Genomic DNA, 72089 nt, shown 5'->3' with positions numbered 1-72089 from the left:
AAGCAGATATTTCACTTGGTTTTGTCATATCAAAAAGGGAGAGATTGTTGGCCTTGAATTGATTAAAAGTTTTGATTTGACAAAACAAAAATTTACCTAACTTGAATCAATCTTTTTTAAGCTTAAACTGAACATTTTTCCACCCTTTTATCTTGCCAAAATTCATTTGAGAACCAAAACAAGTCAAATTCTCAGAACAAAACTTGATTAGTGTAAGTTTTGATAGAAGGGATCGATCCCCTAAAGGAAGGGATCAATCCCCTTATTACCAGATCAATCCCCTAGCAAAAGGGATCGATCCTGTTTTCTTTAAGAACTGAAATTCTTCAAGTTTTGGCAAAAACCAATCATCCCCTCCCTATAGGGATCGATTGGTTGGGGTTTTAAGCTGACTAGATCGATCTTCTCATTCAAAGGATCGATCACTTTTTCATACAGAAAGTTTTCATCGTGCAATTTTCCAAAAAAGGGATCAATCCCCCCACATAGGGGATCGATCACCTAAGGCAAGGGATAGATCCCCTCTTAAAGGGATCGATCGATTGCTCAAATAGAATGCTCCCCAAGTCTGAAAATCCAGAAAAGGGATCGATCCCCCCACATAGGGGATCGATCACCTAAAGACCGGATCGATCAGGTAGATTACCTGATCGATCGGGTAAGGTAATTTAGGCACAAAATCGTGCATTCTCCAACATAAGCCAATTAATCCCTTAAAGGAGGGGATCGATCCCCTGAAGGCCAAAAACTCCCAACAACTATTTTTGTTTGAAATTTTTGCAAGTTTGAAGCATTAAATGCAATCCAATGGCTCTCAATTTCTTCTTACCTATAAATAAAGCATTCAACTACAGATCAAGTGTAATAAGAGCCAAGAAAACTTATTGCTATTCACCTACCAATCTGCTTAAGCATTCAAAGCTGTTCCAAGTCAGAAAAGTGCAAAATTCATATAAGTTTTTCTCTATTTTCTTGTCTAAACTATTGTGTACTTCAAATTAGTAAAACCCAACCTTTGAGAGGTTCTTAGAGTTTGCAAAACACTTTAAAAATTCTGTATTATGAGTTTGTAAGCTTAAGGGGGAGGATAACCCTTAATAGTATATGGTGTTGAGTTTGTAAAGCTTTGAGAAGCTTGGTTGTAATCGTCAAATCATAGTGGATTGAACTCCTTGGCAAGAAAGGCTAAAGGAGAGGATGTAGGTGCCTAAGGAAGGACCAAACCTCTATAAATCTTAGTGTCAAATTTTTTAACCCTATCTCTTGTTTACTTTCAATTATTATGCTTATTTGCTTAGATAATTTGTTTGGCTAAATTTGTGCTTATTGAATATTATTTTTGAAAATTCTATTAAATCCAATTCACCCCCCTCTTGGTTTATTCCAAATCTTTAAGTTAACATAATATTTAAAAAAATAAAATAAAATGTGTGCATCAACATATTGTCATTCACATCGCATGCATATTTTTTATGAAAAATAAATTCGAGCCTCCGATGATGAAAATTTAAGGTATTATGAGAAACAATGCTTAAGAAATTTCTAAATGGGAAAAAATTCATTTAATGTTACCAACGTACAAGACCATTTAAAGAATTATCTCAATAAAAAGGTTCCATTTTATATTTCTCAAATAAAGTGGAATAATACAAAAATAGATAATAAAAAGTAATAGAAAATAATTTAAAAAACTAAAACTTTGATAAATAAGGAAAATCAAGGAAATTATTTTTAAACACCGAAACTAATATTGTTTTTGTCAGAATTAAAGGATAATAACATGTAATTTATTAGTATCATTTTAAATGGGCATTGTGGGGTCGCTAATCCTTCCTCACGCATAATCAATTCCTAAACCCAAATTATTTCGCAGACCTTGAAATTATCTTTTTAATAAATTTTAATTAATTTTCATATTTTTTGAAAGGATATGTTTTAATAAGTGGTCAATCGTACTTAGTAAAAAAATATTGGTGGCGACTCTATTTTTTACTTTTTTCTTTTCATTTTCAAATTCGTCGAACGGTTCCAAAATTGTTATGATAGTTTGGTGACTCTATTGGGGACACCATTTTTTCGAGAGTCAAGCCAAAATTAACTATGCGTTATCCTCAATTTTGTTTTAAACAGTCTTAATCAATATTTAATTTTGATTTCCTAGATTTTTATTTTATTTCCAACAAAAAAATAAAAAAATAAAAAAACAAACCAAAAACTAAAAAGAAAAAAGGGAAATTTTCACTTGCATTTTTTTACTATGCTTTTTTTTTTTCATTTCTTGTTTTATTTTTCTATAAATTAGGAGATATTTGAACCATTTTCTGAAAGACAGCATGTCTTTGAAATATATGGTACAATGATTGATGAAAATAGGATATTTGGGTTTTGACATTGAACTAAAGCTAGTTGTTTACAAGAACCTTTCATTAATCCATGTCGAGATAGTAGACAGTGCTATAGGCAATAATGAGGTTAGTCAGGATGATGAATAAAAAGTAGAAGCTTTAAAATAAAGGGTTGCCCTCACCAGCAATCATAGTCAACACTTTTCAATATTTTAGGCGAGGCAAAAAGGAGTAAGAGCGGGTCTAACACTTATTGGCCCTAGTCCTAGGATAGTTCATGATGTGTAAACTTGAAACTTTTAGGGATGAATGAAAACATTTGAATTTTTTATAAATGGACTTATTTGTTTATGTTTCATTTTAATGGTACACTTAAAAGAGCTTGTGAAAAAGAAAAATAGTTGTAAATATGCTTTCACCGAACTGTTGAGGTGAAAAGAATGTTTTTAGATAACCTAGCCTGAATATAGGATGGAACTCAAGTTTCTCCTCAACAATAATAATAAAATTTGAATTCGTTGTTTTCATGCCAGCTAAAGACAATGAATGGTGATTGTGAATATACTTTAATCAAACCTTTGAAGCAAAAAGATATTTTTAAAAGTTTTAATAATAAAATTCATGTCATGGATTTTTTATTTCTGGTAAATAATAAAAGGTTTAGAGATAGTGTATCCTAAGAAAGAAGATCAGTTAAGTTTGCACACATATAACACTCAAGCTTATACCAGAATCATGAAAAATGAAGATGCAAGTTAGATGGATGAAATGAAAAAAGCCCAAGGAGATAACAGGGAAATAGTTACGAGAATGCAACAGAATAAGGATAGACAATTGACAGAATTAAAATAAATGTTAGCAGGGTTGACAAAAGGAAAAAAAATTATTAAAACACATAAAGTAATGAAAGAAACAACTGTTGAAGCACCATAGTGCCCATTTGGGTTCACATATGTTCAAAACCCCTATATGCCATAAGCACCTCCAGCAACTCATTAACCTTATATTGGCACTTCTACCAAGTTACCCTCAATTCATGTAAATGCCTATCCTGGGCCTACTATTTACAACTCTACTGTTGGTCCTAATGTGGATGATCCTAAAGAATTGAAGAAATTGAAATGGTGCCAGATCCATTAGGAAATATAATGATGAAGGATGAGTATGACCAGTTGGAAAAGATATTGAAAGCAATTGAAGGCTGGGATGTATACGAGAGTATTGATGCTAGCAAACTTAGTCTAGTGCCTAATCTTGTCATTCTATCAAAATTTAAAGCCCCAGACATCGAGAAGTATGATAGAATGAAATGCCCCTTAACACATATTATCATGCACTGCTGAAAGATGACAATCCATACCTATAGTGATAAATTGTTAATCCATTACTTTTAGGTAGCCTTATCAGATCTGTAGCAATATGGTGTGCTCAGTTAAACCAAAATAAAATTTCTTCCTAAAATAATTCAGCTAGGGCCTTCACATCACAATACAAGCATGTTAAAGATATTGGCCAGATAGGTTGTCTTTACAGAATATAAAAAAAAGGTCAATTGAAACTTTCAAAGAAAATGCACATTGATTAAGAGACATGGCAGCCCAATTACAACAATTATTGTTAGAGAAAAAATAGTTGTTCTATTTGTCAATTCCTTGAACACTCCTTATTACAAAAGAATGATCAGGAATGTTTCTAAAAACTTTACTAAAATGGTGATTTTTGATGAAATTATAAAAAAATGCATTAAAAAATGGCAGGATTAAGATGAAAAATATAATAGATGTTGAAGAGGGAAGTACATAAAAAAAATGAAAAAGGGGTACAAACAATCACGCTAGAGGGGCATTTACTTAAAAATTTCATCCTGTATAATATTTATCCTTTTTATCAATAGAAAATAAAAAAATAAAAAAAATGTTCAGAAGGTTGAACAATAGATCTAAGGGATTTGGGATCTTTTCTGATGAAAAAGGGGCTTGGATCTAGGAATAGGGGGCTTGGAGGATCGTTTTGATATTTTTTAGTTTTTCTGGTAATCGACGCTGGCGACTAGCAACCACCGACGGCTAATTTGGTGGCACGGTACTAGATTCCAGCTGCAGCAGAGGACTTTAAGAGTTTTGGTTTTTTTTTTTGGCAAAAGAAAGAAAATACGGTAAAAAAAGCTGGTTTTATAATAAATAGAATAGCCAAAACGACACTGTTTGGAGAAGGCCTAAAATGACATCATATTGACCTTTAAAGATTCACGCGTTGACCCAAGCGACCCGACTAGTGATCTGTGTAATGACCTGTTGAACCGTTTCCCCTTTGATCGTTGACTAGTCCAGTAAAACTGACCCAAATCGATGTTGATTGAACCGTTGATCGATCCAATTCAGATAAAATTTTTAAATTTTTTTTTTATTTTTATATTATTTTTGTTAGTTTGAATTTTATCATTAATATTTATGCTTGTTAAAATGTTTTAATTTTGTTAGAATACAATTTTGTTGTCTTTGTAATAATAATTAGCAAAAATGAAAGCAAAAAAATAGATAAATAAAACTAAATAATGGAAAATATAGTTAAAATTTTTTATAATATAATTAAAACTTAGGATAAATCTTATAAATAATAATAATAATAATAATAATAATAATAATAATTATTATTATTATTATTACTGATTATAATGCTAATAATGATAAAAAAAAATGGTTTCTAACCTTTGGTAAATTCTTTTAAAATTGGAAAAATAACTAAAAAGATAACCAAGAAAATAATTGAAATATAATAAAAAATTGTATGAAAGGAAAATTTTCTCCGAAGACAGATTCTAAGGTATTATGAGTAATGATGTCTACAAAATCTGTAGGCAAAAAAAATCTTTTTTAAAAACTACCTACGCATTGGAGTATTTATAAAAGAGGTTTCGATATAATAAAAAATTTTCTTTTTTGCTATAATAAAATAAAAATTAATGAAAATTACTAATAAGACTAATAAAAATGAAGAGAAAGAAAATTTTGACTGATAATTGGATTCTAAAAATATTTCAAACAGTATTGCTTTACAAAATCTCTAACTGAGAAGATTTTTTTTTTATATTACCAGTATATTGGAGTATTAATAGAAAATCTTCAATATGATAAAAATTTTTCTTTTCTTCAAAACAATAATAATAAAAATAAAAATAACTAATAGTTTTTTAAAAAATAAAATAAAATGTGTGCATCAATATATTGTTATTCACATCGCATGCATATTTTTGTGAAAAATAAATATGAGCTTCCGAAAATGGAATTGTAAGGTATTTTAAGAAGCGATGCTTAAGAAATCTCTAGGTGAAGAAAAATTCTTTTAATGTTACCAACAAACTAGAACATTTTAAGAATTATTTCAATAAAAGAGTTTTAATTTATTTTTCTCAAATAAAATGGAATAACACAAAAAAAAAACTAAAAAAAAAAAAACTAAAACTTCAATAAATAAGGAAAATCAAAAGAAATTATTTTGGAACATCAAAACTAAGACCATTTTTGTTGGAATTAAAGGATAATATATAATTAATTAGTATCATTTTAAACGAGTGCTGTTGGGGTACTAATCATTTCGCACACGTAATCGACTTCTGAACCTAAATTATTTCGCAAACCCTAAAATTATTTTTTTAATAAATTTTAATTAATTTTAAAATTTTATTAAAATGATATGTTTTAATCGGTGACCTATCGCACATAATTAAAAAAGATTGGTGACGACTCCATTTTTTATTTTTTTTTTTTATTTTCACATTTGTCGATAGCTTCAAAATCATTTACAATAGTGTTTTGAAGCTTCTATTGAATTTGAACCTATAGATAGAGGGAAAAAAAAACTTTATGTACTTCTCTAAAACAAAAAGGAATAATTTTCCATGCAAGAAACCGGTTATATTTACTTGAAGATAGCTATAAAATCTATGGAATATAAAATGTAGCGGCCAAAAAAAGATTTGTTTGGTTGGACATAGCCAATTTATTACATTTATTTTTCTTGTTTGGTTAATGCAGGTTCAAGAACGATTTGAACATTTAAAAAAATGAAAAGCACCTGTAAGCTTCTCTGCGCAAGGTAGTCTTTTGTTTAAAAGCCTTGAACATCTTTTTAAATACAAATGTTGATCGCTTTTCAAGTAGGCTAAGGTTGATTTTCAATGAGAGGTTTCATGGAACTGTGCTACTTGTAAGAGCAAGGCTTCTTGAAAAACTGAGAAGCATGTCTATTTTTACTAACAGGTTTGTGTTTATAGTTGTTTGTAAATTTGAAACTTATAGCTGGTGTATTGGTTTGTTATGGGTAAGTTTACTTATAGATTAATTCTATTTTAGTTAATATTTCTATTACAATAAGAAGCATCATCATTCAGTCATGGTGGTTCCTTGCTTTTTGCCTTCTGACAAATATCATTGTCACAGCAATGTTTCTCTTTGGTGGTTCTGGTATAGTGAATGCACTTACAGAGGTGAACATATATGTTACCAGCTTCTTAATACCACTTAGGGTAATTGTCTATACATTAGCAGGAGGACTTAAAGCGACCTTCTTGGCGAGCTATATACAGTTTGTCATTGGTATGCTCTCATTCATTTCGTTAAACATTCTTTTATGCATATATTGTCTTAAGTTTGACCTTTATTTTTGTTATTGGGCTCCACAAAGATGCATAGCTTCAAAAATCAGGCAAATTCTCAAAACAGTCATTGAGGATAAATACAGGAAAAAGATTGTTAATCTACCATAGGATAAATACAACTATTTCTCTGTTACAATTCTCATCTTCAATTGGAAGAGTGGAAAAATTGGCATTTAGTAGTAACCATCTAATTACAAAGTGTTCTGTTAACAAAAAAAAAAAAAAAAAGAAAAGAAAGAAAATTGAACTCTAATCCAAAATTAATTAATAAACAAATTAAAACTACTACCATAGAGTGGGAAGGGGAAGTGAAAGAAAAAAGTCTAAATCATCTAAGAAAAAGAAAGGAATCCTAAATTTAAGATCAGATAAAAGAGCTTGCATTAAGATAATAATGAAAATGCTCTTAAATGTCCCCTAAAATGCCATTTTGGATTGCACTAAGAAACCATAAAATAGAGGGAAAAGATCACAAATTTTAAAAACAAAAAGAAAATGCCACTATGTCTGTCTTACAATGAACAGAGGCAAACCCAATTTCATTAGCTATATCATTTACGGTAGACATTGAAAATAATCATAAAAATCAATAATAAGAAGCATCATCCCCATTGCAGATTGACACAGAGTTTGTGGAAATACTAGCATTCAGGTATTACATTACTACTGAATTTGTGGATGTCACCACTTCAGTCAAAAGATTTTTGTATTGTAACTCAAAATCCATGTAATAAATTTGTGTTATCCGATTACTGATATTTGCCTGTAACTCCATTCAGGCATGAACACGATGTGGCCTTTGAAAAGTCGAATTGTTTTTCATCTGCATGCTGAAACTTCTATCAACTCAGCTTATGGTTGATGATCATGAAATTCAAGCAGCCAAAGTTACATGGCCAGACGCATGTTTATTAGATTGCAATATTTATGTATTACTATTAAGTTTGGCTGCTTTTTAGAAAATCAATTTCCTTATAATTGCTATTACATTTAGAAAAAAAAGTCAAATGTTTCATGATTATCAACCATTCCAAATGCGAATGTTTGCAATATTTGGCTGCTTTTTAGCTAAATCAAGTTACGACTTGAATCAATTACAGCAGGCATTGAAAATAATCATAAAAATCAATAATAAGAAGCATCATCCCTATTGCAGATTGACACTGAGTTTGTGGAAGTAGTAGCATTCAGGTATTACATTACTACTGAGTTTATGGATGTCACCACTTCAATCAAAAAATTTTTGCATTGTAACTCAAAATACATGTAATAAATTTGTGTTATCTGATTATTAATATTTGTCAATAACTCTCTCCAGGCACGTGCACAATGTGGCCTTTGAACTGTTTTTCATCTGCATGCTGAAACATCTATCAACTCAGCTTATGATCGATGATCATAAAATTCAAGCAGCCAAAGTAAGTACCTGGCCTTTGAAAAGTCAGATTTGCTATTATTAGGGTAATCTACTATTCCAAATGCGATTTTCTTCTCTTTTTGAGCAACTAAAATTCAGACTTTCCTTGATCTGGGAAAGAGTTAAAAAAGCAGTGAGATTGATCACAACTTACCGCAATGAAACAGATTGGTTTCTGTTTAATCCTCCTCTTATAAAATTAGTATCAAGATTAGTTGTTGGCTTATTGAACATTAATTTTTGAATTGGCTATCATGCAGTGGATGCCTTTAATTGAATTTGTGAACCAACCACTGATTCAAGAAGATTATATGTTCAATAAAGTCATTGATGTCTGCATCGCCCGTCTGGGAAGCGTTATTGTGGATTATCTGTACATCAATTAGCTTATAGGTTTGATGGCAAAACATCTTCTCTATACTATAAAGTTGTTGACTCACAAAATATCAACTGTATAGGCTACTGAAACAATTCAAGGCATTTTTGGTTATAGAATGAACAGGCCAGTTCTAGTTTGCAAGCTGGTGCTAAGAGGCATACAAGGTTTTTGGTGGGATAAATAGAGCAGGTCAAGGAACGAGTAAGGTTAGGTTTCTTTCATAGTGATACCTATGCTTTCTATTAGCTTTTGAACTTTATGTTTAATAAATACATGTATCCATTTATTCAAAGAATCAGTCTGATCATTCGATGATTGGATTTTTTTTTTTTTTTTTAAATCGACCAAAACTCCAATTAATAATTGAAAACTTCAAATTTGACGTGCCCTTTTTATGTTCGTTTATCATTTTTATTGTGATTAAAAAACCTCAATTAAATACGATTAAAAATTTAAGTGATTAATATTATTGTAAAAAATACTATTAAATATTTAAAATATCTAAAAATATACGTATAAAATAATAAAATATTATATAAATAGAATAAGACAGTAATTTTTTAATTCTAAACAAACTTTTTCATCGCCAAAACACTTCCTTAAATTCTTTTTTTATTTGAATTTGGGATACTTTATATCACTTGAGTTTGCAAATCAGATTTTTAAACCGAAGATTCATATATTTCTTTTTATTGTTTAACATTAAGATTGAGTCAAAAGCAGATTTTGAATACTTTTTAAAGCAATGTTAAATTAAACCTTAATATTGGAATCGAGAGTTAATAATAAATTTATTTCAGAATAGATTGACCAACAAATAAAAAGCAGATCAAATTATGTTGGAAAAGATTTTGATTGTAAAATTTAGATTCGACCCTTACAATCAGCAATCCGTTCAAGCAATCCCTTTGATGGACGATTATGAAAGTCCCTGCCAACACATGCAACATGCCCAGGTCCAGAAATGGGTTGCTTCTCCCTACCTAAGCTTTATATATATACATACATATATATATATATATACATACATATATATATATATATATATAAAGCACTCCATCAAACACTCGATCAAAATAAAAGTGAAGTGAGTAAAATTCTATAAGCAATAGTTCAAGAAGCCGATATTTAGAATGAGATCACATGGTGATAGTTCAGAACACTTGCCTACTCAAGCATCAACAAACTTTGAGAACTATAACAATAAAGAGTACGTTTGAATTGCCAATAACTAGATGAACATGGTGACTTTCGATCTTGAGTCACCAAATCTATTGATGTAAAGATTTTACTAATCAAAAGAATTCATTTCCTTGTTTACAAGGACAATCTGGCTCAGTACAATTCATGGTCGACATATTCTAGAAGATAAAACAGCAAAATTGAGAATCAATAAATAGCAATTCTACAATAAAAAGGGAAAAAAGAAAACCTATGATAAAATCATCAAGCTTTGATCTGGCAATTAATCTAATGAATAATGTAATCCAAAACATTGGTGGATTATTGCAAACCACCATGAACAATCAGTAGAACTTGTATTCTTGTTACTTGATTGCTAAAGAGAAGCACCAGCACTTACTTACCTACACTCCAAAATTGCACATCTGCACGAACTCCATTTCATTATCCACATATTTAGTCCAAAGATTCTTGTATTGGTTCATAGCAATGTCTAACCAAGGTTTCATGTTTCCATTATAATGAATGACTGCAGCATTATTGATCTCATCCATGCTAATGCTTGGATTGTATCCAAGCCCAAGCACATGCCAGGATTTGTCCAGTGATTTTGTCAATGAGTAGAAGGTAATCAGGCCAGGCGGAAGAGTATCCAATTTCCACAGAGTCTGATCCACATTCTGATTAAAAGATCAATTGAAAGTTAATTACACATCCATTTTAAAACTTCAACCCACACCATTAGTATAACTGAGGTGTAATTCGGAATTTGAAGTTGGTAATTGTTTTTACTCCTAAAGTTGCATTATTTTTTATCATCATTTCTATCATTTCCAATTTTCAATCCAAAAACCACCCTAATACTACTAGGACTAAGCACTCATTTGATTTCCAGCTTCTTGTTAAAATTTGCAGGTAAAAACATTGTCGTTTTCTCCATCAAGATCAAGAAATGATCTCTAGGAAATCAAGAATCATGCTAAGTTGGTAGCAAATTATTAACCCTATTAGTACCAAACATCACTAAGATAACTTTAAAAGCAAATAATACACTTACCAAGTTCTGCCAGTTGTGATATGTTTCTGTGCATTTCTCACGCCTCCAAGCATCAAGATCAAAAATATTCATCCCATAAGCCCAAGCACAAGCCTTAGGATTAAACCTCTCCTTGATGAGAGGATGTGAAAAATTCAAATACTGAGACAAACGGTGAAATGACCCAAAGCAGGTCTCAATGGCCCCATTCACCTTTCCAGCCAAATCTATCTTCCACAACCCTGTCAAGTCCTTCTGAACCACAACATCATCATCCAAAAACAAAATCTTATGCAATTTTGGGTACATTTCAGGCAAATAAAACCTAAGGTGATTCAACATTGACATAGATTCAGGGTTCGTAAACTTCATGTTACTCCCATCTTTGGTTGCATTCTCCATCTTATTCATAAAGTAAAACCTCTGCATCTTAGCAGATTCAATCTGCCTCAATACTGGCGCATAGGAGGAATTCAAGATATTATAATCTTCCACTGCCTTCACCTCCACATGAGCGCCACCTTCCACGGGTCTCATTCTGAACCAAACTTTCATTGCAGCCACATTCATTCTATCAGTCACCACATGGAACACATGTTTCCAAGGCTCCTCCGCATTCTTCACCACAGACCTCACCACCACAGAAACCGCAATCATATTATCTGAAAATATAGCATAATGATACAAACTAGGATCCTCAAACTCGGCCTTAGGCAACTCTTCCTTGTACTTTTCGGGATGTGAAATTCTCTCCTCCACAAGCCTCATTGCCAAGCAATGCAAACTCTTAGGAATAGATTTGGCAGCAATCGAGCTTGCAAAAGCTCCATTCTTTTTTGCCTTACCTAACAATTCACTAACTGCGAAAATAGTATCTTTCAACTTCTGGATTTTCAACTGATTATCATAATTCTCTTTAGATTCAGCTATCAACAACCTAGCTAATTTCACTCTATCTTTCACTTCTTTCTCAAACTGCCTTAAAACATCCTCATCTAAATTCCCATCAGTTTCAAACAAAGAGGACTTATAACTCGGTTTCGAAGTAAGATCTGAGAAATTCTTAGCCAAATCATCAAACATTTTCAATTGCCTTGAAATTTCAAGCTTTAGTTTCCTTGCATAAGCTGCATATGCTTTCACTAATGTGATGTGATCATTGGCTTGCTTGTATATCAAATCTAACCTTGTTTTGAGCGGGTCTGAGTTCAATGCCAGAAATGTTCTATGCATGTAAGCATTTCCGCCACTTGGAAGCCTCTGCTCAAAAACCCAAAAATAAAAACAGTTAGAATATCTAAAAAGGCATTTGGAAACCCAAAAAGATTGAATGTTGAAGTATTAAAAGCTCTGCTCCAAAGACTGTCAGAAAAAACCATAAAAGATTAGATTTTGAAGTATTAAAAGCTCAGCTCAGAAAAGACAAGACCCATTTGAAAAACGCCAAAGGGTATCTAAAAAGCCAGAAAGATTTGGATTTCGATGCATTGAAAGTGAAGAATTGAATAAGAGAAATAAAGGGTATTTTACTGAGTCCAAAAAAAGGAAAGGAAAAAACGAACCCCAAGTTAGAAAATTGAAAAGGGTATCTGAAAAGGCCAAAAAGATATAGGATTTTGAGGAAATGAAAGGTGAAGAAATTGAATTAAGAGAAAATGAAGAACGCAAAATTACAGAGTGGTGATGTGTTGTAGAAGGATGAGTAGTTAGGAGAACGGTGACAGTGGCAATGAAGAGAAGCGAAAACATGGCGGAGACAAAGATCCTGTAAGAAAACAAGCTACGGAAACCAGCTCCAACACCGCCAGATCCGCCACCTCGAGTTCCCCTGACAGCCACAGCCATTGAATTCAGCTATCTAGACCGCTCTGTTTCTTCTGTCTGTCCCTTGAACTGATTAGTGAAACTGAAATGTGTTGAAATTGGAAGTTAAAAACAAAGCTAATGAGATCTGAGATTTGACGATGAAAGGGTTTGATTTGAAGATCTGATTTCCGCGTCGGTAGTGAGTTATTTATTGTATTTATTGACAAAGCGAAGTGAAGAATGGAATAAAGAATTTGAGGAAAAATAAGAGTGGTTTGATCTTTGGTACGGGAATGGCTTGTTGAGCTGGTTAGATATTGTCGGGCTGACTGACAGTGAAGGCGGAAAAAGCCATGGGCCATAGTTTCTACCATACCTGTTTAAAAGGCACGGCTATTCGCCCAAGTCTAGATTTGGGGTTAAAACATAAAGCCCAAACATTGAGTTTCACCAAAAAAATAATGTCTAAACATATCGGGCTTCGGATATATTTTTCTATATTTTGCATTTATATCATATAAATAAGGGTAAATTATGTATATATAACATGTAGTTAAATGTGATTTGAATTTATTCTTTGAGATTTAAAATATAATACTTAATTATCTTATGACTTGTTTTATTGTATTTTTTACTCAAAATTGTTACTTTTTCTCTTTTTTTTTTTATTTTTTTTCATATTCTTCATCTTCAATTTATTTTCTTACTCTAAAATCATATTCTCTTTTTATAAAAGTCATTTCCAATAAATTTTATTTCCTCCAATTCTCTCTCTAATGCTTCAAATTTTTTTTTGCAACAATTATTTTTTCCTAACTTAGGTTTTTTGCTTTTTTTTTTTAGAATTGAAGAAAACAAAATCCTAGATTCTATAAACTTGCCATCATTGTCCATTGTATTACTACTGTCAACTATTGCTATTGTTTTTCGTCACTAGTGACCACCACTGTAAACTAGAAAAGGAAACCTCAGCGTTAAAGTCAGAGAACCCACAGTGCTACTACACCTTCTTCTGCCAGTAATGTCTCATTTTCTTTAGTTTGAAAAGAAACCCTCGAAAACAACCAAATCCAAAATCACCGAAAAACTATTCTTCACAAACTTAGAAAAGCAATATCAAATCAAGATGCAAATTTTTTATTTTACTCTTGGATATTCCTATTAATGGCGTTTTTTAGCTGTGATGATTGTTCTTACTCGAGATTTTTAATTTTTTTGCTTATCTATTTGTATAATAATTCTAAGTTTTATGTTTTTTTAGGAAAGAAATTTTTGCTGTTAGGAATTGTATCAAGCATTAAACAAATAACCAATTTTCATTCAATAGCCACACCAATTTTTAAAAACAACTATCAACAGAGTAAACAGCTTAGAAAAAACCCAAAAACAAATCCAGCAGTCACCAAAATTACTTACAGAATACAATCCACCCTGAATTACTCATACCTAGTAAACCCACAAAGCAACTACAAATCCACATAACAGACACAACAACTTATTAGCAAGGGTTTTTTTTTTTATGGGTTTCGATTTGAATTTTTTAGGAATATTTGGGTATTTAAAACAGATACGGAAAGAGAAAAAGAGAGAAGATCAATTGGTAGCACACACCACAATAGCATACTTTTTCAACATTTGATCCTCCACTTACTAAAGATTATGAAAAATACATACTTTCAGCCTAATTTTTCTTTGAAAAGTTTAAATCTGAGAAATAACAAACAAAAAAATTTTTGGGGAAAGAGCTAGGGTTTATTGATTAGCCATTAATGGTGTTAATGAAAATTAACGGAATGTCATGGATACACAGCTTAGGGTGATTAAGTGTTATTTTTTAAACCTTAGGGGGCAAACTTAAATCATGTTAAACCTCAGGGTATATTTATGTAATTTGCACTATAAATGATAAATATCTATTATAATAATACATTGTAAATATTATAAATGATTAATGTTAAGAATGATCCTCGAACTATAGTGAAATATTCAATGTAGTATTTGAACTTTAAAAATTTCTAATATACTATTTGAATTATGAATTTGTTAACTAATGTGATATTTAATCATAACTTAATTAGCTTCAAATGATGATATGTGGTAGATAAACAAATTTTCAAGTACTATATTAATTAAAACAAATTCGTAATCCAAATACTACAACGAATTTTAAAGTTCAATATCGCATAAATATCTCACTATAGTTTGGAGTTATTTGTAACATTATCCTTATTAGAAACTATGCTAAGTTATTTTTGCTTTAGAACTTAATAAAAAAAAGATAAAATTACTAAAGATTAAATAAAATTGATATATTTTTTAAAAAAAATTTTTTTAGGAAAAAGGTAATCAAAGTAGGCTTCAACTATACCATTTATAAATCTAGATTGAATTGAACAAAATTTGAGGCCTAAATTGTCAAACCAAATTGGGTGTCATCATTTTAGGGATGAGTTATGAAGTTTACATCGATTGTGTATTGGGGTTTAAGTTATAAGCATTTATACCATCTTAACTTGTAAGGTATTTTTTATAAGATAAAATCATGACTCTCAATGAGCAAAAGAGAACAATCCCATGTAACTCGGTATTGATCATGATATTTGATATCATAACTGGCTTTGGAGGTGTCATAATGTATAGATCCATAAGCCTGATGCTAAACATAGATTAAAAAAGTCTCCACCAATATTTTTTATTTAAGTACGATTGACCACCTAACTGAATCTGTTTCATTTTAAAAAGAAGTCCTTAGCTTGATTTAGGTATCTTTAAATGGTAGATTCTAGTCTACAAAATCAAATTTAAGTTCAAAAGTGCGATTATGCGTGAGGAAGGTTATGACACCCTCATAGTGCCCATCCAATGGATGGTATAAATTTGATTTCAAGTTATCCAAGCCTAAAAATATCTTTATAACTTGGCAAATAATTTAATTATAAAAAATTAATCCTAAAATTATTCTAATTGTTTGATAGTAATTTAAGATAATTTTATCATCTTAGGAGTATTCATGGAGACTAATGTCCCACTCTGAAGAGACTTTGTCATCAGATTCATTTAAATTTTACTTAAAGAAATAATCAGTAAAATCTTTCAATAGTTTAGTAAGACTTACTTTAATGCAAATCTCCCAATTGTTTGGTGAAATCTCCCAATTGTTTGGTGAGATTTTATGATAAAATTATGTATGAAATTTATTTTAAGAAAATTCATTAAACATTCCAATAGTTTGGTAAGATCTAATTTTATATTTAAATCCTTCAATAGTGTGGTAGGATTGAAATTTTTTTTATTATTATTTTATAAAAAATTCATTAAGTCCTTCAATCTTTTAATAAGACTTAATTCAAGATTTAAAGTCTCCTATAGTTTGGTAAGATTGAAAATTTTATTATTATTATTTTTAAAAAATTCATGAAATCTTACAATAGTTTAGTAACACTTAATTCAAGATTTAAATCTTTCAATAGCTTGGTAAGATTAAAAATTTTATTATTATTTTTTAAAAAGAATTCATTATGAAATTCTCAAATAGTTTGGTAGAAGTAGAATTCATAATTTAAAATTTCTAAACCCATGAAATAAAAAATTCATAATTTAAAACTCACAATCTTTAAATTTTATTTTAAACATACATAAAAAAAAGTGAAATAAAGGAATAAATATATAAATAAACAAAATGTGAAAATTACCTTAATGGATGGAGACACATATAGGTGGAAATAACCCTTGATCTGTAGTGGCAGATAGTTACCAATTCCAACCAAAGAACTCTGCCACCAATTCCAACCAAAGAGCTCTACCACCAATTCCAACCAAAGAGCTTGAGTATAGATTGCTACTAATCCCTTTCTTAGAGAGTTTCCCTTTGTTTTGTGGTTGATTGGTGTTTATATAGAGCTTTTTGCTATGAATTTTAGAGATTTGCGTTGAATGAAAAGGATAGCATATCTGATTATGTTTTGAATTGATTTTTTTCTTGATTCTCTTTAAAACCAATTTAATTTATTTTTGGAATTATCTTGATTTTTCTTGATTTTTAAAATCCCTCAAAACTTCCTAAATTAAATCTGACTTTGATTCCCTGATTTGATTTCCCTTTAACCTTTCTTTAATATTTGAAAAGATCATGTTTTAGTCTTAATTATTGAAATCATCCTTGATTAGTGCTCGAATTACTCCACAAAGTTCATTGATATGATTTATGATAAAAATTTAAAACCAGATAAATAAAAGACCAAAACATAAAAAAAAGATAAATACATAAATAAGACAAACAAGATATAAAAAAAATATAAGAAATTGGATAATTGGGCTTGGATCAGATCTAGACCTAATTGATTTGAGCCTCGGACTAAATAGAGTGTCTGTAGCTGCCCTTTTATACAATTTTTGTGAAATAAGAATTATACAAAGATATCTATACCCATTACGTCTAGGCCTAAATTATTCAAAATTTTCCTTTTTTTTAAAGGCTCTTCAAAATGAAGGCATACAATTTTTTAAAAATTAAGGACGATACTCAAAGGTTTTGACAATCATGCTCGAAGGTCTTATAGATCATGTCCGAAAAAACTTGAAGATTAAGTTTAGAGGTCTTACAAATCATTTATTAAAAAATATTTCTTTAAACAAAGGCTACACAATTAAAAAAAGAAGGTACATGAAAGTTTTAAAAAATATGCCTGGAGGACTTGGAGACTACGCCCAGAGGTTTTACAAATCTTGACTCTCAGATAGATTCAGCTCAGAAGACTTACGAATCTTACCTGAAAGACTTAGAGATTATGTTCAGAGGTCTTACAAATCTTAACTCTAGAATAAATTTAGTTCGTAAGACTTATGAATCTTGTTCGGATAACTTAGACATTACGCTCGGAGGTCTTACAAACCAAACTTTGAAAAAGCTCATTTAAATAAAATGTTCAACCACTTTTACAAAAAATGGACATCTAGAGGTTTTTAAGATCATGCCTAGAGATCTTATAGATCTAACCTAGAGGACTTTAAAAAAGTTTAGTAGTTTTAAAGATGTACCTAGAGGTTTTAGGAAGAATTACTTGGAGGTTTTTAGAAAAATTACCTGAAGAGTTTTAAGACTGATACTAAAAAATTTTAACAAATATATCATGAGGTAAAATTTTGTTTGATCAAAGTTTTTCTTTTTTTTTTTTATAAAAAATTTAAGTCTGTTAGCCTTAAATTGATCTTTATTTTGAAATGGCAAAACATTAAGCTAAATAAGCTTGATCAAGATTTTGAAAAAAAATTATTTAATACATGTTCTTAAGTTTTATTATTTTTGGTACTAAATGAATAATATGATTTTCAAAGTTTGAACAAATATTTCTTTATGTTTTCTTATTTTTCAAATCAAAACTATCTTTAAACATTATTTATTTGAGCTTAAATGAAAGTATAGTTGTTATTTTTAAAGTAAACTTATTCATTTTGGACTCAATACAATTTTTATAATATTACTTTTGAGAAATAGTTTAACTTAAGAAAGTTATTTTACAAGAATAAAGTTTTCCAACATTGAACTTGTTTTATTTTTTTGTATTAATTCACAAAGTTTTAATATTTGAATTTTATATGGTTGGAAAGCTCTTTGAGTCTACTTTCTAATGGATTAAACAAAATCAAAATCCAAATTTTCTAAGAAAAGATTTTAAATTTTTACTAGACACTTTGTAGTCGTCTAAAAACTGCACAAGGGGTAGTTTTGAAAATTCACTGTAATTCGTATACAATGAAATAGGTGATGAATTTTATATAGATAAAAGGCCCTTTAAGTCTAGTTTTCTAAATCTTGAAACAATTTTTTATTTTGATTTGTATAACTTAAGATATGATTAAATTAGTGAGTAGAGTGCAAAGTAGGAGACAACCACCAAGCTTTAAAAGGATCGATCCCCTACATAAAGGGATCGATCGGGTTCTATTTTATAAGGCATAAAATGGCATCAAAACATGAACCAATCGATCCCTTCAGGAATGGGATCAATTGGGTCTACCCAAAAATATGCATAACAGCTAGTTTTTCAAGCTTCCAACATGCATTTCTTCTTCCAAACCATCTCCAATGGCTAGTTCTTCAATTTTTCTATATATTAGGCACTCCAACACACCAAGAAAGTTGATGAATCAAGAGAGCAGGAACTAACAAGCTATATTTTCATTCTCTCAAAGAATCAAGAGTTGTTAGAGCTTAAAAATCCATATTTTTTGTATTTATTGTATCCAATCATATTTGTTGTTCATTCATCATTTCCTTATACTTAAACTTGGCAAACACTTAGTCTTTGAAAAGTGTTTTAAGTTTGCATTTCTATTAAGTGATTTTTTAATTAAAATGTGAGGTCTTTTCTTGAATTTGTGATATTGAGAGGTTGCTACTTAACCTAGAAAGTAGAGAGTTCTAGGTTGCTATCTAGGCCTTAAGAAAAAGATAATGTTGTAATTTCAATTCAAGAATAGTGGATTGAAGCCTTAGTGTAGACAACCAAGAAAAAAAGATGTAGGTGCCTTATGGAGAATGACCAAATCTCTATAAATCATTGTATTTGATTTTTTTATCCCTATCTTTTTACTTTGTATTTGGTTTAAGATTATCAATTGTTGTCATTTGTATCATATTTTGATATTAATTTTAATTTTTCATTCAATTATTTTGAAATCATTGTTTGAGAAAAACTTGGAGAAATCCAATTCACCCCCCTTTTGGATCACCATCTCACCTAATAAGCTAATAAAGTCAATGTCTTTTTCCCCTGAAAAATATAAATGCAACATATGAAATGGAAGTGATGTATACAACTTATGAAATGCAATGAATGCAATGCATGAATTCTATACCAAATGTCCTTAATTGTTGTAATAGGATTCTTGAAACTTTTTTTCTTTCCATATTTCCATAACATAGTATCTAAATTAGTTGACAAGTTCTTTCACATACTAAAACAAACATTCTCAACATTATCATTCTTGAAAACCATTCTTCATGTTTAATGAGTTATTTTAGTATCAATCCCTTGCATTTGGTATTTTCTTGCTCCAAAAAGGTTTCTTATAGCATTCACATATCCCTACCATGAGTATTAAGATTTAATAAATTTTGAACATTTCTCTAAACTTCCCAAGAATAGCAATGGAAATTACCCTTCACAACCCTCTTTCACATGTGATCAAATCTCTTAAAAATTGGTAATTACTGCTAAGAATGAGGATGATGAATCATAACTTTAGTCTTTCCAAAAGAATACAATGGTTTGGCACATTAGAATGGATCTTAATCACCAAAGGAATCTGGCCAGTGAATGAGAACAAGAACATTTTTTCATCTAGGCTTACAACTAAAAATAGTCATTTAAAGTGCAATCTGTTTTGGCACTCATTTTAATTCTTGATATGTGATATTTTAATAAATGTCAAAACTAACTATGTTAGGCTCAAAATTTCAAGTTTGAAAAAGGAACAAGGCCTAAATTTTAGAGGGAATCTTATAGTGAGATCGATCTGTTTAGGCTTTTAAAGAAAAGTCTCATTGGTGCTACATGAAAAGTCATGAGTTACTTTTAGAGTTTCAATCTTGCTCTAAACTACCCTTTCGAGTTTTCATCCTAGAGCTTCATTTTTTTTTGATATTTCATCATGCATTTAAGCATTAAAAATTTATCAAAAATAAAAAAGTGATTATGATTTCCTAAAGAAAAGCTCATCAACTTAGATATTCACACTTGATCAAAATGAGCTTTTTAAAAGATATAACATTGGTTGGGGTTAGGGTTTTGAAAAAAAAGATAAATAGGCCTAAAAATGTATTTACAGGTGATTAAACCAAGGATAATTTCTTTTCTAGAGACATCTTTCCTTTTTTCAAAACATGCATTTTCACTTTTTTTTTTCATCCTTTCTTTCTTTCTTTGTTTTTTTTTTTTTTTGCATGAGTTCAAAATTTTTGAAACTCATCTTATTTTGAGCTTGCTCCTTAACATAAGGCATTATTTTCTAACCCTTAACACAAGATCATGTGCCATCTTAATGAGATCCTCTTTTTTCTTGAACTTACCCTCAAAATTGAAAGGTGATCCTTAGTTATGATTCATTCAGAAAGAATAATTAATAGGCCCAAAAAGGTAGCGAATGGATTTTTTTTCTTTTGTGAAGGAAATTTAAAAGATGATCATTTTTCATTTCAAGTAAGGATATCTATTGATAAGTAGTTTTATGAGACAACTTGTTTTCTAATTAACTGTAGGTTTATTTAAATGTCCTATATGCATGATTTCACAATCAATTCATTTTTTTACTTTTTTTTTGTCACTTATACATTTTGATAACAAAGCCATCTGAATGTTCATCAATTTGAATGATCAAAAAAGTTATATAGGACATAAAGTATGTTTAGCTTTTTCAATAAATTTACTCTAAAATGAGTACAAAAAATCATTTGGTAAAATATTGAAAAAAAAATGAATGTAGGACAAGCCAAAATACTAAACATATTAAGAAAATATGGCTCAAGAAATTTAGGTGGTGAAGTGTTTGAAATAACCTTGACATTTATTAAATCATGAAAAATCCAAAAAACCTAAGAAAGTAAGTGCCTTAAAATATTTACAAATTAATCGACCATCACATTGCTCATAACCCAAATAATATCAATAATTTTTAGGGTTCATCATGGTCAAATGGGGTGAGGTTCTGTAACTTTCATCCTTAGGAATTCTCAAGGTTTTTAATTTTTCAATTAAAAAGAATAAAATGTTTAAAATGTTTAAATAGTAATCACCAAATTTTTTTTTGAGATTTTTTCACATGCATTTATTGGAACCTAAACTTTGTAGAAACCAATTACTTCATGTTCAAAAAACCAATATACAAAGAACAATATGATAAAGTAACTTTTCATTGCTCAAAAAGCTTTTGGGTCAATGTGCTACTATGGATGGGACTTTCAATCTTCTCTTTCAACTGTATGTATTTCTTAGTTGAGTGCCAATTGCCCTCATGTGATAATTAAATTTATCATTTAGATCATAACTCTTGTCGATGGATTCAAAATTACTTTCACAGGTATTAGGGTGAGGTACTAGTACTTTACCAATAGAGGTAAAAGATTAAAAATTGAAATTAAGATTTTTTCCAGACTATTTCTCGATCTTCTTTGACTATTCAATGGTAAAAGCGACAAATTTGGGATAATGATTTATGTGAGGAACTAATTGTTGGGTTGGTTGGTAAAAATAATGATTTTAAGGAATGTTTTTTATGGTGGGTGCTAGAGTTGATGAGAATGGTATGGGGTACTGCCTCCAACTTGTTTTTCTTCATACATCATAACTCGAATATCTTTTTTTTCCATTCTCGGTACACTCATATCCTGTATGCTATCTATTTTATCTTTTTTAAGCTTATCACTTTTTATGATATTTTTTATTTTCTCCCCTGATATGACCATGTTTCTAAAATTTTTTATTTCATTTTTTATCATTCTTTTATATTATGGAGTTTTAAGAGTGTTAACAAACAATACTGTAGTTTTTTTTTTTTGTTAAAGAAGGTTTAACCTGGGCAGCAACATTTTTCCACTTTTGAGTATATTCTCTAAAGCTTTCAACATTTTTTTTTTCGTTGCTTTGTAGAGACAATCTATCTAGAGCTAACTCTACAATGTGTTTATACTAAGTTATGAATGCTCTAGTCAATTCTTTCCATAAAGTGATTTGAGTTCTGTCCAACTAAGCATACAACCTAGTAGCAGACCCCATAAGACTGTCTTAGAATACATAAATCAAGAGTTTGCCATCTTGGGCATAGGTAGCCATTTTTCTATAATGAACTTTCTTTTCGTTTTGCTATCTTTCCAGAATCATCAAGGACTAGAATTGGTGAAGTTGTTAAAGGTATTTTAAAACAAAAGTATGCCCCAAAAGGTAGTGCATGTTGGGATTGTGCCTTTTGGGATGCTTGTATGTGGGTTTTTTCCATTTTTTTTCTCTATTAAAATTTTTTAGCATTTCCATTATTTGGGCTAAATCTCCTCTTATTTCACCTTAAGCTTTCTCCATTTTCTCAATTCAATTATATTGTTTTGGCTCTATAAATGGCAAGGATATTACCTTAAAGTTAAACTTTTGAACCTTACTACCACAATTAGGAATTAAGATGATTTCTACTATGAATTAATGCAAGAAAAGAAAAAAATTTTATATATAAATGAATGGATGCAAGCATTGAATTCTGTCACATAATAAGAAAGAAAAGGAAATCTTTAATTAAAAATTAAAAATTATTCTAACAAAAACATTCAAAAACATAGGAAAAATCCTAAAATCTATTGCCTGGTCTTATTCTTTAACTTTAAAATCTTGGTACTGTCATGGATAAGTTCTTTAGTAACTATGACTTGGCAATAACCTCTTAACAATCTTGGGCTCTCCTTTATCCCCAAAACTCAACGTACCAGCTCTGATTAAACCTTGCACCTTATATTTGAAAGCAAGATAATTTTTTATTGAATGGCCTATATTCCCAAAGAGAAAACCACACGAAGCCTCAGCATCAAACCATTTAGGATAAGGAGGTTTTAGTGACTCTAGAGGAACTAGTGTGATTAGATAATTTTTAAGGAGTAGTAGGAATAATTCAGTGTAAGTCATAGTGAGTGGATCAACAATGGCTCTCTCTTTCTTTTTACTTAATAATTTTTTAGGTTGAGTAGTTGTTTGACTTACAAGTGTAAGTTTTAGAGTAGAATTAGGTGTATATGCCCAAAGGTTCATTGGGAAGTTTGGCTACTAGATAGGTTGATAAGTACCAGGGTTTTGAAAAACTTAATTCATAACCAAAAAGGTATATGGGTATAAGCCAATCTGTGGAGGTTGAATAGGAATAAGTCTTGTTTGGGATGTCAAATGAGGTTGTTTAGGAATAACTGATTAGGGATTTGGGTATGAGCAAATTTGCGAAATTGATCCAAGGTTAAAAGGCCTTATCTCTTCTGCTTCTATTCTGACTTGGTCTTTTCTTGGGCCATTAGATGCATTGACATGACTTGGATAGGCATTAGTATTGTGAGAGAATTTTTTATCTTGACAAGGTGATTGTTTAATGCACACACGAATAAAAGTTGATGAGAATTCCTGAGAACGGGTTGCTTTAAGATTTTCCACCCTTTCCACTAGCTTGGTAAGTTGCATTTTTATTTCTTGTAGGTCATGCCCAAATTCCACTTGGTTGAGTTTCAAAGTTTGGATCTATGCTTTTAATTGATCTCCCTATTTTTTAAATTATTGCCACAGATAAGCAAAAGATTTCTATTATGCAATGACATGATGAATAAATTATGATGATCTATGAGTGAGTAAGATACATGCAATTAATAAAAATAAACAAACAAACAAATAATAAATAAATAATTGCAAACTTTAAGAAGTAGCAAACAAGAACAAAGTTAGCATCCAATATAAAGAAAAAAAACAAAACAAAACAAGTTAGTGCATAACTCAAAAGGTATGTGACCTAATTTGGATTATTTTTACAAAAAAGAACGACATGGCTCTACTTATAGGTTAAGTATATTACTGCTCACTATATGTGGTTTAGGGTTGACTCTACAAGTTCCCAAATTGTTCCTCACATCATTGTCTATCACAGACTAGTGAAGTACCCTAATTTTCATCCATTATAGGCTACAAGCAAAATGGGTTCAATTTGAGTGGGAGTATTTTGCTAGCCCATACGGAGATATGAAATCTCATGAAAGTGTAGGTACTTTACTCTATCCTAAGGGACAAAACTCAAGTATAGAGTTCATGTTATACATATACAAGTGACTAACAGATATGAAAAATAATAATAACAATAAATAAAACACATATAAGAAGAAAATTTCTTAAATTTATTAAGTTAGGCTTGAATAATAAGAAATAATTTACTAGCTTGACTCTTGGTACCTAGTGAAGTTGTCATATTGTCATAACGGATAGATCCATAAACCTATCACTAGATATAGATTAAATGAGTCACCACTAATCTTTTTTGTTTAGGTGTGATTGATCACCTAATCAAGTCAGTCCAAAGCTTAACTTAGGTATCTTTAAATAGTAGACTTTAGTCTACGAAAACAGATTTAAGTTCGAAAGTGCGATTACGTATGAGAAAGTTTATAGCACCCTTACAGCGCCCATCCAAAAAATGATACCAGTTTGATTTTAAGTTATCCAAACATAAAAATATCTTTATAACTTACCAAATAATTTAATTATCTAAAATTAATCCTAAAATTACTCTAATAGTTTGGTAGTAATTTAAGATAATTTTTTTTATCTTAGCAATATTCATGAGGACTAGTATTCCACTCTGAAGAGATTTCGTCATCGGATTCATTTAAATTTTATTTAAGGAAATAATCAGTAAAATCTTTCAATAATTTGGTAAGATTTATTTTTTTTATACAAATCTCCCAATAGTTTGGTGAGATTTTACTGTAAAATTATTTATGAAATTTATTTTAAGAAAAATCATTAAACCTTTTAATAATTTGGTAAGATCTAATTCAATATTTAAATCCTCCAATAGTTTGGTGGGATTGGAAATTTTACTATTATTTTTTTACAAAAAATTCATTAAGTTCTCTAATATTTTGATAAGACTTAATTCAAGATTTAAATCATTTAATAGTTTGATAGAATTAGAAATTTAATTATTATTATTTTTAAAAAATTTATCAAGTCCTCTAATAGTTTGGTAATACTTAATTCAAGATTTAAATTCTTCAATAGTTTGGTAAGATGGAAAATTTTATTATTACTTTTTTAAAAAAATTCATAATGAATTTCTGAAATAGTTTGATAGAATTCATAATTTAAAAATTTTAAACCCACGAAATAAAAAATTCATAATTTAAAACACACAATCTTTAAATTTTATTTCAAACATGCATAAAAACATAAAAAATGTGAAATAACGAAATAAATATATAAATAAACAAAATGTGAAAATTACCTTAATGGATGGAGACACATCTAGGTGGAAGTATCCCTTGATTTGTAATGATAGATAGTCACCAATTCTAACTAAAGAGCTTGAGTATAGATTGCTACTCATATAATTCCTGGTGGTTTCCATTTTTTTTTTATGTGATTGATTGGTGTTTATATAAGGCTTTTTGCTAGGAATTTTATAGATTTGTATTGAATAGAAATGATTGCATATCTGATTATGTTCTAAATTGATTTTTTCTTGATTTTCTTTAAAATAGGTTTAATTAATTTCTAAAATTATCTCAACTTTTCACAATTTTGAAAATCCCTCAAAATTTCCTAAATTAAATTTAACTTTGATTCCCTAATTTGATTTCTTTTCAACCTTCCTTTAATATTTAAAGAGTTCATATTTTAGTCTTAACTATCGAGATCATCCTTGATTAGTATTCAAATTACTTCACAAATTTCATTGACATGGTTTATGATAAAAATTTAAAACCAAATAAATTAAAAAAATCAAAACATAAAAAAAGATAAATAAATAAATAAGATAAATAAGATATAAAAAAGAAATGTAGGAAATTAGCTAATTGGGCTTGGCTTGGATCTGGACCTAATTAGTTTGAGCACCGAACTAAATAGGATATCTACAGGAGGTACTAGTAATTTGTCACCAAGGATGATGGAGCCTCATTAGAATGGAAGAGGATGTCATGGCCTTAAGAGAATATAAGTGCTCAATTTGAGATATAAATGTTTATACTATTTTCAACTTGTAAGGTGTTTCTTTTTGAACAAATCACGAGACTCAATATGATGAAATAGGTAATACCTTGTAAGTTGATGTGAACTGTGATATTTACTATTAGAATTGGCTTTCAGAATATTATATCGGCTTTTGGAATATTAACGATGTATCACCAAAAATGATAAACTCTCGTTAAAGTAAAGAATGATATCATGATTTACTACAAGAAAATGGCATATTAGCAACAATTTTATAGTAGTCTTTCACTTACAAATGTCGCTAGCTTCCGTGTTTTTATAAAACTTCAGGTGTTTATTATCAAAACACCATTAAATTTTCAAATAGCGACGTTGGTACTTATAAACACCACCTAAGACTTGATATCAATGGTGTTTCTGATAAAAATGCCTTGAATAATTTTTATTAAAAATTTTAGTGTATAGTAAAGGCGTATTTGTGGCAGTCAATGCCTTCAATAATCATGTCATAAAAAATTGTATGAGATTATTGAATGTGTTTTCCACAAGAAATGCCTTTACTAATTGGACCAAAAAATTTTACAAGCTTATAAAATTGTTTGGATCATATGGATATTTACCATAAGGTTATAGGTTCAATCCCTCTCTTTAGCCTTTTTGTAGTTTTTTGCACAGATTATTTGTAATTGATTATTCTAGGCATTTTCTTGGCAAAAACGCCTTCACCAATTGCTTTAAAAAATTTTTTAGAGAATATTGAAGGTGTTTTTCGCAGAGAGACACCCTTAATAATCCATAGGCATTTTTGGCCTATGGATTCTTGAAGGCGTTTTTGGTTGAATTTGCCTTCTATAATCCAATAAGTAAGTTTTTGTTGTGATTATTAAAAGCAGTTTTTGTCAAAAACGCCTTTAATAAATCACAAACAAAAGTTGGAAGGGATGCTTAAAGGCATTTTTTGTTCAAAACGCCTTTAATATTCCCAACGATAAATTTTAATGGTCGAATTATTGAAGGCAGTTATATCCAGAAAATGCCTTCAAAAAAATTTTAGTTGGTATTGTTGAAGGCGGTTTTGGCCCAAAATACCTTTAATATTCTACACAATAATTTTTTTTTTTAGATTATTAAAGGCGATTTTGGTAAAAAACACTTTTAATGTTTTCTATTAGGGATGATTGAAGGTGTTTTCTTGCTAAAAACGCCTTCATTAATCCCATCAAAATAACATATTTGATATTGTATAGTGTAGTCATTGTAGGTTTATGCCTAAAAAAATGTTTGCTATCAGTTGCATATTTATGCCTAGAAAACATTTGGTTTATATATTTGATACTATGAATTACATTTTGGAATTTACATAATGAACATTGTTGTATTTCAATATATTGACCACACATCCAAAATTAAAACTGATAACATTGTCATATTAATATACTTTTCTGAAATAATCGTACTCAGTAATTTATTAAGTACACATAGTGTATTCATATTAAGGATAACAATAATATTAAACCAATACCTTAATGTACAAAGTTAAAGTTTTCATTCAACATGGCATGTTAAAAACATCATAACAATTTGTTCCATATATATTTACATTCAACCAATAATGTCTAACCTAAAGGTTTATCAACATTGATAAATGATAATACATAATCACACCATTCTTTACGGACTTCATCCAGTTCCTCTTCCTTGAAGCTTTCTTTACCCTCCCATTAAAAAAAATCAGAAGTAAATGTTAAGAAATGAGAACATAATGTACCTTTTTATTTTTTTCAAGATATAAGGAGTTTATGAAATTTATACTAACCTTGAGTGGTGTGGTCATAAAATCATGTAACACTATCTCTTGCATAAAACGAAGGACATAATATCCACATTCAGTATTACCAGGTTGACGAGGTACCTGAAAATTAAATTGAGTGGGTTTAGAAAATATTTATCCACACAAACTCAACATAAAAAATATATATTTCACATTTATTGGTAATGACACTCATTTTGGTTTCTTTATTTTCTTATCGAATGCAGATATTACCTTAAATTAAAAAGAAAAAATTACTTAATACATAAATAAAATTACTTATGAAGAAACAAAAGATATATAATATAATAAAGTGTAATACCTCTTTATAAAAGTTTGAATATCAGGGTTAAGCATCACCGTTGGATTAACTAAATTAAGTAAGTATGATGTTAAGGATTTGGTGTCAATCACAATAAGCACCCAATAATGACTGCAAAATAATAATAATGATATACTCAGATTACACATCTAATCAGATTTGGGTAAGGTTGGAGTAATTAAGGTTGGAATATAGCTTACTGTGCATTATATGGGAGCAAATAATAATCAATCGGTCTTTTCATGCATAGGATCACATGATTAGCACGATAAGCAACAGTGCCACTTTGCTCACTAATGAAGCTGGAGTCAATGAATCTAAATTTGTTAGTCAATTATCTCCCATTGAGCTCTTTATATAGAAGCTGCACAATAACAATCAACACTACTAGTTAATATTACATCCTAATAAAGATTACTATATATTGAATGTGCATATTTGTATTTATAAGCTAACCTCATATAAGCAATGATATCAACAGCTGATAATTCATCCAGTTCACAAAATTCTTTAACCTCCTCCACACCAATGAAAAAAAATGATGGTTTATCAAATAATCCTTCCTCAGAATCAATGGTTATGAAGTTTTCTCCAGATAAATGCTCCAACGAATATTTGGATAACTCATCCATAGAAACCTGAGCAAGGGTCATACTGTAAGTCTGAACATCTTGTTATAATATTTAATGAAATATAAGTATTAAAACCAAATCAATCAATATAATAAACAAATTAACATTCAAATTATAAATAATATCATACTTCTTGGGTGGTAACGGAGGATGAGATCGCTTCCTTACTTCCAACGAAAGCTTCTCGTACGAGGATGATGCTCAACATGGACTCTAAAGTAGCGAGTCTTTGCTGTTGATCATTAAGGCATTGCTCCTAGTCATTAATTTGTTGTTGTTGTTGCTCAATTATTGCTTTATATTGTGCATTTCTCATTCGTGGGGTTTTTGGTTGTTTACCAAAAACGTTGATGGCAAGACAAATTTACTAACCCCGCGAACTAGACTAGGCCTTTCTTTAGCACCTAATGCTAAAGACAAAGGATTTTCGTTATACTGGGTTACTAGTTTATTAGATTTGACTTTGGTAGCATAATCGTCCTGAAAGACAATAATCGGTTGGGTTGTAACAACAAATTTATACAAGCTAGTATACACTTATGGACACAACCACAATGTCAATCATACATTATATTAAAAAAGCAGTTATACATACAATCTTTTTTGCCATTTCTTTGGTTGCTTTATCTACAAACTATCTATCCATCCATTGATGTCCTTGTTTCTAGACATCCCATTTGGAAACTTCTGTGCCAGAACTCGCTGATTCCTATTAAATTATCGTAATAAAAGAATCAGAGTGTATGAAACGAATATTCATAAATATTCATTAATGAATATAAAACAAGTGTGCGAATACATACAAGCTGATACTTCACATTTGCATATCCCTTTCTTATTATCTGATGGTGTTATTGTTGTTTGGCTCGAATGTCCTGTTGTTGTTGATTTTCTACAAAATCAAGAAATTATGTTAATCACATATAAAGATCGAAGGCTATATTACATAAAGACTTATAAATATTTTTAATAAAAATGGGTTTGCGTGCTGAAAATCTTCTGAAAGTTGATATTGAATAAGATTTGTCTAATCTTCAACACTTATGACATCTGCATATGCCACAGGTGAAACAGCCAATACATCACCTTCACTAGCCAATGGTAAAATGTATTGAGTTGTCAATTTACTTTTAAAGTCTCTAAATGCTTTCCCACCAAATTACAACACAATCATTTTACAGTCAATTGGGATGTTGAACTGCTCCTAAATAAGTTAACACAATTAGTATGAACACATTGAATTTCAATTAATTGATCATTTAACAAATTTTATGAAATAGTTGAATAAACATACCATAACTGACTACCATATATCATCCTTGAGATCATCAAGAACTCATCGTCAATCGGTGTACGTAATTAAAATCGTACAACAGATGATGGCTCCAATATGAGTAGCCATCTTGGTAGCTCTTTCAAACATAAACTGTCCACTTTGATTGAAGTCAACATGAATTTTTATATCAGTCACTTTGATTTGTTTATTTGGGCCCCTTCCTATTTTTTTTTTTTTTGCCTACACATCTATTTTATACATGTTCATTAGAAGGAGAATAATGTTGTTCAGAGTCCATAATACCTATAATCTTGATCATAATTATACGAATTACACAATATAACCGTCTAAATTGAACACTGTATGTAATTTAATACAACCACTATCATACTACGTACAGAAACACCATTCATCATACCATTCAACAATGTGTTAAGACATGCCCTTCAGCAAGCCACTTAGAAACACCATTCAGCATACAATTTAGCCCTCCAATTTCATACAAACCCATTCAATAAAACAATATCAGACAACAAGGTTGAGCAAACCATTCAACATATATATGATTTAGACCCCCAATATCATACAATACCATTCAACATTACAATATCAAACTACAAGGTTCAGCAAACCATAATATTTAATGCGAACTACATAGAAATAGCATACTTGCAATATGAATAGAATCTTGGATGATTATGCTTACGGTGATGTTAATGAAAATATATAAACACATATGTCAATATTAAGGAATCGAAAAAACAAAAAATCTCTATCCAATATTGTAAATAATACAGTAAACTAAAAAAATAAAAGACTTATCGGTAAAAACAGAGGTGCGCAGCATTGATTTGTTAAAGGTCGGTAGCGACAATAGGGATAAGGATACCAATGGTATGATAGAAATGTGTTTAAGGGTTTGGTTGAATAACACAACTTTTAATCATTATGTGTACTAGTAGTCTATGAATTCCAATGTTCAAGGCAGAGAAATGAATATAAAATTAATTATTAAAGGCATTTCCATAGAACAACGCCTTCAATAATCTTCAAAAAATTTTATTAGAGATTATTGAAGGTGTTTTTTACAAAAAAGATGCCTTTAATTTAGAAAAAAAAAATTTCAACGAACTTATTAAAGGCGTTTATCCTCAAAAAATACCTTTTATAATTCATAAAAATTGTAAAAAGCATTTTAAATAGAAAACCACCTTCAATAATGATGGATTTTAACGATTTATAATAAATTATTAAAGACATTTTATAATAAAAGACGCATTTAATAATCTCAAAAAATTTTTTAATGAAATTATTGAAAGCATTGCTATCTACAAACACCTTTACTAATTATCTACAAAATCTAATAGCAAATATTAAAGGCATTTTTTTTGAATATACGTATTTAAAAACTGTGTTAAAATTTGTGTGGCAATATATTGAAGGTATTTTACAGTAGAAGACACCTTTAATAATGCTCAAAATTTTTTGACAAAAAATATTGAAGGCGTATGTTATTAACAAATACCTTCAGTAATGGATTACTAAGTTTAAAGGTATATTGAAGTCATTTTTTTGAATAAACACCTTCTATAACCATCTGGTATATTGAAGGCATTTTATAATAAAAGATGCCTTTAATAATCTCAAATTTTTTTTAATGAAATTATTAAAAGCATTGTTATCTGCAAACGCCTTCACTAATTATCTACAAAATCTAATAACAAATATTAAAGGCATTTTTCTTGACTATACGCCTTCAATAACTATGTTAAAATTTGTGTGGCGGTATATTTAAGGCATTTTACAGTAGAAGATGCCTATAATAATGCCCAAAATTTTTTGAGAGAAAATATTGAAGATGTCTATTATTAATAAACACCTTCAGTAATGGATTACTAAGTTTAAAGGTATATCAAAGTCACTTTTTTGAATAAACACCTTTTATAACCATTGTGTATATTGAAGGTATTTTATAATAAAAGATGCCTTTAATAATCTTAAAATTTTTTTAATGAAATTATTGAAGGCGTTGCTATCTGCAAACGCCTTCACTAATTATCTACAAAATTTAATAGCAAATATTAAAGGCATTTTTCTTGAATATACACTTTCAATAATCGTGTTAAAATTTATGTGGCAGTATATTGAATGTATTTTACAGTAGAAGATGCCTTTAATAATGCCCAAAATTTTTAAAAGGAAAATATTAAAGGTGTATGTTAATAACAAACGCCTTTCGTAACGGATTACTAAGTTTAAGGGTATATTGAAGGCATATTTTTTAATAAATGTCTTCTATAACCATCGTGGTATATTGAAGGCATTTTACTATGTAAGACACCGTTAATAATTAATAACAGGGATGCTTAAAGGTATTTTTCTTTAATATACATCTTCAATTATCGTTTTCCAGTAGAAGACTTAAAATAAAAGCACTTGGAAATTATTCAATGTGTTAGTACATAAAATAAAATATAGCATTTAGTAATGGCGTTTTTCTACAATTTCACTATGACGCTAGTGAAGGCGCTTGTAATATATTTAAAAAATATTTAGGATGAAATTATTATAGGCGTTTTTCTTAGTAAATGCCTTTTATAATCATGTCCAAGAAAAATCTTCCTAAACTTAGTGCATCCAATCACCAACTTCAAGCTTCATATTCATTATTATACTATTTCTCTTTCCAGGCCAAGTACAATTTACTTTCCCTTTCCTTCAGCTTTTAGTATTCGAGCATTGTCTTTTAGAACCCTAGTTTGACTATTCATTACTTATTTACATTAGCTTTTACTTCATTCGACTATTCCTTCAGCTTTTCCAATTCGCGATTTTTTTTTGTGTAAACAATTTTCTCCAAAACTCACCTTATTTCACCTTATGTCAACCCCAACTACAAATACTCTTGGGTATTATCAACGTTAGCAGTAGAGTTTTAACATTCAAGGGCTCTGGTAGCTGATAAATTACTTCACAATAAGGAGTTCTCATTTTGTGTAAGTACTGGTCTTGTTATTATCTTTTGTTTAAAACATAGTAAACTTAAATATTGTACATGTTCATTTTCATATAAATTATTTATATACATTTGGTCTGATAATATAGCAAGTACTAAATAGATAAGAGTTGAATGCAAAAATCAAGATTAAGTAAAGAGTACAGAGATGGAGTGGAAAATTTTTTTCATTTTGCATTTGAGAATACAAGTGAAGATAATATGATATTATGCCCATGTCTGAAGTGTGCTAATATCGAGTGACAAATGCATCAAGTTATTTTTGAACATTTAATTTGTATTAGATTTCTATCACGATATATTAATTGATATTTTCATGAAGAGTCTGTACCATCAAGGTCTTCCACTAGAGTTCCTTTAACTTCAAAAGCTCCTCAATAGCAACATGATCCTTTTATACCAGATAACATTGAAGGCATGTTGCAAGATACTTTTAACATTCATAACCAATATTTTCATAATCTTTCTCCCCAAAATGAAAGATTTAATCAGTCCAATGTTGAAATGCATGAATTTGGTGAACCTAGAATAGGTGTACGTGACCAATAACCTAGAGGAAAAGCATCAAAGTTTTATAAGTTGCTTGAGGAGATGAATGAAAAACTTTTTAAGGGGTCGAAGCATTCAAGGTTGTCTTACTATGTTCATCTTTTTCACTTGAAATGCTTATGTGGATGGACGAAAAACTCATTGACTTTATTATTACAGTTTATGAAAGAAATGTTTTCTTTTGCAAAAATCCTTGAATCTTGTAAGAAATTAAAGAAGATGATCAAGGATTTAGGTCTCAGATATGAGAAAATTCATAATTATTCCAATGATTGCATGTTGTATTGGGGGGATAGAAAAAATCAAGAATCTTGTCATTTGTGTGGTATTTCTCGTTAGGTGGCCAAAAAGCTTGATGAAAGGTTGAATGATGATGGTGATGAGGTATGTGTCAAAAGAAGCTTGTTAAGGTTTTACACTATTTTCCATTAATACCAAAACTTCAACGACTCTTCATGTTTTCTAAAACTGTAGATTCAATGAGGTGGCATCATGATAAGCCGACGGATGATGGATCATTATGGCATTCTACAGATTTTTTGACATGAAAATCATTTCATTTTAGGTTTCCAGACTTTGCATCTGATCCTCAAAATGTTATGCTTGGACTAGCATCTGATGGATTCAACCCATTCAAAATGATGAGTATTTCTTATAGTACTTGGCCAGTTGTATTGATTCATTACAATTTTTTACCATGGATTGCTATGAAGCAATAGTCATTTATATTGTCTATGATAATTTCTGAGGAAAAAGGTCTGGGTAATGATATAAAGATCTACTTACAACTTCTTATTAAAAAGTTAAAGCAATTACGGAAAAAAGTTGAGACTTATGATGCATCAAAAGAAAAAAACTTCAATATGCATGTTGCTTTATTATGGACTATCAGTGATTTTCCTGCTTATGTTAAATTTATTTGGTTAGAGTACAAAAGGTCATTATGCTTGTCCATGTTGTGTTGCACAAACATGTTCGATGTGGTTACCTAATGGTAAAAAGTTCTATTATATGGGACATCATCAATGATTAGATGATAATCATCGATTTAGAATTTATTTGAATGTGATTTGACAAATCCTTCTTTAACATGCCTATGAAGTGTTGATTTTGGCACATTCAATGCCTTTGCCAATGATCAAATGTTGGTACAGCGACACTAAGGAACTTCAGATACTTTAATTGGATCAATTTGAATTCTTTTACGTTAAACTTTCCCAAAAGCTTGGAAGATACATCAACTACCAATCCATTATCTAAAAAATATTTCTCTTGTTTCTAAATTCTACCAATTATCCTTGAAGAAACAAAAACATTGAAGAAAGAGTATCTCATAAATGGTTTGGTATTATTAGTTGGTTAAATTTCTTTTAGATTTAGATAGAACAGAGTCTATTTATATAAAAGAATCCATATGTCATTTGAGATAAAGCTAATGATTAAAATAAAACATGATGCTTTTGATAATTAGAGATGAAATGTGAACAAGATGGCTACTATAGATTTTGAATAAGATGGCTATTACAGATTGCTCTATTTTTGGTTTTAAAACAGAAGTTTTTGGTTGCCATGAATAATGATTATGTGCCCAAAGCTTTGTAAATGATGATTTTTATTATTTTGGTGATGCCCCAAAGCTTTGCAAAAATTTTTGTTTGAAAGTAATTGGCACCAAAATCTAAAATTTTAACTAAGTTAAAAATAAGTGAAAAGGTTAAAAATGAACTTAAATTTCCTTTTTTAAAATTTGTGCAAATTCTTAATCGAGAAATAATAAGAGACAGACGAAGTATTATTTACTGAGTTTTTTAATACTTTTCTCAACTGATTTGTTGTCACTTGACTCGTGACATTGACTTTTCCATAAGTTTTAATATTAGTGTAAATTATGTTAAGATTTTTTAAAAAAATATTTAAGTTAAAAATAAATGACTAATATTTCTATTATTTAATAATGCATATATTTCAAAATAAATAAATTAGTTTAAAGTTTGTATGCATAAAATCTCTTATATTTTTGTATTTAATGTTATTCAAAGTTATATCCAGAATAAAAATAATTAAGTAAAATAATATAATTTTAAGAAGCAATATGTTTAATTTAATGATTTGTGCATTTTTTCATTACAAAGAAATTTGAATTGTATTTTCTAATTTTTAAGTTGTAATTGATAAAATAGCTATATTTATATCCAAAAAAAAAAAAATCAAACAAGGAGAAATGAAAACAATATTTAATTTTTTTATGGAAAAAGTCAAATTATTTATATAAAAATATTATTTAAAGTAAGGGGAGGGATCAAGCAATACCAAAAGAGTTTTATATATTTTTACATTTTTTTCTAACTATTGATTTCAATATATTTAAGGAATGAGAGAGACAAACCAAAAAAAAAAAAAAGTTTAATCTCATTTCTTGAATTTATTGAAATCAAAGTTAATAAAGAATGTAAAACTAAAAACTTTTAGACTAACATAAGTTCATTTCTCCCCTTAAAGTAAAACATATATTTTAATACATAAAAATGTACTACTTAAATTTTATTTTGATAGATAAACTAATAAAGAACTAAATGAAAAGTTTGAAAATTTTAATTGCAAAATAAAAAAATTTTAGAAAATTAAAGGGTCAAGGAAGTATTAGCAAACAATTAAAAGAACATTTAATGAGTTAAATGATAATTTGTAAAATTATTCGTTGCATTTAGTTGATTCTTTTGCCTTTTACATTTTGATATCGGTCTTTTATTTTAAGTTATCCTTTATTTTTTATTTGTCTCTTGTTTTAACTTTTTTTTATTGAGTTAATTACATTTTTATCTATATTTTGAAAAAAAATAAAACATATAATTTACATCATGAACTTTTGAATAATGTATTATTATTTTAATTCAAATTTTAATATTGTTAACTTAACTCATTTATACGGTATCTAATCAATATAATTTTGTTACACATATGTTATTTGTTAAATAAAAGTGTCAAATATTTTATAAAAACTTTCATCTGTAGATATCACATGACAAAAAATGATTAATCGATTTTAAACAACTTTATGATTTAAGAAAATATATATTTTTAATTTATATTGGAAAAAAAATCATAGTATGTGTACTGAACACATAATTTAATAATATTGATCAAACATCTGATATATATGTTGATATGGTTAGTGGAATTAGAGTTTGAATTAATGTGATATATAGTTTGAAAGTTTATGGTACAAATTGTATATTATTTGAAAGTTTAGAATGTAAATTGTATATTTTATTTTTTTAAATACCAATTTATAGATATTTTCAAAGTTCAAATAAAAAAATTTTAATTAACTCCTTTTTTTTTGTGTTTTTTTTTTTTTACTATATCGATAAAAGTAAGCAGTAAAAAGTAAAAATGGAAACCAAGAGTAATTTTATCACAGACACCTTCACATATTGGCTTAAGATAGTTGAGAAGCTCAGTAAAGAGTTATTAAACCGCTTAATCGTTGTGAATTGGCCAATGAAAAATTGACATTAACACAAATTTCAATTATCAAATCCAACCACAATTAGGAGTGAAAAACCGAGTTAAACTGTTACTTGTTCCCTATATTTATACATATCTTGAAGCTGAAACAAAATTAGCCTGAAGTTTCCAAAAAAATCAGTTTGTTAAACCCTTCCTTTGTTCATTCGATTGATTTTACTTTCATAAAAAACCATGGATGATTTTCCTTTAGTAAAAGGAGTATCAAGGAATCGTTTAACAATGGAGTAGGTCAAACTTAAGACTCTTGGCCAGGGTTCCTATGGAGTTGTTCACTTGGTGAAACCCACAAACTCTGTTTCTGATGATCAATTTTTGCTGTGAAAACTTGTCCTTACAAAGATTCTAGTTCACTTCAAAAGGAGCTACAAATCTTCAAACGGTTTGTTGGTTGTGGTAACATTGTTCAATGTTATGGTGATATGGTGAGCATTGATCAAGGGATGCTAGTTTCTAACTTGTTTCTTGAATACGCTCCTGGTGGTAGTCTTTTGGACTTGATGATCAAGAAATATGGGGGCATGATACCTGAAGGTGATGCCAAGTGCTATGCCAGAATGCTGCTTGAAGGGGTTCGGGATATTCATCAGAAAGGCTTTGTTCATTGTGATCTAAAGCCAGAAAATATCCTTGTTTTCCTTCTCATCAGAATGGTTCCATTTGTAGACTGAAGATTGCTGATTTTGGCCTGGTTAGGCGACCTAGGGAAAGACATCATATGCCAGATCCTTGGGTGCCAACTTTTACAGGTACAGCAGTTTACATGTCACCAGAATCTGTTATTTATGGACACATCAGTACTGCCTTAGATATATGGTCCATAGGGTGCATTGTTCTTGAGATGATTACTGGAAAACTACCATAGGAAGATCAGAACCAATGGATTTGGCCATCAAGACTGGATTTTAAGATATCCGGTAAAAATACTGGAAACCATGTCAAGCACAGGGAAAGATTTCTTGATGAATTCAAAGGGATCCTAGTAAAAGGTGGACTGCTGATATGCTGTTAAGCCATCCATTTCTCCTTCCAGACCCATCTCCAATAAAATCTCTTCAACATGATGAAGACGATAGTTGTCTTCCTTTCATGGAACAAATTGAGGCAATGTGCCTTGAAATTTTGGATGATTGAATTATTATTATCCAAAAACGATAGCCTGGATGGTAACATCAAATGTTGGAGGATGCTTGGCTGCTTCAACTGATTAGTTATTACTCTAGTACTGTTCTAATCAACTTTTCATTCTGCTGTAATACTAATTTTTTATTCAACTAACGTTTGTGGTCACTATGCCTTATGATGAATGAATAATTATGTTATTGATAACTTCTGTTAATTATTTCATGTACTGATTAAAAACTAAAAAGCAGATATGAAGTCACCACAAAATGCCTTACAGCTCAATTTAGGAATTATGCAGTAGGTTTTTCTTTAGAAAATCAAGGAAAAAAAAAAAGAATGGAAAAGAAAGCCGGGTATCACTAGGAAATTGGACCGTCAAAAAGTTGAAACCAGAATACTTTAAAATGTTATCTCAAAAGTTTGAATCCCAAAGGAACAGAAAAAGGAGTACAAATTTTGGCCTAGAATCTAAGTCCTTGAGGTTCAGAACTGAAAAATGATCAAACGAAGAAAATAGAAGAAAGAAACAGAAAAAAAAAAAACAGAAGAATACAAGATTAATTGGTAAAACTGGGCCTAAAAGGTGGAAAGAAACGGAAGATGCTAACCAAGACAATAGAAGACAAGAAAAGTAGTATTTGCATAATAAAGAACTAAATGCACCAAACTTAAACTTTAGCTTCCTCTGCCATTCAAACATAGTAACGTACAATTGTACATCTGGTTTGAGCTTCAGCCGTTCAAAAGGGTAGTTACATTTTGATTTCTGATACATGATTGGTGATTGATTATTGATCATTTCAGTTTCTGGACAGAGGATGTTAAGAGTCTTTCTACTTGGACGTGAAAAACATCTATTGACATCTGACTAAATTTTACCCTTTGTCTTTGTCACCCATGGATTTGAGATTAATGTGTAGCTTTAAAGTGTTGCAATAGAGTTGGAGTAAAGCATGAGTGTCGACTACATTCATTGCAGCTCAACTTCTCATTCGGAAAGGCAGTTTCTTTTTTATATATATTTTTTTCTGTCTTTATGATCTCATTCCGAAGGTGGCAATTATACCTGGATTTACTTTTTCAGGTATTTAAAACCTGGCATTAGAATACCTGAGAACCATAGATGCCCCCTGTCGGTGTGAAACCATTCATCCCGAGAACCATTTCCAAGAACCTCATTCATTGTATCACGTACATTCCTTGGAAAACTGCCAAAATGAACCATACCACTCTGTGTTTTAGTCACTTTTGTGGTCAAAATCAGAATCTGATGAGAATTTGGGAATGTTTGTTATGAAGGTTGGCATAAGCATCTACCTTGCCAGTGAATCAAAGATACTCAGTCCACTAGGCAATTATGACATTCCCACAGTTTCGATAGACCTTGTTTGTTGGGCATAAAAGATTACTCAATGAAAATTACAACCGCATAGCAACATGGGCAAAAGATAATCTTTTCCATCTTCTGTTCCAGTCTGAATCTCCAAAATGGTTACAGATAATCTTTTTCCTCTCTGAATGCCTTGAGGTCAAAAACCTTGCGGTGACTTCTTCCTGCTAATGTATTTGGAAGGAATAAAACAAAAAAATATTTATGAGACTGGATGTTTTTGTGCATTAATTGGAAAACTGTTCTTGCTAATCTTCAAATCCTTGGGTTATTGTAACTTTCTGCTAGAGCTTCTCCAGTTTGTTCTGGTTTTCGGGGAGGAAAATTCTTATTGGTCTTTCTATTATTTTCTTGTCTTCAATGTCATATATTGTGGAGTTTACTTTTTACATAGCACAGTTTCTTGGTCTGATAAATAAAACCCAACTTGACAGATGTTATAATAATGTATTTTCCTCCCTGAGCTCATTTTATGAAACACAGCCAAAAATGCAGGGTGTGTCGTACCTATGAAAACTATAGGTGAGAAATTAAGGCAACTGTTGAAGAGTAGGAACAGTGCATTAAGGGGAAATCTTAGTTTTTCTTTTTATGGTATCCTCTGTATTATGAACCAACCCCCACTCACCACCTTTTCTTTCTGTCACGTCCTACTCTCCCTCCAACTGATGCCACTTATGGATCCTTTTGTAGTACAACTGACATATTTAGTTCTGTCATGTAATACATATGGAGCATAGAATTTTGCTTCCCCTGAATATATTTATCAAGCCTTTTCTGGTGCAGATTTAGAATGATGCATGGAAAACTTTCACAGTATGAGTGTGTAATTTTAACAGTTATCAAAGTAACATTTCCCATTTCTTTTCTTTTTTGGATTATTTATACTAGCCATTTTAATTTTTATAAATTGCAGCAAATGAGACTTGTATGATACAGGAAGCTACTTTAAAGTGCGGAGGCTGATCCAGTGGCAAAGGTGGAAAACAAGAAAATTTGAAGTTTTTCTTTGGACATCTCCAAAACTTTCTTCTGGACATTCTTTCCGCCTGTAAAATTAGTAAATCCATCTTCACTTATATATATATATATATATATATATTATAAGTAGACACACCAATAAAAAATCCTCGATTCACTACTCTTAAAGTGGGAAAGATTAAGGACAACAAGACAGCTAGGGGAGGGAAGGATAGCTAAAGAGAGAGAATAGTCTAGAGGAGATTTAAATGAAATGCTCAAAACATGTTATTCTCATTTCCTTAGTCTCATACATGTTGGAGCTGGACACAGACTGATTGGCTTCCAACTAATAGAAGAACCAAAAATGGAAACGGAAAAATAAGACCGCTGCGTCTGTCTTAGTCTAGCAGATAGATAAAATTTGTGATGAACAGGTTGAGGACTCAGTTGTCAGATAAACCATGTTCCAGGGCAACATCTTCCAGGTCTCTCAAAGTTGAGTAAGGGCTACTCAGTTGCATGTCAGAGATCATCTGACGAAGTTCAGAGGCTTCCTCTTTGAGCTGAGCATTTTCTTGAACAACCTTGTCATGGCTTTCCGAAACATGGTTCAGCTTATCTATAAGCTGGTGGTTCTCATTCCTGAGCCAAACTACCTGTGACCACAGCTCATCCAGGTGCCTTTGTTTGCGCATACGTGATCTGCGTGCAGACTCTCTATTAGATATCATCCTCCTTTGCTTTCTCTCGTTGATGAGATTTAATTGTTGCTCTTCTGCTTCATCAGAAGTTGAATTGCTGCTAACGCATGATGAATGGGGACTGATTTCGTGAAGTTGAGGCGGGATATAGAAATTATACAGGGGATTTGAGAATCTATTCAACTCAAATGCAGGTATGTTGATCTGATTCATGCTAAAATGTGATGAATATTGGGATGGATTGGAAGGAACTAGATATTGAAGCCCTGAAACCTCACTTGGCTGCATGTCTTGGAGCAGGGTGAAAGGGACTAGATCTTGGAGGAGAAAATGAAGTTCCCAAGCTCTTGTTGGAAGGGGAAAGGAAGCTTGAGGGGTGGAGGTTCTTATAGAGAAAGAAAAGGTTGAGCTAGTCCCACCATTGGCTAATATAATAGCAACCTCTTGAATATCATGCAGATCATGTATATATATTTTTTGCATCGATGAGCGCATATCAGACTCAAATACATAAATTCGTGCAACTTACAGATGTGGTATTTAGACCATGTTTATTGGCATGCATGATTGCACGCGCGCATACATGAACAGGTAATGCAATTTGTGTTGTGGATAATCATTTTCAGATCGAATTATGCTTACATCAGAAAGAGAGAGAGAGTTTGTATTATGAGGAGTATAATTGTTTTATTGGGGGGGAAATGTTTTGGCTAAAGAAAGCAAAAGGAGAAAAAATGGGCATTCAAGAAAGTCAATCTCTAAAAGTGGGGAGGTGTTATTTCCAAGCAAAGTTCATTTAGAATTGGGGTTTTACTCAAATGCTGTTTGAGCCAATAGAGCCTTCTGACGTATGGAATGGAGGGGAGGTTTGGCAAGAGATGCCTTTTCTCAATGTCTCTCTAACTAGTAAAAATTGTATAAGGAGTTGATGACTCAACAACCACTTCAGTTGGACACTTCACCAAAATAATTCTAAATAAACAGTTCCTGACCCTAATAAGTGTCTGGTATTCAGTAGCAGGAGGCAAAAAACTGATGAATAATCCGGCTTTGCAATGGTTCCCATCTTCTTAAGTGCACTTTAATGTAATGTGGTGTTAATTAGTTTCCCTGGAATTCCTTGGCGGAAATAAAAGAAATGATGGGTCAAATCTGCTGTGGATAAAGAAAAGTTTCATTAAAATCAAGTCAAGGAGGAGTTAGATTTTATCAAATTTTGTTGCATCACTTGTATGACACTAAGAGTGTAAATGAACCGATCGATCAATAAACAATTTGGGAATATGTTTAGTTTTAATTTGTTTATATTCATTTATTAAATTTAATAAATAATTATAAATAAAATTTTAGGGTTTATTGATTAAGTAAATGATCATGAATATAATAAAATTTATTCATGTTCAATTTATTTATATACAAAAATATAAATGAATATAGCATTCCATAAATAATTTATGAACTTGTTCGATTTTTATTTATTAAATTTAATAAATTATCATAAATAATATTTTAAAAATTATTAATTAAACAAACTAATGATGAACATAATAAAATTAGTTCATAATTGATTTATTCGCATCCCTGTCCAAGATGGATTTCGTTTCACGTGCCAACATCCATGGGATATCAATTGACAATCATAATCTGCTGGTTCTCCTTTTTGAGCTTAGATCAGATACGAAAAACACTGCAGAAAATAGGTGGGCCGATTAATATAGTGACTTCTTGTGGTCCAAGATGTTCTATGCACTTATTTAAAGAGGCCAAAAGTTTCATACTTGCAAACTTTTCTCTCTTTATAATTTATATACTCATTTGGTATGACATACGCCCACTTTAACACAAAATCCAAGTGAAAGTTGAGATCTGCAGGATTGTATTTAATTTCTTATGGCTTAAGACATATTTTTAAAGAAGAGAAAGGGAGAGAGCAATTCTTTTTTAATTTCTTCAGCAAACAACCCCCTTTTCCCCTCTATTTTTTTTATTTTATATAAAAAATATGTTATATTGAGGGAATTTCCATCTTATAATCTAGTTGAATTTAGTCTGATCAATTTGTTTGTAAGATAAGGCCACTGGATTTGAGTATATAAATGCATCCTGCTGAAATTTTATTACTTAAGTCAATTTCTACTATACTTTGAAAGAGTAATGCCATTTGTTCCAATTTATTTTTTACGAGTAGTCGAATTTTTGTCATTTTCTACTTTTATCATTTGAAGTTATAAGGATTTAAACTTTGATTATTAAAATTAAAAATTTAACACTCTATAACAAATCACACAATTGTTTTGTAATGTTTTCTCTTTTGAAAGACATATAGAAACATTGTTGGTCTTAACAAGTAACAACCAACTAAGCAGAAGTTTCATGGTGGGAAATTCTTTTAATATTAATGTGGTGGAGATCGAGAATGGGGATGTAAAATGTACTTTGAGATGGCATTGCTCCACTTTATAGAAAAGCTTTTTCCTAATGCATCCACAATCAAAATCCCATGGAGGGCAATTGCCTTCTCCCCCTGCACTTCTATTGTGGTCAGGTTGAGTGGACAGCATAGTCAACAATATCATTAGACAGAGATAGACCCATTTTCTTTTTCTTTTCTTGTCTTATGCTGATTTATCCCCTATTTAATTATCTCTATTAGGTTCAATTTTTATTTTATTATTCATAAATTTTTAGTGGGGATTGACAGTATAAAGATGCAATAAGCAGATAGAGACCTAGATAAGTAAGCTTTTTTGTCCATTGTACTTGTTTTTGTACACTGTATAGGTAAATATTGAATTTTAGCTTGTCAATGTTGCCACCAACCAATGCCATGCTTCCCTCTTTGTTGTTTGGCTTCGAATTCGTTGGAAGACTATGAGAAGGTAATTTTTCATGAATTCGTGAGGCTCAACATAGATAAGCTTACTTGGATAGACCTAGAAAAGAGATGTACTGGGTAAAATCTATGAACCTCTTATCGCCAAATAAAAAAAATATATTGCTGCCAATTAGACATCCTAAAACTTGACTATAGCCATTTGATATTCATTTCATGCTTTTTCTTTATTTTCTTGTTTTGTCTCAGAGGAAACAAGAAGAGAATTAAAGGGTTTTTTCTTTTTAAAGGTAATTTCGATTGTATCATGAAATTAACACTTTTAGAGTAGATAACATTAGAAATGATAGGAGGACATTCTTCAATCCAATACATAGATTTGATAGAAGCTCTTAGTGCATTTTTTGCAAGCCTATGCGCAACTTCATTTGCCTCTCTTTTTATGGACAACTTTGAACGGATAGAAACCATTGCTAAGTAGTTTAGCATATTCTATCACATCCCTAATGATTGAGAAATTCTTTGTATCTAAGTTCAGTTGATTTAAAATGCTTAGAGCATCTCCTTAGATTATAACAAAGGTGAACCCCAACCTTGACTGCAGCTATAGCTTCCGTAACCATTGGATCTCTGACTTGCATCGTGGTAGTTGAGCATGCTCCCAACACAAATCCTTTTTCATCCCTCATCACAACCCCTATTCCACATAGACTATTTTCTGCAAGTAATGTGCCATCGAAGTTTGTTTTGGCAGCTCTTGCCCTTGGTGCTTTTCATTTGACATCCTTTCTAATAACACTAGCAATTATGGGTGTTTGAGCTTTTCTATATTCTTTTAGATATTTTCCAATAAACACTGATGTTTCTTTTGCTCTTCTATTCTCATTACTATTAAAAGCCAAGTTTCTATTGTACCAGATTGTCTAACTAGTCACCAGTCCAATTTCAAGGCTCTTTTGATCTACCCTCTTAGAAACATTAGACAGCCATCCTTTTTCGCTATCTAGGTCTACATTTTTCCATTCATTATCCACATTGACAAGTTCCCAAACTTTCTTCACTGCATTACACCCTTTAATAGCATACATCACTGTTTCCTCCTTTAGTCCACACCTTTGACACAATTCTTGGGCATCAATGTGTCATTTTTTGAGGTTGCTCAACATTGGAAGGATTCCATTGTTTAAACACCAACCAAATACCTTAATTTTATTTGGTAAATTCAACCTCCATAGCTTTTTCCAAAACTTGTCTTCTAGGACATTGTCTTTTTGCCCCATTCTAACTGCATCATTATATGTTTTATTGATTAGTTGGTTTTTGTATTGTATATTCTCCATTTTTCTCTGCATTCCATATTAACTAGTCATCTTGCCCCACATAGCCTAATGGTATGCAACATATTATTTTTGCTTCCTCAACAAAGAGTAGTTGTAAATTTCATCCACTTTCCAACATCTTGCACTCGATTCAATCACATCTAACACCATTTCATATTGTGCCATTAGTGTTTGGTCTTCGTATGGGTTTAGTTTGCTATTTGGGATAACCCGTATATCATGCCATATTCATATCTTACCTCCATCTCCAACTCTCCATCTTGCGCCAAGCTCTAAAACCTTCCTTGTAGACTAAAAACTTTGCCATGTAAGTGATGGATTTGTGCTCAACCTAGCTTCCATAAAAGTTGAATTAGGGAAATACTTTGCACTTAGCACCTTTTGTATCAATGAGTCAGGCTGTTTTAGCAAACACCACCCTTGTTTCCCTGGTAAGGCCACATTAAGACTTTCTGTTTCTTTGAATCCTATTCCACCAGTTGCTTTGTTCTAACAGAGTCTATTGATGCTAGGAATTGATATTTGAGATGTGGAGATTAATTGCAAATAGAAAAATTCACAAAGACAACTCACAAGAATTTGAATAATGACAATATGATTATTATATTAAAAGGGGTAAAAGTTCACCACCAAGACTAGAAACTAAAGGATACCGAAATACTACCCTAAGAATTCTAATCAAGGATACAAAATAATAGAAGTTCACCACTTTAGGAAATCTACCTACGAGATACAAAACTTGAAGAATAATCTAAAAGATTGCTTAAGGATAAAAAAAACTATATTCTGCCTTTTACCAAAGAATAATAGAAAATATATAGGCTAGAAACATCTCTCAAAATATGAGAACTTTCAGATTGCATTCCTAGAATCATACCTAAAATCATGGGATTTGCATGTAACATAATCTGTCCATTTACTACTTAGATTACATGATAATGAATCTGACCACAATCCCATCCATATTCATGCTTTTCCTTTTCAACTAGTGTAAACATAATCTTTCTATTCCAGCTCAACTTATTTTTACATTTATTTAGTAGATTTAGACCAAAAATAGGCTTATCTTATTTTTGGATAAGTCCTTCTTAATCTAAGCTCAAGTTGTAAGATATATTGACATTCCGGTGTCAATCTCTTTTAGTTAAAAAGACTTGTCCTCAAGTTTGAATTAGTCTTCTTACCATGGTATGGTGACAAATCAACAACATTGAAGGTGAAAGATAGTCTATAAGTGTCAAAAAGATCTATTTTGTAGGCATTCTTTCCAATACATTGGAGAATTCTAAATGGACCATCTACCTTAGGTTGTAATTTACAAAACTTTCATGGAGAAAATCTCTCTTTCCGTAAGTTAATCCACACCAAATCACTTTCTTTGAACTCCAAATATTTTTTATGCTTGTTTACTGCTTTTTTATATTTTTCATTTTATTGCAAAATCTTAGCTCTCACTTGTTCATGCAATCATTTGATACCCTTAGCCATTTCTTTTGTATCTTCACTAAATTATTGATTAGTAGGAAAAAGAATTAAATCTAAATGGTTGATTGGATTCTTACCATACACCACATCAAAAGGGCTATAACCAATGGTATAGCTTGGTGGGCAATTGTAGGTAAACTCTACTTGAGGTAAAACAAGATCTTACTGCTTGATATTCTTCCCTACATAACTTCTTAGAAGGTTACCCAAGCTATGATTGGTTTCTTCCATTTGACTATATGTTTGAAGATGATGAGAAGAACTATACTTGAGATTGGTACCAAGCTTCCTCCAAAGGGTATGCCAAAAATGACTAAGAAACTTAGAATTTCGATTAGACACCATGGATCTAGGAACTTCATGTAGCTTCATAATTTCTCTAAAATATAGATTAGAAATATAAGAAGCATTTATAGTTTTGAAACAAGGAACGAAATGGGCTATCTTGGAAAAACGATCCACAACCACCATGATAGAGTCTTTGTTCCTTTAAGTTATAGGCAGTCTAACTACAAATTCTAAACTAACATCCTCTTAAGAAGCATTAGGCACGAGCAGTAGAGCATACAATCTAGTGTTTTGATCATAACTTTTGGCAATGTGGCACATTCTATATCGTTCAAGGTGTTTTATCACATCCCTCTCTATTTTTAGCCAATAAAATCTATCCTGCAAAAAAGTAAATACCTTGTCCTTTCTAAAATGTCCACTTAGTACACCATTATGAGCCTTATTGATTAAGGCCTATCTCCAAGAACATGAAGGAAAAGGCTGTTAGCCTTAAAGAGATATCTATCATGCAACAAAAATTAGCTGTGTGGTCTTTATTTGGATTCTTCCCAAATTTGACTAAAGTAAGGTCTGTCTCATAGAGCTTTTTGATCACATCAAATATAATAACTTCAACAATCATAGCCCCTAATAAGGAGTGCTTTCGACTCAAAGCATCTACCATATTTTTAGTTCCCGATTTGTGTTTGATATTGAAGTTATAGGCTTAAAAGAACTCCACCTAAGCTAGATGTCTTCAGTTGAGCTTATACTATCTATTAATAAACTTTAAGACCTCATGGTCTGAATATAGGACAAATGGCTTAAAGAAGAGATACTGACTCCAATAGAATAAAGCCCTATAAATGGCATAGAACTTTTTGTCATAGGTTGAATATTTTCTCTTGGCTTTATTGAGCTTCTCACTAAAAAATGCTATAAGCTTTCTTTCTTAACTTAAAATAGCACCTGTTCCAGAATTGGATGCATCACATTCCACTTCAAACACTTGATCAAAGTTTGGTAAGGACAAGATGGGAGCTTCAGTGATCCTAGTCTGGATGAGCTCAAAGCTATGTTGGGTTTCTTTGGTCCATCTAAAAGTTTTATTCTTCAAACATTTGGTGATGAGAGCTACAATAGAGCTAAAACTCCTAATGAAATGCTTATAAAAAGATGCAAGGTCATAGAAGTTTCGAATATCATGTAAAGATGCTGGTGTTGGCCAATTTAAAATTACCTCAACTTTGTTAAGATCCATCTTTATTTCTTCCTTTGACACCACAAATCCTAGAAACATAAGGCTAGAAGTAAAGAAACTACACTTTTTAAGGTTAGCATATAGTTTTTATTCCCTCAATATGTAAAACAATTGGTGTAGATGATTCAAGTGTTGGCCCTCAACTTTGCTGTAAACTGGAATATCATCAAAATATACTACTACTACATATTTGCCAATACAAGGTTTAAGGTATGATTCATAAATCTCATAAAAGTACTAAGAGCATTGGATAAACCAAAAGGCATTACCATCCATTCATAGAGACCATCCCTTATCTTAAAAGCTATTTTTCACTCATCTTTAGGCCTCATTTTGATTAGGTGATAACCACTGCATAGGTCTATTTTAGAGAAAATAGTTACTCCATATAGTTAGTCCAACAAGTCATCTAAGTACGAAATAAGAAAGCAATAATCAATTGTGATTTTATTGACTACCTTACTATCCACACACATGTGCCATGATACATCCTTCTTAGGCACTAAAAAAGCTGGGATTACATAAGAGCTTATGCTTTTATGCACCATTCCTTTTCTCATCAATTCATCAACTTGGCATTGTAACTCCATATACTCTTTAAGACTCATCTTATAGGCTACCTTGTTGGGTAAAATAGCTCATGGATAAGGTCTATGCAGTGTTGAATGTCCCTTATTCGTGGTAGACTAACTAGTAACTTCTCATGAACAACGTCTTAAAATTCTGCCAATAATGGTTGTATCATTATAGGGGGATCTCCACTATTTTTATTCTCCTTAATCAACATCAGTACATACAAAGTACCACTCATCTTTTTTTTTTTTTTTTTTGTAATTGACTTTGGTAAATAAGCTGCTTCCTTCCCTTTTGGTTGGTTTCGACATCACCATGGGCTTGGTAGGGCCTTGGATGATTTTGTATCCATCCTTCACAAATGTGTAAGTGTTACGATAACCATCATAAATAATCCTACTATCATAATGCCAAGGTCTTCCGAGCAATAAATGGCAAGCATCCATTAAAGCTAAATCACACTACACTTTATCTTTATATTACTTTCCTATGAAAAAAAAAATCAAACACCTCATGCTAACCTTGATTTCATTCTCTTTTTACAGCCAAGACAGCTTATATGGTTGGGGGTGATCCATTGCCTTAAGGCCTAATTTTTACACCATAAAGGTGAAATAACGTTTTCACAACTTTCATTATCAATTATAACATCACATACCTTCCCATGGGCAATACATCGAGTGTGGAATATGTTTTTAGGTAACCAATCTTCTTTCTTAGTAGTTGCAGTACTCAAGCTACATTGTATGACCAAAGATGCTTTACAATCATCGTAGGTTACCTCTTCTTCCTCTTTAAGGTTTTAATCATTTTCAGTAAGTTTCTTTTTATTTTCTTTAAAGTCTTCTTCTACTAGAGTCATAATCTTTCTGTTTGGGTATTTTGAGATAATGTGTCTAGGTCCTTGACATTTAAAACACTTTCTAGTTTGTGCACTAGACTAAGGCTTATTTGTTGAGGTTTCATCTTTCTTTTAGGGGCTGCTTTGGAATAGGTTTAGAAGGAACAATAGCTTTGGATGAGCCACTTTTATTGATATAACCTTTTTTGGACCCAAATCTTAAGTTGCTACCACAGGCCTCATTTTGTTGTCTCTCTACCTTAAAGGCAAGCTTGCATACATCATTGAAAGTCCAATAAGGTTATAGCTGCACCACATTAGCTATCTCAATCTTCAATCCTCTAAGATACCAGGTAATAGTCTGCTCTTCTTATTCTATCACTTCACATTTTAACATGAGGTGGTCAAATTCAGTTGTATACTCCTTCACTGAGAGATATCTTTGCTTCAAGTTATAGAGCCTAAGGAAAACATGTTGCTGAAAGTTGTCTAGGAGATACTTTTTCTTTAACTCTCTTTTCATCTTTTCCAAGTTGTAATTTTCTCTTTCCTTTTCTTTCTCTTTGCTTATTCAGATTTTTCCATAAAAAAGATACATGCTTTTCTGAGTTTGATGGTCACTAGCTTTATCTTGAAATGTTCAGGGGCATCATGGTATTCAAATATATGTTCCACCATGTGTAGCCAATCTAAAAATTCTTCAAATTGCATCTTCCCTTCAAACTCAAGAATCTCTATCTTTGGATTGAATATGCTAGGTTAAAGTTAGTTTTTGTGTAGATAGTCTCTAACTTATCGTAGGTAAGATAGGGTGCTATCATCATAATAACTACTGTTTCTATAGTATGGATTTGTTTCTCTTTCATTTTTTTCATTTTTTTTCGTTACCTCATTATCTCATCTTTCTCTTATTGTATATGTAATTGATTTTGTAGTTAAAGGATCTATTGTTCCATCTCCTCTATGAGGGCATTCCTTGGGTTAATGTTGGTAGTTGTTGCAATGTTAATGTTGGCTTTAACCTCTTCTGCTAGTGCTTGATGACGATAATCTACTATAGCTCTATTACTAATTTAATGTCAGAAATTTATGTTTGAGATGTAAAGATTAACTGCAAATAGAAAAACTCATAAAAAAGATAACTCATAAGAATTTAAACAATGACAGAATATGATTATTAGATTAAACGGGATAAAAGTTTACCACCAAGACTAGAAATTAAGAGATACAGAAACACTACCCTATGAATTCTAATCAAGGATACAAAATAATAGAAGTTCACCATTCTAAAAAATCCACCTAAGAGTTACAAAACTTAAAAAATAACCTAAAAGATTACTTAAGGATAAAGAAAACTCTATTCTATCTTCACCAAAGAATAATAAAAAATATATAAGCTACGAAATCCCTGCAAGTATGGGAACTTTTAGATTGTATTGCTACAATCGTGCCTAAAATCATAGGATTTGCATGTGAACATAATCTGTCTATTTACTGCTACAGATTACATAATAATTAATCTTACCACAATCCCATCCATATTCATGTTCTTCTTTTCTAGCTAATGTGAACACAATCTTTTTATTCCAACCTACCTTATTTATACATTTATTTAATGGATTTGGACCAAGGATAGGCCCATCTTATTTTTGGATAAGTCTTCCTTAGTCTTAGCCTAAGCTATAAGATATGTTGACACTTCGATGTCATCTATCCCATTTCATCCAATGCATACTTTTGCATCTAGTTTTGACCTCCACCAAAATTTGCTAATTATACTGTTTATCTCATTACATAACCCTTTAGGTAATAGGAAATAGTTCATGGTATAAATATGTATTAATTGGGGTATAAATTTTATGAACACTTCTTTTCCTCCATTGGAAAATAATTTCCCACTTCAATGCTATATCTTCCTTATCAACTTACTTGTGATTTCTCGAAATGCTCTCTTTTTCATCCAACCCACCATGGTTTGTAACTCTAGATATTTATTTGGATTTGATCTTGCTTGAATACCAAAAAATTGTTTTCACATCGTTTTTATAGTTCATTATTGCATTTTTGTTGAAGAATAATAAAGATTTATAAATATTGATTGTTGCCTTGAACTTTCCTCATATCTCTGTAGCACATGCCTCACTCTCATACATTCATTTTAGCTTGCTTTGATGAATAACAAGTTGTCATATGCAAAAAAATAAGTGAGAAATTCAAGGTCCATTCTAACTTACCCTTGTACCGGTTATCCATCCTTTCTTTTGGTATTTTTTTAGCATAGTTAAAAAGCCTTTTATGCATAATAAAAATATATAAGGTGAAAGAGGATCTTCATGTCAAAGACCTCTTTCTAGATCGAATATATTAGTAACATCACCATTAAGAATTATAGAGTAAGAAACATATGTGATGCATTTCATAACTAGCAAAATCCACTAGCTAGCAAACCCAAGTTTTTTCATAATGGCTTCTAAGAATACCTGTTCTGCCCTATCATATGCTTTATTCATATCTTAATTAAGAGCAACAAATCCATCTTTACGTAATCTTTTTAGTTTTAAGATGTAAAAAAGTTTATATGCAACCAATGCATTTTTAATGATTAATCGTCCAGGGACAAAAACGCTCAAGGACTCACTAATGCAAATAGGCAAGATGTGTTTAAGCCTAGTAGTTCATGTTTTCACTACTATTTTATAAATAACATTAGATAGGCTTATAAGGCAAAAGCTAGCCATTGTTATAAGGTTTTTAATTTTGGGAATGAGAATAATGATCGTGTTATTCACCTTATGCATAGGTCCATCTCCATTCAGACAAGATAAACAATATATGATAAGATCATGTCCAAGAATATGCCACTATTTATGAAAAAATAATGTAGGTATACTATCAAGTCTTGGAGCTTTTGTAGGGTGCATTTGTTTGATTGCATTATGAATCTCTTCTTCTTAGAAGTTTACAAGAAGGAAGTTATTCATTTCATTTGTAACTCAAGCATTTATTCCCTTTAGGATTTCATCAAAAGTAGTTGGTCTTTGGGATCTAAATAATTTTTTAAAAATAGTTGATGACCATATCTTGCATTTACACAGTATTTTTACACCATCCACCATTTTCATCGTGTAACCCTTGAATGAAATTATTTTTTTTTCTTACTAGTTGCTTAAGCATGAAATAATGATGTGTTTTTGTTACCATCTTCTAGCTAATTTAACCTTGCCCATCCCATTGCTTTCAAAATAGCTTTTCTTTCTCTAGTAGGTCATTAAGCTCAATTATTATCTCCTTATTTATATTAAGAGTTTTTGTATTGAGACCCGTATTTTTTAGCATTCATATTTTATAGTAAGTTTTCAAATATTCTGCTAAAACCCTTTAAAAGTAGTTTTGCTTCACGTGCCCAACTATTTGCTCACTTTGGCAATTTCCTCACTTAAACCCATTCCCACCCTTTCTTTCTAACTATTTTGTATCAAATCTTCACATGTATCTTTTTTCATCCACAGAGCCTTAAAAGAGAACCTTATTTTTCTCTTGCCATCTTGTTTCTTCTCCCTACAATCTTTCGTATCTATCAGAATTAGATTGTGATCCAAAATGGAGCATGTCAAATTTGATATAGAAAAATGTGAAAACATGTTGCTTTGTGATTTATTTCTAAGCTCTATTTAGTGTTTCCCATATCAACTAGTGAACTTCTTTCCTTCTTTCCCATGTGTAGCAAATTCTTTTAAAACCTAAATCATCCAATTAAGCATCTTTTATCGCTCTTCAAAATGCTTCCATCTACTACGTAGCCTATGTGGCTCCTTCTCTTTTCTTAGAGTCTCATAATATTTCATTGAAATCCCTTAAAAACAAATAATGGCTTTTGAGAACTACAAGCTAACTACCTTAGTAACGCCCACGTTTCAAGTCTTAACCTATTATTTGGCTCTCTATAAAACCCTACTAGTGGCCATTGTTGTTTCTGTTGATCCACAACATTCATGTCTATGTGATTTTTTGAGAAACTGACTATACTCAATTCTATCTCTTCTTTCCATAACATTGCCAATTTACCACTCTGTCCTATTAAGCAAACACCCAACACCAAGCTTATGTTGTATTTCCTTTTAATTCTTTCAAGTGGATTTTCTTGTAATAATGTCTCGTTTAGAAATACAATATAAGGATCTTCCCTTATCAAAAGCTTTTGAAAGTGTGAATTGCGCGTGGGTTCCAATACCTAAGAGTTATTATTAATTTGCCTTTATGATGCTACAAGAGCAAATATTTTTATTAAAATGAGTAATTTTAAAAAAAATAATAAAAAAATAAATATATTTTTATGCTCTAAAATATATTTACATCAATCTAATCAATTTTTATTAACAACTATAGTTTTCATTTAAGAAGACAATCAATATGAAAACATAATATTAAAAAGTAATTGAATATATAATTATAATTATTTAATTATTATTAACATTTATTGTTTAGCATAAAATTATTTTTGCATTCATTATACAACTTTTATAAATGATTTTTTTATTCTTATACTACAATAAATATTTATTATTATTTATTTTAACTCTTTCTTGCATAGTTCTTTAAACTTCTTTCTTATCTCTTGCTTTCTTGTAAAATGTGAGATAACAAAAATTGTATAATAAAAAATATATATACGAAAGGCCAAAAATGACTTGCCACCTATCCCATGCATAAATAACTTCCTTTTTGTCTCAAGCTTTCTCTTAAATTGTAAAAAAAGAAAAAGAAAAAAAGAAAAGAGACTATAAAAGTAAAAAAAATCCTTTAAAATTGAAAATTAAAAAATTAAAAAAAAAATCGATGCATGGTAGTCAAAGGATTAAGTCAGTTGTTAATCACTCAACTGATGTCTATTGATTTCATTAAGTTATAAATATAAATTTTCTTCCTCACTGTATAATCAATAAATTTTATATAAATATATAAAAGTCAAAATCTTTGACAAAAAGGAAATTGTCCAATGTGAATAGCCTATATAATTGATATGTAAATGGTGTTGAAAAATACTCATGTATCCTATATTTAATTTTTTTTATTTATTTTGATTTAAATTAAAAAATATTTCAAATAATTAATAATATTTCTTTTCTTTAAAATTTTTAATTTAATTACTTATTTTTTACACTTATGTGACGTTTTATAGTCTTTTATAATTAAGATTTTAAATAAATTATATTAAATAATAATATTTTCTTTCCATATTTGCAAAACAGCTTTAATATAACTTTCCACTATCTATAATTATACTTGATTTTATGTCAAAATAAGTTATATGATGAGATTTTTCTTTGCAATCCATTATTATTGTCTTCTATAAGTAATTTTCCTTTTAGTTCATTGTCAGCTTTTCATATTTAAACTTTAGAAATTTGAATATTTTTATAATTAACTTCTCATGATCAATTGTCATAATGTATAGATTCATAAACCTATTGTTAGATTTGACATTAAAGAGTCACCATCAATCTTTTTTTGTTTAGGTGTGATTAACCATCTAATTGAATCTGTCATATTTTAAAAAGATGTTTCAGCTTGACTTGAGTATCTTTAAAAGGTATATTCTAATTTACGAAACTAAATCTAGGTCCGAGAGTACGATTATATGTAGGAAAAGTTATATTACCCTTGCAATTAATCTTATGTTATCCAAAGCTTTAAAAATCTTTACCATAAAATTAATTATTAAAAATTATTTTAAAATTACTCTAATATGTTGGTAATAATTTTATAATATTCTTTCACCTGAAGAGAATTCAAAGAAACTATTTGTTGCACTTTGAAAATACTTTATTGTCGGATTCATTAAATTTTTATAAAAAACTTTTATTTGTGAGAGTGAGATTTTTAGGAATCTTGATATTGAAAGTTTTTTTCTAAATTCTCCAATATGTTGATAAAATTTAAAAAGAATTTCTCACCTAGGATTTTATATATAAATTATTATTTGCAATGCTCCTAGTAATTTTATATTCGTAGATCCAAAATTAATTTTCATAAAAACACTTTATTTTCAAAAATATTTTCTAATATGTTGGTAAAATTTTTTGTCAAAATTATCCTCTAATATGTTGGTAAGATTTTATAAAAACTATTTCTTTTTTTATTTTTTTAAGACTTAATTAAAAATCATAAGATTTTCCAACATATTAGTAAAATCTTATTCCTAAAAAAAAAAAACCACAAGCCCTTCAATATGTTAGTAAGTTTTATTTTATTGAACAATTTATTTCTTATTTTTAAAATTTAAAACCTTACAATATGTTGGTAAGGTTTTATTTTTTATTTAAAAATATTTTTTATTTAAAACAACAAAATACATGAAAATACAAAGGAAAAGAATACCAAAAAAAGTTTTATAGCTCGGCTAAAGAGATGGCTTGACTTGGCAGCTCGAGACTGAATTCCCTGGTGGCTTGGCTTGAAAGCAATTTGAAGTCGGGTCGACTTGGTCCAACTGCCCAGAAGAAGTGGGTCAAATCGAGCTGATCTGGATTGGGGTGAATAAACATGCGGATCCTTGAGGTATTCAAAACGCAGTGTTTTGCACTACTAAAAGTTAAAAATTTTCTTTTCCTTCATTTGTAACCATTCCTCTCTCTTTTTCTACAAACCAAATTCTCTATCTCCCTCTCTCTAAACAGTAATAGAAGCTTCAATGTCGTTTCCAAAACCTAGTGTACCCCGCCACCATCACCGTCGCATGTCACCACTAGCCACCGTAAGTCAACCACCAATCAACTTCAAATTTTACCCCAAAGTTCACCTTAACCTCTTATTTCACAATCTGGTTAGTATCTCTAGAAGCTCAATAGATTAGTGTAGATCTAAGATTGAAGTCGCAGGTTCAACCTCTAAAATCTTTTCCTCCGTCACTTCATTCATCGCTGCTTCAAGTTACACTCTTCTTACCTTTGGCTATCTTCTTAGCAAGTTTTGACTCCCAAAATCCCTAGGAGAAGGTTGAGCCGAAACCCATGAAACTCTTATTTCCTTTCATTTTATTTTTGCCATTTCTAGCCTTCTCTGGTTCCTGACTTCTTTTTTTTGTGTGGTTTATTGGCAATAGATGACTGTTTGGTGTTTTTGATAGAGGTTTGGAGATGAAATTTTTGAGGTTTTGCTTTAGGTGGTTTGAGGATGCTGGCCGTGACAATGGTGGTGATGCTACTCGGTCATCGTGGTTCGAATGGTGGTAAGATAAAGCAGTTTAGGTGGCTTCTTGATTTCATGGGTTTTTGGGTTACGGTTGGGATTATGGTTGCTTTTAGGTTACGGGTTCGACTGAGCTAGTGGTAAGGTTTGGCTTCTTGGTTATTGAAAATAGTATAGGTTTGGCCAATAGGAACTAACTAATGTTTTGCTGAGTTTTGCCTGATTAATTTCTGTGTTTTTCTCTAACTTGTTACGGTGCACTGTCTTGATTCTTGTATGGTGAATTTGCAGATGGTGGGGGTGAACTCTTAGGGTTATCTGTTGTAGGCTGGAATGGTGATGGATGGCAGTGAGGTGATGAGGGGGTTTGGGCGATTGTTACAGTAGGGAATGGGAGGGTTTTTTTTTTTTTATGGTGGATATGGTTGAGCTATGATAGAGTGAAGATAGTGACCAAACTCTAAGTTACCAATGGTTGCTCTCTATTGTTTGGTTACTGTGGTTTTCTCTGATTTTTGCTATAATTTTTGTTTAATTGTCACTCTAACTTACTGTTGTGGTGTTCTTAGCAGTGAATTACAAGTCCTATTTATAGGATTTAATAAGAGTTTCAGATGAATTTCAAGTCAAAAAACTAGAATTATCATGACAAAATAGAATATATCTTGACAAGTTTAAATTCAATTTAATCATGATAATACCAATCCTTTCTTCAGCCATCCACCATTTTTTCATTATCCTTTTTTTTAATGACCAAATCAATAAATAAAAAAATAAAATGAAATAAATATAAAAGAAAAAAATGAAATATAACAAATAAACATAAAAATAAATAAATAATAAAATAAAAAATAATTAGATAAATTTTGAAAAATAATAAAGTTAAAGATAAACCACATTAAAAATAAAAGATTAACACATAAAAATAAATAGGATAAATAAGATAAACATGTACATAAATAAATACAATAACAATAAAATAAAAAATAAAGGAAATTCAATAATTAGTCATGGAATAAGTATGAGCATAACCAATCTGGGCATTTGGGCTTGAAATTAAATCGAGTCTAATTAACTTAGAATCCGAACTAAATAGAGTGTTTATAATTGTCTATTTTTACATATTTTTTATGTAACATGAATTGTGTAAAGATATAAATGTCCATTACATCTAGACCCGAAGATGAAATTATTTGAACTTAATCGAATGTCAAAATGAAATGAGTTCGACATGGTCAAAGGTAAAAAAGTATGACTTGAACTGAGCCAAAAATTGAAAAATGAAAGTGATCGGACTAAAACCAAAGTTGAAGATAAAAGTGATCGGATTGAGTTAAGGTAAAAAATAAAAATGATCAGACTAAACAAAGGTTGAAAATAAAGCTAACAAAACTAAATCGAGGTAAAAAAATGAAATTGGACTGAGCCAGGGTCAAAAAATGAAAATGATCAGACTTAGCTAAAGTAAAAAATAAGGATGACCAGACTGAACCAAGATCAAAAATAAAAATGATTGGACTAAGCCAAAGTTGAAAATAAAAGTAACTAGACTGAATCAAAGTCAAAAATGAAAATGATCAAATTGAGCAAAGGTAAAAAATAAGGATGATTGAATTGAACTAAGGTCGAAGCAAAGGTAACCGAATTGAGCTAAGGTCGAAAAAATAAAAGTGATCAAATTGAGCCAAGGTAAAAAATAAAGATGACCAAATAGAATCAATGTTAAAAGTAAAGATGATCAGATTAAACCAATGTTGAAAATGAAGGTGGTCGAACTAAGTGAAGGTCGAAAATAAAGATAATTGGATTGAGCCAGGGTCAAAAAAATGAAAATGATCGGATTAAGCTAGGGTCGAATATAAGAATGACCAAACTAAACTAAGGTAAAAAATAAGGATGATCAGATTGAACTAAGGATGAAGATACATGTGATTGGATTGAACTAAGGTTGAAGTTAAAGGTGACCGGATTGAGCCAAGATCAACTACCCATTTTAGGTTTTCACCCTAGAACTACATTTTTTTCTTTTTTTTTATTGTTTTACCATGCATTTGAAAACTCAAAACTCATCCAAAATCAAATAGTACTGGTTTTCTAAGGAACGAACTCTCTAACTTAGGTACCCATACATGATCAAAATGGACCTTTTGAAGGACATAAAGTAGGCCAAGGTTTAGGATTTAAAAAAAAAAGGATAACAAGCCTAAAAAAATGTGTTTAAAGGTGATCAAATTAAGGATCATATTCTTTTTATAATGATATTTGTCCTTTCTACTTCCCAAACATGTTTTTTTTTCTATTTTTTCATTCATATTCTTTTCACAAAGACATTTGTCCTTTTCACTTCCTAAACATGTTTTTTTTTTTAATTTTTTTTACATGCTTCCTTTTTGTAACCCAGCTTACTTTGAACTTGCCCCAAAAAACATAAGATTCAATGCTATTTTGATGAGATCTCTTTTTTATTTTTTTAAACTTGCCCCCAAATGTGGAAGAAAATTCTTGCTTAGGATTTAAAAAGAAAAGACATTAACAAGCTCAAAAAGGTAAGCAAATTGAAGTTTTCTTATTTTATGAAAGGAATAATAAAAATGGCCATTTTTTCATTTCAAACATGGATACTTTCATTGAAAAGCAATTCCCCGAAGATAACTTTATTCTCTCTTTGATTTTGAATTCATTTGAAATGCCATATGCATGATAATACAATCAACTTTCTCCTTTCATCTTTTTTTTTTTTTTTGCAATTTATGCTCAGATTACACCATTACAACTTTCAGATCAAGTGAAAGGCCAATGTAATAATTTTCATTTTTATGTCCATTAAGGTTGTCCATGTAATCTTCATTCAATGACAATATAAGAAAATTTTTTGAAGAAATCACTGAAAAAGAAACAAAACATTGAATAGATCAAGATATTGGTAAAGCATATCAAGAAAATATGGTTTTTCAGTAACTTGCCCTAAGGAAAAGATTGAAGAGTATGAACTTTTTGAAGCAACTTAGGGAATGATATGTTTGGGATAGCCTTAACACTTACTAAATTGCCACAACTCAGAATCTTTCAAAAATGCCTCATGTACTGCTTGAAAAAATTTTTCAAAATGATTTTGCAAATTAATCATTCATTTCACTACTTGTAACCTTATTGAAGATCATGTCTTAGCCAAGTGAAAACAAGGTTTATCAAAATTAGGAATTCAAGTTTTCTAAGTGGTGTGGTTATCAACATGGGATGGGTAGTGAAATGACTGGGTATGTTCATTCTTGATGCTAATCATCAATTTCCTAAAGATTATTATCACAAGGATTTTTCTTTTTTTTTTTTCAAATCATTTTCTTTAATCAAGGAAAAAAATTATGTGTATCTCTATTGTGAAACATGGCTAAACTCAAAACAATTTTTAGTATTTACAAATCTTTTCAATTTGAGGCAACATATTGCAATGCAACAAAAAGCTTTTTTTAAATAAAACAAGAGTTTATTTTTAATTAAACTATGTACAAAACTAAGGAAAGCAAAAATTACCCCTAACAATTGAACCAATAAACATACAAAAAATGTGCACATAGATGAAAAAAGTTATGTATAATTACAAATGTGCAACACATAACAATAAACAAAAATTCATTTCAATAACACCATATACGAAATAGAAGAAAACAAAATTACCCTTAAAATAATGTGTATACAATGACATTTACATGAATAAAAACATATATGTACTAGTGCATCTAAGTAATGCAAATAATTCTTTTCCAATTATACTATATGCAATCCTAAAGAGAGTAAAAACTACCTTAAACAAATGATATGATATACAAATAGAATGTTTACATGGATGAAAAGATATATGTACAATTACATGTACGCTAAACAATGATTCATTTATAAAAGTAAAGGGAACGAAGATTGCCCAAACAAGCACACATATATCCATTACATAATGTAAATTAAAGATTCATATTCAAAATCAAATAATGCATATAATGAAACAAGACTCATTTTCAATTAAAACAAAAAGGTAAAAATGCCCTTGATCCACATCTTTCTTTTATACACATGGAAAGTGAAATGATACTTGTACATGAATGATGTGTGTATAAATGCATGCACATAATGAAACAAAAACATGTGATGCAAAAATAAAAAATTTCCACTTAAAATCTCACATTTCCCTTTTTGAAGTAAAAGACTTACCTTTAAAAAAAAAACTTAAAAAAATATATCTCAACAAAAATAAAAATACCAACAAATACAAAATCAACAAAAAGACATGCCCTACACGAGGGATTAACATAGCTCTACATTAAGGCTGAGTTCTCTAACTTTACTATATACTTGGTTAGTATGTTCACAATTTAAAAGGTTCCCAAATTGTTTCTCATACTATCACAGACTAGTAAACACGACAATCCTCGCCCATCGTAGGCTACAAATAGAAAGGATTCAATTTGAGTGAGAGTATTTCGCTAACTCAAATGAAGACATAAAATTTTACGAAAGTGTAAGTACTCTACTCTTTCCTAAAAGACGGAGCTCGAGTATAGAGCTCATGTTATATACATGCAAATGAATGACAGAATATGGTATTATTAAAAATAAATAATACATTTAAAGAAAAATTTTATTAATTTTAACCTCGACTTTGGATAACACAAGTTTACTGGCCTGACTATCGGCTACCCCCAATGGAGTCGTCAAACTATCATAACATATAGATCTGTAGACTTATCGCTAAACCTAACTTTAAGAAGTTACCATTAATCTTTTTTGTCTAGGTACGATTGATCACCTAAGTGAATCTATCCCATTTTAAAGAGATATCTCAAGCTTGACTTGAGTATCTTTAAAAGGTATATTCTAGTCTACAAACTAAATCTATGTCCATGAGTACGATTACGTGCAGGAAAGGTTGTAGTACCCCTACAATGCCCATCAAAAGGATGGTACCAGTTTAATCTCATGTTATCAAAAGCCTTAAAAATCTTTACCTTAAAATTAATTATTAGGAATTGTCTTAAAATTATGCCAATATGTTGGTAATAATTTTTGGACATTCCCTTACCTCAAGAGTATTCAAAGAGACTATTTGTCACGCTTTGAAAAGACTTTGTCATTGGATTTATTTAATTTTTATAAAAAAAAACTTTTATTTGTGATAATGGGATTTTTGGGGAATCTTGATATTGAAAGCCTTTTCTAAATTCTCCAATATATTGATAAAATTTGGAAAGAATTTCCCACCTAGGAATTTATATAAAAGTTACTATTTACAATGCTCTTAGTAATTCCATCATCAGAGATTCAAAATCAATTTTCATAAAAACACTTTATTTTCAACAATATCTTCCAATATGTTGGTAAGACTTTTTGTCAAAATTATACTTCAATATGTTGGTAGGATTTTATGAAAACTATTTTTTTTTTATTTTTTTAAGGCTTAATTAAAAATCATAAAGTTTTCTAATATGATGGTAAAACTTATTTCTAAAAAATAAAACCACAAGCCTTCCAATATATTAGTACAGCTTTATTTTATTAAACAATTTATTTTTTACTTTTTAAAATTTAAAACCTTTCAGTATGTTAGTAAGTTTTTTTTATTCAAAAATATTTTTATTTAAAATAACAAAATACATGAAAATACAAAGGAAAAGAATACCAAAAAATTTTTTTGGCTTAGTTTAGGAGATAGCTTGACTTGGCAGCTCAAGACTGAATTCCATGGTGGCTCAGCTTGAAAGTAGTTTGAAGTTGACTCAGCTTGATCCAATTGCCCAAAAGAAATGGGTTGAATCATGCTAATCCGAGTTGGAGTGAATAAACACGTAAATCCTAAAGGCATTTAAAATGTAGCATTTTGCACTACTATAAAAGTAAAAATTTTTCTTTTCTTTCATTTGTAACCATTCCTCTCTCTCTCTCAACAAACCAAATTCTCTATTTCTCTCTAAATAGTAATAGAAGCTTCAATGCCTTTTCTTGAATTCGATCTATCTTGTCACCGTCACCATCAACCATTGTAAATCGACCACCAATCAACTTCAAATTTTACCCCAAAGTTTGCTTTAACCTCATTTTTCATTTAATTTGGTTAATTTCTCTAGAAGCTCAATAGATTGATGTAGATCTAAGATTGAAGTTACGAGTTCAACCTTTAAAATCTTTTTTTTTGCCACTCTATTCATTGTTGCTTCAAGGTATACTCTTATCCTTATCTTTGGCTATCTTCATAACAAGTTTTGCGTCCCAAAATCCCTAGGAAAGGGTCGAATTGAAACCTATGAAACTCTCATTTCCTTTCATTTTATTTTTGCCATTTTTAGGCTTATTTGGTTCCTAACCTTGCTTCATTTTTTTGTGGTTTATTGGCAATGGATGGCTGTTTACTGTTTTTTATAGAGGTTTGGAGATGAAAATTTTATGTTTTGCTTTAGGTGGTTTGAAGATGTTGGTTGTGACAATAGTGGTGATGCTGCTTAATTATGGTGGTTCGAACAGTGGTAAGATAAAAGTAGTTTAGATGGCTTCTTGATTTCCTGGCTTTTTGGGTTGTGACTAGGATTATGGTTGCTTCTAGGTTACGAGTTCGACTGAGTTGGTGGTAAGGTTTGGTTTCTTGATTATCGAAAATAGGATAGGTTCAACCATTAGGAATTGACTAATGTTTTACTGAGTTTTACCTTATTCATTTATGTGTTTTTCTCTAACTTGTTGTCGTGCACTATCTTGATTCTTGTATGGTGAATTTGTAGATGGTGGGGGGTGAATTCTCAGGGTTCTCTATTATAGGCTAGAATGTTAATGGATGTTAGTGAGGTGATGAGGTGGTTTGGGCAATTACTCTTTATTTCTATTTGTGTGTGTTTGGTCTCTGATGGTTAGGGCTAATAGTTATGGGTTGTTGTTGGTTGATGAGAATTATGATAGTAGGGAATGGGAGGTTTTATTTTTATGGTGGATATGGTTGAGCTATGATGGAGTGAAGATAGTGACCAAACTCTAAGTTGCTAATGGTTGCTCTTTGTTGTTTAGTTACTATGGTTTTCTCTAATTTTTTCTATAATATCAATGTAATTGTCACTCTGAATTTCTATTGTGGTTTTTTTGTAGTGAATTAAAAGTCATGTTTATAGGATTCAATAAGAGTTTTAGATGAATTCCAAGTCAAAAAACTAGAATTATCATGACAAAATAGAATTTATCTTGAAAAGTTTAAATTCAATTTAATCATTATAATACCTATCCTTTCTTTGGCCATCCATCATTTTTTCATTATCCTTTTTTTTAAAGACCAAATCAATAAGTAAATAAATAAATAAATAAAATGAAATAAATATAAAAGAAATAAAATGAAAAATAACAAATAAACAATAAAAAATAAAATAAAAACTAATTAAATAAATATTCAAAAATAAAAGAAATTAAAGATAAACTACAATAAAAATAAGGGTTTAACACATAACAAATAGGATAAATAAGATAAATATGTACATAAATAAATGCAATAAAAGTAAAATATAAAATAAAAAAGGAAGGAAATTTGGCAATTTGTCATGGAATGGGTCTGAGCCTAACCAATTTGGGCCTTTAGGCTTGAAATTAAATCAAGCCCAATTGACTTAGAACCCAGACTAAATGGGATATCTATAGACACTCATTTATGTTCGGGGTATAATCGGATGTAATCAAATTTTTATTTTTTTCTTGTATTATTATTATTATTATTCTATTATTATTTTTTATTTTCTTTCCTTTCCTTCTTGGATTTGCATTTAACAGAGAAATGGGAATTAATAAAAAGGAAAGGAAATCGAATCTGTATGCAACCGAGACAAAATAACTTCAATTCAGAATCGAATCAAATTAGACAAATTTGCAAAAATGTAGGCCTTAAATCACATTGGATAGAATTCAATCCTAGTATTCAATCTTGGATTGGTTCTATTTGAGTGCTAAAACTAGTACTAAAACAACCTATATATAGAACACAAGATCACAAAGAAAGGCGGAATTTATCTTTAAGGGAACCTTTCTGGGTTTGAAGTTTCTAAGATTAAGAGGTTTATGGTCATTGAGATCAGTTTGGATTTCTAGGTTTTAGGTTTGAAGTTTTGAGATTGAAAGTTCGAGTTTTTGGGTTTAGGTTTGAATTTCTGGGTTTAGAGTTGAATTTATGAGAAATTTGGAAAAATCTAGGTTTAGGTTTGAATGTTTGATTTTTTTGATTGAATTTTTCATCAGATTTTGGTAATATTTTCCAAAAACTATTGAACTGCCTCGTTTCCGACAACTGGTTTGAAAGATTTCTAGAGAGAAGCTAAAGGAAATTCTGGCTAGAGAGAGAAACATTAGGGTAGATCTAAGAAAAAACCAATTTTTGATCATTTTATAAGGCCCTAATACAGTGTCATTTTAGCCAGCCTAAGATCCGTGTGAACTCATTTAGGATCCATGCGCCGCCCGTGGAGCAATTTGGCTCGATCGCAAGTTTTTCTTTTTCTTTTTCTTTTCATTTTATGATTTTTTTTTTTGCAATTTTCATTTGTTAAGCTTTTTCTTATTTTATTTTTTATTTTCATTTTCATTTTATTTATCATTATTATTTTACTAATTTTAAATTGAGTAATTTACTACTTTTTAAATACTTTTGTAAAATTCCTTTTTTATTATTATTTTATTTCTAGAAAATAACCCTAAAAAAAAATATCTTTTCAAATAAATTCATGAATCTTACTAAACTATTGGACGGTTTTTCATGAATTTAAATTTTAAGGATTCTACTAAACTATTGGAGAATTTCATAAATTAATTTAAAAAAAAAAACATTGTTAATAAAATATTTTATATTTTATCCTACCAAACTATTGGAGAATTTGTATCTTAAATTAAATCTTACCAAACTATTGGAAGATTTAATGCATTGTCTAAAAAATAATCTTATTATAAAATCTTACCAAACTATTAAGAGATCTATATCAAAGTAAATCTTATCAAACTATTGAAAGATTTTACTAATTATTTTCTTGAATAAAAATATATTAATGAATCCAACGATGGAGCCTCTTTAAGGTAAGACACTAGTCTCCATGAACACTCCTGAAGTAAGAGAATTATCTTAAATTATCACCAAACTATTGGAGTAATTTTAAGATGAATTTTTAATTTTTTAATATTTTGTAAATCATAAACACGATTAAGGCTTGGATAATTTGAAATTAAACTAGAACCATCCTTTGGATGGGCGCTGTGAGGATGCTATTACCTTCCTTTTGTGTAACAATATTCTCGAATATGAAATCTGGTTTCGTGAACTAAAATTTACTATTTAAAGATACCTAATTTAATCTTAGACTCCTCTTTAAATATGACAGATTTTGTCAGTGGCTAATCACACTTAAACAAAAAAAAAAGATCAGTGGCAACTCTTTTAATCCATGTCTAGCGATAGGTCTCTGGATCTATATGTTATAACAATTTAGTGACTCCACTGGGGAAATCAAGAGTCAAGCCAGTAAATGATTTCTTGTTATCTAAGCCTAACCTAATAAATTTAAGATTTTTTTCTTTCTTTTTCCTTGCTTATATTTTGTTAAGTTATTCATCTATATGTTATAATAGTTTAGTGACTCCACTGGGGAAATCAAAAGTCAAGCCAGTAAATGATTTCTTGTTATCCAAGCCTAACCTAATAAATTTGAGATTTTTTTCTTTCTTGTTCCTTGCTTATATTTTATTAAGTTATTCATTTATTCATTTTCATATATCTATCATTTATTTGCATATGCATAACATGAGCTCTACACTCGAGTTTTGTCCCTTAGGAGAAAGTAAAGTGCCTACGCCTTTATGAGATATCATGTCTCCATATAGGTTAGTGAAATACTTTCACTCATATTGAACCCTTTCCGTTTATAACCTATAATGGATAAGGATTGGGGTGTTTTACTAGTATGTGATGGACAATGATATAAGGAACAATTTGAGAACTTTTTAAAAATAATCCAAGCTACATATAGTTAACCTTAAAAGCTTAACCCATATGTAGAGCCATGCCCCTCCACCCTTTGTAGTTAATCCAAAATTTAGAGTCATGTTGTTATTTTACTCGTTTTATAGTGTTTATTTCTTATTTTATATTAAGGTGACTAATCAATTTTCTTACCTTTTCTTTTTCTTTTCTTCTTGTGGATATTCATAAATATATATGTAGATTACATATTATTCCTACCTTAAAGATATTTTCAACAAAAGCTTTCATGGAACTCACAGAATGTCAAGTTTACATCTTATTTGTATTCTTCAAATGTGATTCACTTATGGATGTGAAGATAGAGTTTGAAAGGATGCAACAAGAAGAAGGGGATTGTTTACCACCTGGTTATGTCTCTACCTTACCTAAGGAAGTTTGGCTGCTCTTCAAACAAAATGATTTGGAAGGCCTATTAGACATATGGAATAACATGGTTCCTTCAAGGCAGCAAGCTTTTTGTCAGAAGTTTAGGCATGTTGCATATCTCTTATTTGTAAAGGTTAAAAATTCACTCATTAAAGTCATGGTATAGTTTTAGGATCCTTCCTATCATTGTTTCATCTTTAATGAAGTCAATTTGGTACCAACAATAAATGAGTATTCAATTCTTGTGGGTATGCATCTTCAGTATCCAGATAAAGTATATGAGAAAAAAATAAAAATTGAGATATCATAAAAGGTTGACTCACATTCTAGGGATAGAAAAGGAGTTCATAGATTCATATATCCAAGAATAGGGAGAGCACAAGGGTATTCCATGGTAGTTTCTCTAAGATTTCATTGTCAAACATCCTGATGATGATCAAGGAATGAATGTGTTTACTCTAACAATATATGGGATGGCCATTTTCCCTAAGGTCTTAGGCCGTATTGAGATAGAAATGGTGGATTTATTTGAATAGATTGAAAGAGAATGCAATCCTTCACTAACGATATTAGCAGAAACCATTAGATCTTTGAATTTTTGTAGACAAAATGATAAAGCACATTTTCTAGGTTACATATGACTATTTTATTTATAGATGAAGAGTCATTTTGAATGCAAGAAGAGCACTTTCTCCAAACTCTATTTTTGCAATCGAAATCTAGTTAACAAATTTTATGAGAGAAAATGGTTAGAAGCAAAGACCCAGAAGGAATAGGCATGTCTATTGTAGAAGCTCACAATTTGTCAAGTGAAATAATTAGCTCTATGGATAAACTAAGAACCTATGTTGTATTAATGTGGAAATGAGATAAGGGCTTCACTTTTAAGATTATGAGGGTCAATAAAATGTGCATTGTTATAGTAAGAAGATAGTATGGAGTTGAATAGTTTATTCTTATGACACACAAGCTTGACCAATTTGACTGCCTATATAGAGAACCTAAAACATTTAAAAAAAATTGATGGCATAATCAAGGCTTGGAAGAAGCCCAAGAGGGTGAGCCCTAACCATTTACTAATAAAGTCACTCAGGGATATTTGACCTAAAGAGCCAAGAGAAGTAAAAAGGTTGCACCTATGTTCAATGACCATCATCAGTCAGTGAATCAAGAGTTGGATAACATGCTCTCCAAGTTGGAACTTACATAGAAGGGGTTTGAAGCCAAGATAGATAAAATGAAACAAAAAATTCTAAAGCTTTAGTAAAAAAAGAGATAATAAAAGGACAAAACAGAAAAGTTAACAGTTTAAGTCCATAAGATTTTTAAGGAGTGCAATGTGATAGTTAAGGATCACCAACACAAGAGATTAGAGACTGAGAACAACACTCAAAAGGTTGTTAAAAAACATGATAATGCCCTTAAGGAGTTGATGGATTGCAACAAGAACACAAGAAATTACCCATACAGATGCAAGCCAAACAAATAAACACCATAGATTTGACTTGTGAAAATAAAAAGCTAAAAAAAATGTTCCCAAATGGAGGATGATTATATCTAAGCTCAACAAGAAAATGAAATGCTCAAAGAGTACCTTTAAAAATTGAAACAAAAATTAAATGAGTAAGGAAATCATATCACGGCATTCATAAAAAGGCATAGAGAATTATCCTATCAGGTAGAGTTCAGTAAAAGAGAAGGATTAGGAAGACAAAGGTACATAGACCATCTTACAACCCAAATAGGCAAGGTAGTGATTAAGGTAGGAAAAATGGCAGAAGAAGCTGAGACATTGAGAGCTTTGGTCATACCAACGGAGAGCATATGTAGTGACTGTTGAACTTTATTAAGGAAGCTAAAGATTAATACAAGCAAATTAAGTGCTTTTATAAGGGGAGAGTATTAGACTTGATGTAAAACAGACTTCTGTGGAATAAATGAAAGTTCACTTTTGTTCATATCTTTAAAAAGGCAAATTTTTTTTCATCTTTCTTTCTTTTTCATGCTTTGCATTATATTCATTCATGACCATTTTTTAATCATGTCAAATCATGTTAAGATCATTAATTCTAAATTTTGGTACTAAGGTACAAGAATAGCTTAACATCCATATAAGACTCGAGCTCAAGCTAAGAAGATTGAGCAAGACAATGTGAACCATTTCAAAAAGTTGGAAAAGGCTCAAAAGGAACTTAAAGGGGAATTAAGCAAGATCTTTGAAGCTCTGAATAAGATAAATAAAGGAAAAATGATGGAGGAAGATATTTCACATGAAGTCACTGAGCCACAATATCCTCTAGGTTATGGTTCACATCAGACCTAAGCCATTCAAAGCTTTCAACCACAACAAACTGCATTTCCAAATTACGACTATCGGGGAATGTCGTTTGCACCTAGTCAAAGAAATGTTAAGAGTTACACTAATCCTATCTTTATTGAAAAGACATTAAAACCAGTCCAAATCTCCAATCTGGATAAGTCGAAAGAAAAATTGGAATTGAAGACAGTTGCATCCTTAAAAGACCCTAAGATTGATCACACAATGAACATGATTAAAGAGAGATTGCAGACTGTAAAAGGTATTAACTTTTATGGATCCATGGGTGCTACAGGGCTTTATCTGGTACAAGATGTGATGATACCCTTAAAGTTTAAAGTGCCAAAGTTTGAGAAGTATGATGATACTAAGTGTTTTATTGCACACGTTACGATGTATTATCATAAGATGGCAGCACACCCTAGCAATTAAAAACTGCTCTTGTATATATTATAGGATAGTTTAACTGGGTCTGTCATAAGATGGTACATTCAGTGGGATAGGGCTTGCTTATGATCTTTGAAGGATCTGACTTGATCTTTCATCAACCAATACTACCATATTATAGATATGACTCATGATCATATTTCGTTGTAAGGTATAAAGAAGAAAGTAACCGAGTCCTTTAAAGAATATGCCTAAAGATGGTGAGATGTCACTGTTTAAGTGCAGCCACCATTAATAAAAAAAAAAACAACAGTGCTATTTATAAGTACTCTAAAATTGTTGTACTATGAGAAAATGATAGGGAATACGACTAAGAATTTTGTTTATATGGTGATTTCAGGAAAGATCATTGAAAATGCTATAAAAAATCATAAACTTGAAGGGGGAAAGCCCTCTGCTACTAAAAGAATGCCTAAAAAAAAAGAAAGTGAGACTCAAGCTATGAGCTTTGAAGGGCAGCAATTCAGAAACTACCCTCAGTTGATTTATCCCATGTATTACCTTACCATAAATCATGTTTCCATTTCCCTTACCAATCAGCTACACGACCGTTTTATTCATCTACAACAAAGCCTTTTGTTCATCCAGCCAACCTAATAGTGGTGTGTGAGAACCATAAAATAATTGAGAAAAATCTACATTTGACCCTATTATCATAAGTTACATAAAATTATACCAAGAGTTCTATAAAAACCACTTGATTGCTTTCATCCCTACGAAATAACTTGAACTGTCCTATCCCAAGTGGTAAGACTCCACTGCCCACTATGACTATCATTATGGGACGGCTAGCCATTCTATTGAAGATTACACCTCTTTGAAACATAAGGTGCAAAGTCTAATTAAAGAAGGGCTAATAAATTTTGCCACTAGTGGTAACTCAACACCCAATGTCAATGGTAATCCATTATCCAATCATGCAATCAATGCCTTGGATGAGAACAAAAGGCATATAAAAAAAATAGTGAAAGAGATTAAAATATCATTCAATCAGTTATATAAGGCTTTATCCGAGACTGAGATGATACAACCAGTGGATCCATATACCTATCATAGGAGATGTGTTAAATTAAAGATGCAAATATCACAGCGAAACTCTAGGGCACATTATTGAAACATACAAAAGTTTCATAATGAGGCACAAAAGTTAATGGATTCCAACTAGATAGAGTTGTACGAAGAGATAGAAGCCTTGAAAAATACTGAAGTTGCTATGAGGGATAAATGTGTGCCAAAATCGATCACTATATGTTGTGATGAGAAGCCAAAATCAATTG

General features: G+C 30.4%; 2 protein-coding genes and 1 pseudogene across 2 annotated transcripts; 1 reads left to right on the top strand and 2 right to left on the bottom strand.

Annotated features, from left to right (window-relative positions):
• Nucleotides 1-10019: 10019 nt before the first annotated feature.
• Nucleotides 10020-13109, bottom strand: LOC111305713 (putative galacturonosyltransferase 9). Its single transcript, XM_022903461.2, has 3 exons — nucleotides 12691-13109; nucleotides 11038-12276; nucleotides 10020-10660 (listed from the first exon to the last, which is right to left on the bottom strand). Exons 1-3 carry the CDS (start codon nucleotides 12859-12861, stop codon nucleotides 10385-10387), a joined length of 1686 nt encoding a protein of 561 aa, XP_022759196.2. The 5' UTR covers nucleotides 12862-13109; the 3' UTR covers nucleotides 10020-10384.
• A 15819-nt stretch (nucleotides 13110-28928) lies between these two features.
• On the top strand, nucleotides 28929-38538 carry LOC149512948 (mitogen-activated protein kinase kinase kinase 20-like; annotated as a pseudogene).
• Nucleotides 38539-41379: 2841 nt separating this feature from the next.
• On the bottom strand, nucleotides 41380-42945 carry LOC111306283 (uncharacterized). Its single transcript, XM_022904185.2, has one exon. It carries the CDS (start codon nucleotides 42345-42347, stop codon nucleotides 41595-41597), a length of 753 nt encoding a protein of 250 aa, XP_022759920.2. The 5' UTR covers nucleotides 42348-42945; the 3' UTR covers nucleotides 41380-41594.
• Between the last annotated feature and the right edge of the window lie 29144 nt (nucleotides 42946-72089).

The sequence above is a fragment of the Durio zibethinus genome, chromosome 21 (genome assembly GCF_047325235.1).
Source record: "Durio zibethinus cultivar Kanyao isolate XHJ-2024 chromosome 21, ASM4732523v1, whole genome shotgun sequence".
NCBI classification, from domain to species: Eukaryota; Viridiplantae; Streptophyta; class Magnoliopsida; order Malvales; family Malvaceae; genus Durio; species Durio zibethinus.
This window is presented reverse-complemented; position numbering and strand designations above follow the sequence as displayed.

Coding starts and splice junctions, on each gene's coding strand:
- LOC111305713 (XM_022903461.2), bottom strand. CDS start 12,861: ATGGCTGTGGCTGTCAGGGGAACTCGAGGTGGCGGATCTGGCGGTGTT. Junction 12,277..12,690: donor CTACAACACATCACCACTCT/GTAATTTTGCGT, acceptor GTTTTTGAGCAG/AGGCTTCCAAGTGGCGGAAA. Junction 10,661..11,037: donor ATCACAACTGGCAGAACTTG/GTAAGTGTATTA, acceptor TCTTTTAATCAG/AATGTGGATCAGACTCTGTG.
- LOC111306283 (XM_022904185.2), bottom strand. CDS start 42,347: ATGCGCTCATCGATGCAAAAAATATATATACATGATCTGCATGATATT.